The sequence below is a fragment of the Sorex araneus genome, chromosome X, assembly GCF_027595985.1.
Source record: "Sorex araneus isolate mSorAra2 chromosome X, mSorAra2.pri, whole genome shotgun sequence".
NCBI lineage: Eukaryota > Metazoa > Chordata > Mammalia > Eulipotyphla > Soricidae > Sorex > Sorex araneus.
In genome coordinates, this window is record NC_073313.1 from 320,167,963 (window position 1) to 320,240,051 (window position 72,089).

Below are 72,089 nucleotides of genomic sequence, written 5' to 3' on the forward strand. Positions count from 1 at the left end.
CTTATTATGGTTCTTCACTAAGGGATCAGTCTATACACACATATGTGTGTGTGTGTAGTGCTATCAACAAAATCTTGGTAAATGGAATACAAAACACAAGAAAATCATTCATTTCAACTAAGACTTATCCCAAGGACACTATCACAGTTTAGCAAACAAAATTAATGTTTAAACCACTAACGTTATAAAAATAGATTAAAATCACATGATTATGTCAATAGATGCTAAAATATTCTTGAAAAGACTCAAAACCCACATTTACTTAAAACTCAATAAAATAAGAATTGAAGGAATGTACCTTAACATATGACATAATGACACTCATTATGTAGGAAGGCAAAAATCTTGAATACTTTTGCGTTAGCATCTAGAATTATACAAGGAAGTCTATTTTCACTACAAGTGTTCAATGTAGTTTTGAAGTCTTAGACATAGAAAGTATGTATAAAGTATATAAAATGATATAAAATAAAACTGTAAAAGAAGTGAAAAAACTGCTATTTGTAGATGACATTACAGTTTACATAGCCCTAATTATCTTATAAAACTACTTTTAAAAAAGAAAAATCTGTTCAAGTAAAGTGACAGAATTCAAAATCAATACACATAAATTTGTAGTATTTCTATGTGGAATAAGTTGGGAGAAATAAAAATTAACAAACAATCCATTTGTCATTGCATCAAAAATAAAAAATTTCTCAGAGTAAATCTAACAAAGGAGGTGAAAGATTTTAAAAAACATATACAAAACATAAGACTTTACTAAAATAAACATAAGACTTCACTAAAATAAATAAAATATTGAAAAAAGTAAGAAAAAACATCACATGCTTGTGCATCCCTATAAATCACTGTTGACATTTTTAAGAGAAATATAAAATAATACTTAATTTTTTGTAGAATCAGAGGAGACTCATATAGTCAATGTAATTCTGAGATAAAGGAAAGAAAATTGACCTAACTTCAAACCACATTACCTAACTTCAAACCATGTTATAAAGCAGTAGTCTTTAAGACACTGTGATCTTAGAAGTAAAACTGCTACAGTGAGCAATGGAATAGGATAGAGTCCAAAACTAAACCCACACACATATGGACATCTAATTTCTGAAGAAAATCCCAAGTCAACATAATAGAAGAAAGTCTCTTCAATAATGGTATTGGTAAAACTGGATTGCCACATGTAAAAGGAATAAAAAGGGGGGTAAAGAAAATATCACTATTCAAACCATACATAAATATTCACTTAAAATGAAGTAAAAATTGGGTATTAGACCAAAAGCCATGAAAGCATAGAAGAAAATATAGGAACTCAATACCAGAAATGTATTGAAAGATTCTATTCCAATCACAAGGGAAACAAATGTTGGATAAACAAATAGAACTGCTTTAAATGAAAAAATTCTTGCACAGCAAAGGTTATTACCATGAAAACTAAAGAGTGACCTAGCAATTGGGAGGTTTTGTTCATCAGATAAAAGATAAATACCGAAAATAGAGAGTGAACTCACAGAATAATTTTTTTTAAAAGGCAACAAAATGCATGGATACCTCTCCTCAGACAGATGACTTAGATAAATATAAGAAAAATGTGCAACATCAGTCAGTCATAAGGAGATGTTAATCAAAATTATAATGAGTTATCCTTTCGAACTGGTGAGACTGGCCTAAATGCAAATGGTTAGAAAGAAGTGTTGGTTAAGAGGTGGAGAAAAAAGAATTCTGGTGTGGAACTGTAAGTGGCATAGCTTCTATAGAAAATGGTATGGTGATTCCTTAAGTTAAATAATAAAAATTCTATGTGATCCAGTTATACCAGCTAAAAATGTTATTATCTGAGGCAATGAAAGCAGTAATTTGAGAGGAGATTTGGTCCCCTATGTTCCTAATAGCATTACTCATAATAAACCCTTCATGCAATCAGTTTAAATATTCATAAACAGAAGACGAAATAAAAAAATTGTGAGTATATTTGTACTCAATAGAACATTACTCTGCCATTTAAAAAAATCTAGTCTTGCCTTTTAGAAAAAATTGATAAACTTGAAGTTATTATGCTAAATGAAATATGGAAGATATGGAAAGAAGCAAAAGACAATTATTGTATATTTTCACTCGTGTAGAATTAGAATACTAAAACAACAAGCTCCTGTTGTGAAATTATGATAGTTTTCTGAAGGAGAGGAGAGAGGAAAAAGTATAAGTAGAGGGGTGTCTGTTTGATGGAGTGGTACTGGAATTTTGGTGTAATGTACAAGTGGAAGTGAGAAGTTAACCCTTGAATGCATACAATATTTTATTCCAATGATTTTAAGAAAAAAGTGAAAAATTATGTGAGAAAAATGAAGTCAAATAAATGTTACATGAAAAAGAGGAAAACAAGTATCCTGTTCTGGATCTAAAGTGACCTCCAGATGCAGGTTTTACTTTGCAATCTATTTCTATATATATTTATGTATTGGTGCCTTTGTAGGGTTTCTCTCTAGGCAGAATTCCATCTAAATATGGTTAACGGTGTGGTACTATTCTGGACTCTTAGATTTAGAGGTTTCTTTGAGAAAAGAAGGCACCAATAAAAATTTCAAAGAGTCAACAAATGCTGGAATTTAGGCTGGGGCTAGACTGCATTAGGCCTTGCCTTGCACGTGGTCATCCTGGGTTCAATCCCTGGCACTGCATATGGCACCCCATATGGTCCTTTTAATCAAACAGGAGTGATCCCAGAGTGCAGAGCACCATTGGGTGTACTCCAGCCCCTCAAAAGGAAAGAAACAAATGCCTGAAGAAATCCCAAGGATCAACACCGTGGTATTCAGCGGTGGCAGAATATCTGGCTAATGCAGAAAAATTCTATTGGTATATACAATATTTGCTATATAATTTCTTTGTTAAAGTGAAAAGAATTTTGTCAAAATTCTTTTATAAAAATGTGCTGTATTAGTTGCTTACTTATGTTTGGAAATAATTTTAGGATCATTACACTTTACCTGCAAGTTTTACTCTTCCTCCATATAGAAACCAAGGAATAGATTTATTCAACACAAATTAGCCATGGAGAAGTTTTCAGTACTTCCTGTCTTACTTTTTTATACTTAAGAGCCAAACAATGTATAAAATATAATTTATTAAAACTAAACATGTAGTGTGCAGCAAAACATGTAGTGTGCAGCAAAATTTTATAACTATCTTCAAAACTAACAAAATCAACACAGCTTGGTAAATGGATTTAATTGGATTTAATTTAATAAGAAAAAAAAGCAGCATTCCTTATCTTTCCCATTATAACTAAAACTTATATTCCTCCACTTCTATGCCTGGGAGGGTACATGTTCTACAAAAATAAAATGGGCCCTTTGCTTTTCCTCCCTTTAGAGAATAGTGAAGTCATACCATAGTATGATTTGGGCCTTTGTGATGTCTTTTTTTCTTTTTTTTTCTAGTCATTCAAGTGCCACAACCTTACTGAGGGTTCATAGTCCAAGAGGTCTCAAAATTATGGAGCCAGTTCAGGTTTGGCAACCATGATTCCTCTCTTCAGAACCTGTGCACATAATTTGCATCATTCTTTGGTGGGTTTATGTGTTCAAATCTTTCTCATCCTATATATATGTTTGCAAACTGTCCAATTAGTTAGGAAACCCTCAAGAGTCTCCCAGTTCTGGCCTTTTGGTTTTAAATTATCTGAAACTAAAGAATATTCTTAATTCCAGTAGCTTTCTGTCATATGTCTTATTGCTATTGGTTTATATTTTCCAAATATGTCTGTACCCACAAAAAACTTTACCTTCTTAAATTATATATCTTCAAAGCAAAGCAATTTATTTTTTTTAATGTCAGAGATGCATACTAAAACACAGGTTTTGTCACTTGGAAAGGAAGTTTCATATCATATCTCACAAACCTTTTGAATTTTCGTAAAATTTTAAGAGGATTTTATGAGCTAATAGATTCTATTTTGTGTCATATTATTTCATTCAGCACTGAAATATATCTCTTGCTTTTACTGCCATGCATTGCTTTAGAGTCTACTTTTATACTTCCACACCCCCCCATTACTCTATAATAACTTATTTACTTAATTCTGATACAATCCATTAGATTTAGGCTATCATTGTTCTCATTACATGACTGGAAAACGGAGAGGTAAACATGAGGGCAAATAGTGTATATGTGAATGAAAAGAGAGGAGGAAGCTCTGTGGTCCTTCCTTGAATCACTTCAGAATGTGAAGCTAGAACACATGATAGACACAGCCTAAGTCAATCATTTACTATGACAGGCTGTAGAGAAATACATAGATGAAGTACATATAAAGATTATAAGTAATTAATAGAGGTTGAGATGTTACTGGTGCCCACTCGAGCAAATTGATGAGCTGTGAGATGACAGTGATAGTGACATATCTTAAACACCCCCAAATATATATATATATGAATTTATAAACATATATTCCTTAAAAAATTTTGTGCAGGTAAGTCCTTTCTCCTACATGTCTTTTACTTAAGGAAACATTGATAAATAAGAAACATATTATCAACTTATTGATAATAAGTCATTGCAGGGTTTTACTGCTTCATCATCAATTCTCTTGTGTATTAAACAAAATGTTGAACTCTTTATCTGATGCTTTTTTTTTTTGCTTTTTTGGGTCACACCCTGTGATGCACAAGGGTTATTCCTGGCTTTGCACTCAGGAATTACTCCTGACGGTGATCAGGGGACCATATGGGGTGCTGGGAATCAAACCCAAGTTGACTGTGTGCAAGGTAAATGTCCTATCTGGTTGCAATATTGCTCCAGCCCCCTGATGCTTTTTTCTTAATTGTTTTTCTTTGACATTTCAAAGACAAGCATTTGGAATTAACAAAAAAAAAATTTAGAGTGTTGATAGCTGTATTTCAAAAAAATCACTTGCATTATTAATTTAGTCAGTTAATTTCTTTATCTCCTTATCCTCAGAACCAGGAAAATTTAATTGTATAAAGTTCAGTAATTAGTATTTTATTTTGATTTACAAATCTGAATTTATTTCAATTTTTAAAACATCTTAGATAATTATATAATAGTATATATTTATATATTATATTTACATTATCACTGTATCACTGTAATCCCATTGCTTATCAATTTGCTTGAGCAGGCACCAGCACCAGTAATGTCTCCATTCTGAGACTTGTTGTTTCTGTTTTTTGCATATCAAATATGCCACAGGTAGCTTGCCAGGCTCTGTCGTGCGGGTTAGATACTCTCAGTAGCTTGCTGGGCTCTCCAAGAGGGGCAGACGAATTGAACCTGGGTTGACTGTGAGCAAGGCAAATGCCCTACCCGCTGTACTATAATTATAAGTATATAATACTAACAGTTATTATATAATAACTACATATTTTTATTATTTTTTACTGGCATTTGCTTCTATGACAAATAAACATTAGTTACTAATTGTGTTGAATAAGTCGAATTAGGCATAATTTATAACAGGAGTAGAAAACCCACTTCCAAATAATTAAAATGACTCAAAATGATAGAAACCTTCAAAAATAATTCAGAAATGAATTAATTTTTTTCAAATATTACATTAAACATTAATTAACTGTATTAACAGATAAGGGGAACTCTTCCAGGAAGATGCTAACTCTCATTTTAATTGTGTAAAATTGACACCTTTAACTTTATTATCCTATAATTTGTCACTTTTCTTTGTGCCTGCTAATATTGAAAAAAGAAGAAGCACAGAGAGGGAAAGGTCACAGACAGGTCAACTGAAAAGGAAGAATGAATTTGAGAATAACTGGATTCAGAGGCAAATTTTCAACATGTAGAGGAAAGTTAAAAATATAGTTAGAAATAGTGGGATAAGAAAGAAACATGTGGAAAATTACAAAATGCTGGTGAAGGCACATTAGCCATGCTGTAGCTTGCTGCTTCCCTGACCAAGGAGGAAGGCCTCCCCCCCCAGAACTGTGTCTAAGGAACTGGTTTTTGACATGGGTCTTGGCATCCCCTATTCTTGTACAGGTGTCTTCCAGTATGAAAAGGAGGAATTAATTGCCTATAGTCAAGGAAAATAAATTACCCTAAGCTATGCTGCCTTTACTGATACAGAGTCATTGGGGGTGCTGAGAAAAATCAAGTAGCAATTAACTCCACCAACATGTTTTTTTGTTTATTTGTTTTTTGGTGCAAAATCCCTGATTGGATGCATATTTGACAGTGCTGTTACCACGTCTTAAATGAAGCACTGATGCTTAATGTTGGCTAATGATGCAGGAAAACCCAATATTCAAATAGAATACAAGGGAGAAGCAAACAAATTCTGTCCAGAAGAGGTGTCATCGATGGTTCTCACAATGATGAAGGGAATTGAGAAAGTTTACTTTGGGAAAATTTTTACTAATGCTGTTGTTTCAGCACCAACCTACTGAAATAATTCCCATCATAGGCCTACAAAAATTGTAGGAACTATTACTGGTCTCATTGAATAATCAATGAATCAACAACCACTGCTAGTGAAGGCACATTAGCCATGTGCCTTACTTACAGTTGGACAAAAATTTTGAGCTGAAGGAAAAGCATTTATTTTTGAGTTAAGTGGAATCTTTGAGGACATATAGCTTCAGACATAGTTAGGTGGAGAAGACTGAGTCATCAATCATTTTATTGCAGAGTTCAAACACAAGGACAAGAAGGACATCAATAAGAACAAAAGGGTTATATTGTCTTCATTCTGTTGTGAATGTGTTGGACATACTCTATCTTCCAGTATTCTGGTCTGTATTGAGATTGATTCACTCTATGAAGAAATCAATTTCAATACCTTTATTACCACGCCCAATTTAAAGACTTGAATCCTGATTTACTATAAGGTACCCTAGACCAAGTAGATGAAGCCCTTTGGGATGCTAAGCTGGAAAAGTCATGGATTTATGATATTGTCCTGGCTCTACCTGTATCCCCAAGATTCAGAAATATCTACAGGACTTATTTAATGAAAAATAATTGAATAAAAGCACTAACATTGGTGAGGTTGTAGCTAAAGGTGCAGCTGTCCAGACAACTACCCATTTGAAGATGTCTGGAATTGTCAATACTTTCGGATGTTACTCTATTTCTTTTGACACTGAAATTGCTGGCAGAGTAATGACTATGCTAATCAGGCAGAAAACCAAGCTGAAAGACCTTCACTGATACATCTACTCTTACACCCAGCCCACTCTCATTCAGATTTATGGTGGTGAGTATGCTACAGACAAGTATAACAACCTGGTTGGTAAGTTTGAACTCATAAATGTACCTCCTTCACCACAATGTGCTTCTCACATTGTGGTCACACTTGATATGAATGCCAGTATCATCCTTAATGTCTTTGCTGTGGATAATAGTACCACAAAATGAAACAAGACTACTATCACTAATGACCAGGGTAATTTGAGCAAGGAAGTCATTGAGTATATGATGCAAGAAACTGAGAAGTACAAACCAAAGAAAGAAAAAAGTAGTAGGACAAGGTATCTTTCAAGAATCACCTTGAACACTACTTCAATAAATAAAAGAGGACACTAAGAAATGGAGACACATCCCCTGCTCATGGATAAGGAGGATTAACATTATTGAAATGTTATTCCCCCAAAGCACTATACAGAATTAATGTGGTCCTCATCAGGATACCCATGATACTTTTCAAATAAATAGACAAAACACTCCTGAAATTCAAATGGAACAATAAACCCCGATGAATAGCTAAAGCAATCCTTTGGGAAAAAGAAGATGGGTGGCATCACTTTCCCCAACTTCAAACTGTACTACAAAGCAGTAGTAATTAATACAGAATGGTATTGGCTAAAAAAGGACCAGACCAATGGAACAGAGTCAAATATTATGCCCTAGACTCTAAAACATATTATCACTTAATCTTTGTTTAAGGAGCAAGAAATATGAAGTGGAATAAGGAAAGCCCCTTCAACAAGTAGTATTAGGAAAACTGAACAGTACATGAAAAAAAAACAACTCTGACCTCTGTCTAGTACCAGGCACAAAAGTCAGATAAAAATGGATTAAAGACCTCAATATCAGACATGAATCCATATGGTACATGGAGGAAAATGAGGGCAGAACCCTCCATGACACTGAAGCTAAAAGCATCTTCCATTTTATTTTATTTATTTATTGTTTTGCTTTTTCGGTCATACCCGTGTTACACAGGGGTTACTCCTAGCTCATGCACTCAGGAATTACTCCTGGCAGTGCTCGGGGGACCATATGGGATGCTGGGAATCAAACTTGGGTTGGCAGCGTGCAAGGCAAATGCTCTACCCACTGTTCTATTGCTTCAGCCTCTCTAAAAGCATCTTTAAGGATGAAACACCACTAACCAAGCAAATGGAAACAAACATAAACAAATGGGACTAGATTAAACTAAGAAGCTTTTGCATCTCAAAAGAAACAGTGACCAAAATACAGAGAGACCCCATAGAATAGGAAAGAATACTTACCCAATACCCATCTAATAAGGGATTACTATCTAAGATATACAAGACACTAGTAGAATTGTATGAGAAAATCCTCCAACCCCATCAAAAAAATGGGGAGAAGAAATGAACAGAAGCTTCCTTAAAAAAGAAATACAAATGGCCAAAGACATGTGAAAAAATGCTCTACATAGCTAATCATCAGGGAGATGCAAGTCAAAACAATGAGATACCATCTTACACTACAGATACTGGTACACATTCAAAAGAACAAACACAACCAGTGTTGGTGTGGATGTGAGGAGAAAGGAATACTCTTTCACTGTTGGTGGGAATGCCAACTGGTCTATCCTTTCTGGAAAACTAGAAATTGAGCTTCTATATGACCCTGCAGTACCACTTCTGGAAATATATCCCGAGGGTGCAAAAAAGCACAGTAGAAATGACATCTGCACCTATATGTTCATTGCAGCACTATTCACAGTAGCCAGAATCTGGAAACAACCCAAGTGCCCAGGAACAGACAACTGTTAAAGAAACTTTGGTACATCTACACAACAGAATACCATGCAGCTGTCAGGAAAAATTGTCATGAAATTTTCTTATAAGTGGATGGACATAGAGAGTATCATGAGAGTATCATGCTAAGTGAAATGAGTCAGAAAGAGAGGGACAGCTATAGAATGACTTCACTCATTTGAGTAATATAAAATAACATAATATGAGACTGACACCAGCTGACAGTAGACACAAGGGCCAGGAATATTGCCCCATAGTTGTAAGCCTGTTTCATGACCTGGGGGAGAAGGCAGCTGGAATAGAGGAATAGATCACAGAGTTCCACCATTCGGTAGTGTCTCCACTGAGCCTTAAACTGAAGAGGACTGAACCAGACTAAGCATATAGGTAAGCTCAGGGGTTACTACTGGTTCCGCAATTGGGAATGACTTCTAGTGGTGCTCGGAAGACCATAGGGGATGCCGGAGATTGAACCCAAGTTGGCTACATGCAAAGCAACACCCTCCCCACTGCACTATTGGTCATGCTCTAAAAAGATGAAATTATGAAGGGATAGGTTGTTGGGTTAGAACTAAAATATTTGAAGTCTCTGACTTTCTAACACAAGTATTATTCCAAACAGGTAGAGCAGACTGTAATCTGCTTCATAAACAGGAAGACTATTTTAGGGGCTGGAGAGATAGTACAATAGGTAGCACACTTAGCTTGCATGGTGATGACCAGCATACCATCCACAGCACCCCACAAGTCCCACTGATAAGTGTCCATAGAAATCCTTAAATGCAGAGCCAGGAGTAAGTCATGAGCAAAGCTGAGTGTAATCCAAAAGCAAAAAATAAGAAAAAAATGACTATTTTATATAGAATCTCACATTTTCCACTCTGTTATTACTCTATTAGCCTGTCTCACTGCCAAACATTTCACACATTGGAAACTAGGACATTTTTTCTTCCATCTGTTGCACAAAAGACTTTTCCATCTGTTGTATACAAGTTTTGAGAACAATAGTTCTCATTAATTCCATATGATTTCATCTAGTACAGTCTTTTTACTTTAACAGCTAGCAGAAGGCAAGACTGTGAATAATACTTGAGACAGATAAGGTAAGAGCAACAGTAGAGAGGATAGGGTACTTGCTTTGAATGCTGCTTACCAGATTTGATCTCCAGCATAGCTGAGTATGATCCCCTCAAAACAAAGCACCCACCCCTCAAACTTGAAACAGATTATTTTTTGGTTTCTTTCCTGAAGCAAGGGAACTAGAATGTTAATACATAAACATTAGCTGAAGACATGTTCTAGCAGGCAATCACAAATTATAGAAGCTACCAAGTCAATAAAATTCCTGGGATTTGGAGAAATGAATATAGCTCTAATTAAAAAATACTGTTTCTGGTTCTTTTGTACCATAGAAAATATGCTACTATTTTCCACTTTGTAGTTGCTAAGGAAAACTAAGGAGAAATTAAAGCAAATGAAACAGAATATTTAACCATAATAGACATAAACAGTGAGGAACTATAGATAAGGTAGTCAATAACTTACTTCAAAGAATCCCAAAACTCATCCATTGGATAGCTGAAGGCTCCTGGATTCAGGAGAAAATAACATTTACAGAGAAACAGGAAGATGTGAGGACATTACATTTAAAGCTACTGCACCATGTTAGGAAGTAGCATGGAATAACCTAATCCCCTAACTACTTCACCTCACCCTGTTTTACCAAGCAGTATCTGAAGATTTACCTAATTTGGGATATCCAAGAGTCATAAATAGACAAATTATAATCAGGGCTAATTTTAAATTTAGAGATGTGACAGGAAAGAACTATAAACAGATAGCTTTTTTGAGATTATTTCTATCAGTCAGGACTCCAGTAAGGAGAAAATTAGATGTAACAAAAACCTTGAAAGAAAGGCATATTTATTTTTTAATAAAAAAGTATTAAGGGACACCATCCAAACACACCCATGGAAAAGGAAGATATGAGAACTGTCCAGCACTTGGTGTGACATGGGACCAGTGTTTGGACTCAGGAGAGCTAGTCTCCTCCACAAACACCAACCAATACAGGCACACATTTCTTTACTACTCCATAACTAACCTTAAGCATACAAAGACATCCTAACGCAGGCTTCTAACCACACACAAAAATCTAAGCATGGAATGATTCTAAACTGCAAAGGTCACAAAGACAAAGAAACACAGAAACTTTCCAGGCTTAGCCAAGAAGCTTGCCCAGTGGACCCAACCAGTAATAATAAGCCTCTCTGACAAGGAATTTAGTATGGAGGCATAAGGAACTCAGAGAATCAATTGAGTGCACAGCCAGTAAAATATAACAAGGTATAAGAGCAGAAATGAAGAAAATACAAACAAAAATACAAGGAGAAATGACAACCTGAAAGCATGGTAAGTGAAATAAAATCCATTGGAAGGCCTCAGCAGCAGAGGACAGAATCAGTGAACTCCAAGATGAGGTGCAGGAAATCTCCAGACAGCAACAGAAGATGGTGAAGGGTCTCAAAATAAATCAACAGATGCAAGAGAATATCAAGATGAAGTCAGGTAGAACAACATAAGAATCACTTAGGTACAAGATGGACAGGAAGAAAACTGATGAAGAATCAATTGTCAAGGACATCATTTCTGAGAAGTTCCCAGAGCTTAAAAGAGTATATGCCCAAATCCAGGAGGCCAGAAGGATACCAACAAACAGACACCCTGAAAACAATACCTCAAGACACATCCTAATCAGAGAGACAAAAACTCTCTCTCTGAAAATTAAAAGGATAGAAATTGTATCAACTATACTTTCAAACCATGATGCACTGAAAATAGAAATGAATCACACAACAGAGAGAGAGAGTGTCCCTTGCCCCTGTGCCTGGCTGTCTTTACCAGGGCCCCTCAGAGCAGGCTCCCCTAAGCAGAGCCCCGGAAGCTGAAGACCTCCTGAACCCAGCCACAGCCATGCTCAAGGCTCCTCTCCACACATTCAGACAAGCTTCATTCATGAAGGAATCGGCAGAGGAACCCAGGTGTGCAGGATCTGGGGCTGAGATCTCCAAGCCTGCTCAGATCGGGACTGGGCCTCCTCCACCCAAAGCCCCCATTTTCCAGTAGCTTGGCAGCCACGCCCACAAACTACCCCTGCACAGTGTAATCCCATCAACAGCCAAAATCCAGAGACTATAAAACAACGCTCCTGGAAGTGTGGGAGGCATTCATGACCTGTGACCTCTTATAGCCTACTTCTTTTCCTCTCAGAGAAACTGGCAAGGTACTGAGAGCATCCTGCCCATATGGCAGAGCCTGGCAAGCTCTCCATGGTGTATTCGATATGCCAAATACAGTAAGAATGATGGGTCTCATTCCCCTTACCCTGAGATAGCCTCTAATGTGGCACCGCTAGGAAGAACGAGTAATGAGAGGCTGCTAAAAATCTTAGGGCTTGGACGAATGGAGACACTCAAGCAAATTGATGATCAATGGGATAACAGTGATACAGTGATATATATATATATATATATATATACACACACACCGTACATATATATATACATATATATATATATATAATATAGGGCTGGAGTGACAGCACAGCGGGTAGGGCATTGCCTTGCATGTGGCTGACCCAGGTTTGGTTCTTCTGTCCCTCTTGGAGAGCCCGGCAAGCTACCGAGAGTATCCTGCCCGCATGGCAGAGTCTGGCAAGCTACCTGTGGTGTATTTGATATGCTAAAAACAGTAAGAACACGTTTCACAATGGAGACATTACTGGTGACTGCTTGAGCAAATCAATGAGCAACAGGATGATAGTGACAGTGACATATATATATATAATGCCAAAAGCAGCATGATCAAAGAAGGAAATTACTTATAAAGGTTATAAGCTTATAAGATTTACAGCATACTTATTAGACAAAACCCTCCAGACCTGAAGAAAATGTTGGGATATGGTTAAAAAAAAAAACTCAACAAAAGGAACACCTCACCAAGAATACATTACCTAGCCAGATTCTCATTTAGATTAGAAGACACAATAAAGAGTTTAACAGGTAAAGAACAACTCAGGAACTTCATAGACTCAAAACCATTGTTACAAGAAGAAATAAATGGGCTGCTTTAAGATAAGACAAGCCCATAAGTACACCAGATTCCTGCATAATGATGATATACATCCTCATCACAATAATCTCTCTCAATGTCAATGGACTAAATGCACCAATCAAGAGGCACAGAGTGGCAGGTTGTATTAGAAAGTTTAACACAACACTCTGTTGCCTGCAAGAAAACATTTGAACAATTGAAGAAAACAGACTCAAAGTCAAAAGCTGGAATTCAATTGTCTAAGGAAATAATACCCTCAAAAAAATTGACCCCGCAAAACCTCTTTCGGCATGGACAACTCCTCGCAGAATGTCTCCAGCCTGAGAACTAAGCCTCGGCCCCATGCCCGCCCAGGAGGGGAAAGGTATTTCTCTCTCTCTCTCTCTCTCTCTCTCTCTCTCTCTCTCTCTCTCTCTCTCTCTCTCTCGCCTCTTTCTCTCCGGGGACGAAGGGCGCGGTGTCCGCCATATTAAGATGATCACAGATTGGGTTTTCAAGCCTGAAATGATCCAATATCTGGAAGAAATCTCCCTGGACTTTGTGTTAAAGTACAGAAATTCAAAATCCCACGGCCGCAGTAGCGGCCTTACTTACTGTGAAGACCTTACTTGTCTTCACAGTAGGTCTGAATCTAGTGGGGTACTCCTAACAACAATAGTGAGGTTGGTGTTGAAATATTGAATGTAACCAAAGTAAACAGAATGTAAAATGAAACTTATCAGTTACAAGGTAGGGGGTGGGGGGGCGGGATGGGAGGTGTACTGTGTGGGGTTTTTTTGGTGGTGGTATATGGGCACTGGTGAAGGGATGGTTGTTTCAGCATTGTATAAAAAAAAAAATTAAGAGTGGCCATACTAGTATCCAATAACATATACTTCAGGCTAAAGAAGTTTATAAGAAACAGTGAATGATCAAGGGATCTGTACATCAAGAACTCACACTCCTAAATGTATGTGCAGCTAATGAGGGACCAGCAAAATACTTAGAACAACTACTAATAGACTTGAAGAAAGACATTGATAACAACACAATAGCAGTTGGTGATTTCAACACTGCCTTGTCACCTCTAAATATAACAGAGTAAAGCTCTGTATCACTGTATCACTCTCATCCCGTTGTTCATCGATTTGCTTGAGCGGGCAAGCATTATGAGACTTGCTGTTACTGTTTTTGGCATATCGAATACGCCATGGGTAGCTTGCCAGGCTCTGCCATGCGGGCTCAAGCTCAGCAAGGAAATATTTTATTTGAGAAACGAAATATAAGAGAGGGGGTTAGTTGAAATATATAGGGCTTTTCATCCCCAAAAGACTGACTACACATACACATTCTTCTCCAGTGCATATGGGACACCCTCCAAGAAAGACCACATGCTGGGACATAAAACATACCTCCAGAAAATTAAAAGGATAGAAATTGTATCAACTATACTTTCAAACCATGATGCACTGAAAATAGAAATGAATCACACAACAGAAACAGCTACTCAAATCAAATACTTGTCAATTAAACAGCTCGAGACTGACTAGTGGCTTAGAGAAGATATCAAAGAAGAAATCAAATAATTCCTGTAAACAAATTAGAATGAAGACAAGAGCTACTAGAACTTATGGGACACAGCAAAAGCAGTGTTAAGAGGAAAGTTTATAGCTCTGTGCATTCATCAGGAAGGAAGAAAGGGCACACATAAATAACTTAACCTTACAGCTTAATGTCTTGGAAAATGATCAACAAAAGAATTCCAAAACAGGCTGAAGAAAGGAAATAATAAAACTTAATGAAAATCAATCAGCTGAAATTAAAAAAAATACAAAAGATGAATGAAACTAAGAATTGGTTCTTTGAGAATCAATAAACCACCAGTAAACTCACAAAGAAAGCGAAAGAGAGAGAAAGAGAGAGTGAGAGAGAGCATGAGAACCGTAATAAACCAAATCAGAAATGAAAAGGAGAACATAACAACAGAAACTACAGAAATCCATAGAATCATCAGAGATTACTTTGAGACTTTTTACACCACAAAACAACAAAACCTTGAAGAAATGGATAAATTTCTGGCTTACTGTAACCTCTCAAGGCTGAACCAAGAAAATTTGGAATACTTGAACAGACTTATCACATTCAAGGAAGTGGAAATGGAGATCAAAATTCTTCCCCCCCGCCAAAAGAAAAAAACAAACCTAGGCCCAGATAGATTCACTAGTGAATTCTTTCAAACATTTAAAGAGGACCTGCTGCAATTCATTTTAGGTCTTTCCAGGAGATTGAAGAAACAGAAACACTCCCAGTTTATGAAGCAAATATCACCCTGATATTCAAAGCAGACAGAGACACCACAGGAAAAGAAAATTGCTGACTGATATCCCCGATGAACAAAGTTGCAAAGATACTCAACAAAATACTGGAAAATAGAATCCAATAACTCATCAAAAAGATCATATACCATGGCCAAGTAGGGTTCATCCCAGGGATGCAAGAACAGTTTAACATTTGCTAGTGAATCAACATAATACACTATATCAATGAAGGAAAAGATAAAACCATATGATCATATTAATATGAGCATAGAAAGTATTTTACAAGATCAAATATCCATATTTGATAACTTTCAAGAACATGGGAGTTGAAGGATCTTTCCTCAATATAGTCAAAGCCATTGACCACAAGCACACACAAGCATTTTTCTCAATGGAGAAAAACTAAAGACTTTTCCCCAAGATCAGGCATAAAACAAGGGTGCCAATTCTTAGAACTCTATTCAATATAGTACTGGAAACACTTGCCATAGCAGTTAAATAAGAAAAAGACACCAAAGACTTACAGGTAGGAAAGGAAGAAGTCAATCTCTCACTATTTGCAGATGAGAGATACTATACTTGAGAACCCTAAAACCTCTACAAAAATCTTCTAAAAACAATAGATTTATATATTTAAGTGGCAGGTTACAAAATCAATACCCAAAAGTCCATGGCTTTTCTACATGCAAATACTGAATGAGAAGAAAATGATATTAAAAAACCAATCTCATTGATAATCGTACCTAAGAAAATGAAGTGCCTCAAAAATCAGCTTAGCTAAGTAGGTAAAGGAACTATACAAAGAAAACTACAAAATTCTACTTCAAGAAATAAAAGAGGACATAAGAAAATGGAAACATAATTCCTTCTCACAGACTGGGAGAATTAACATTATCAAAATGGCAATACTCTCCAAAGCATTATACAGATTCAATGGGGTTCCTAGAGTATATCAATGACATTTTCAAAGAAATTGATCAAATACTTCTGAATTACCTATGGAACAATAAATTCCCATGAATAGTATCAACCCTTGGGGAAAAGAAGATGAGAGGTATCACCTTCCCCAAATTCACACTGTGCTACAGAGCAGTAGTAATTAAAACAGCATGGTATTGGAGTAAGGACAGGCCTGCAGGTCAATGGAATGAATTGAATATCCTGACATAGACCCTTAAGTATATGATAATCTAATCTTTGATAAAGGAGCAGGAAATGTGAAGTGGAGCAAGGCAAGCATCTTCAACAAATGGTGCTGAGGAAATTAGGCCTCTATATGCAAAAAAAAAAATGAACTCAGACCTATTTCTAATACCAGTCACTAAAATCAGATGAAAATGGATTAAAGACCTGATCCACAAGGTATATGGAAAAAATGTGAGTTGAACCCTCATTTGATGACATTGATGCCAAAGGCATCTTCAAGGATGAACAACCAATGTCCAAGCAAGTGGAAGCAAACATAAACAAATAAACCACAGTAAACTAAGAAGTCACTGTACCCCAAAAAATATGGTGATCAATTAACAAAGATAACCCATAGATTGGGAATAATTAACCAATACCCATCTGATAAATTTAATATCCAAGATGTATAAGGCACTGATGGAATTTTTAAAATATTTTTTTTAAAAATTATTATTTTTTTTATTAGTGAATCACTGTGAGGGTACAGTTACAGATTTACACATTTTCTTGCTTGAGTTTCAGTCACACAATGATTGAGTACCTATCCCTCCACCAGTGCCCATTCTCCATCACTGGTGATCTCAGTATCCCTCCTACTCCCCCACTTCATCTTCCCCCACATCCACAGCCTTTGTGTGAGGGCATTCCCTTTTGTTCTCTCTCTCCTTTTTGGTGTTGTGGTTTGCAATAGAGGTATTGTGTGGCCATCGTGTTCAATTTATAGTCTACTTTCAGCATGCATCTCCCATCCTGAGCGGGGCGTCCAACCACACTTTTCTTGGTGTTCCCTTCTCTATCTGAGCTGCCATTTTCTCCAGCATGTGAGGCCAGGTTCCAAGCCGTGGAGCAAACCTTCTGGTACTTATCTCGACTATTCTTGGGTGTTAGTCTTCCATTGTGTTATTTTATATTCCACAGATGAGTGCAATCTTTCTATGTCTGTCTCTCTCTTTATGACTCATTTCTCTTAGCATGATGCTTTCCATGTTGATCCACTTATATGCAAAGTTCATGACTTCATCTTTTCTAACAGCTGCATAGTATTCTATTGTGTAGATGTACCAAAGTTTCTTTAACCAGTCATCTGTTCTCGGGTACTCGGGTTAATTTCAGATTCTGGCTATTGTAAACAGTGCTGCAATGAACATACAGGTGCAGATGTCATTTTGGCTATACTTTTTTGCCTCTCCGGGATATATTCCTAGAAGTGGTATTTGTAAAAAGTCACAAAGGCAGCATGCACAGGACGGGGAGACACAATGATGTGTCATGTTGTTCTGTTGTCCGGTGGCACTGGGGCAATTCCCCCTCACAAGAGCCGCTCACGCTCACATTCAGTGTTCTCAAGCTGCTGTGTATGGACTGGATGGGATGGCTCCTCCTTGTGCTCTGCTTCTGTGTGTGCCACTGTGCTCTCTTCTGTCTGTCTCTTTGTCTCTTTCTCTGTAGTCTCTCCTCTGGTCTCTTCTGACCTCTCTCTGTCTCTGCTTCTGTGTCTTCTCTATTCTTCTCCTGTGTCCTCTCGTATGTCTCCTTCTCTGTCTCTTCTCTCTTCTTCTGTCTCCTCTGTTTTCTTCTTCTGTCTCCCTTATTTTCTTCTTCTGTCTTAGTTTATATAGCAAATTACATAGGGCGCAACACAAAGGTGGGTTTTGAACATTAACAAATCAACAAAGAAGGGTAAGACCATTTATTGAGGAGATTAACAAAATCTCATCTAAAGAGATTACTAGGAGATCCATTCAAGGGCGGGGTCTAAACAAGGGTATGTTAGGGTGTGTTCTTTTCTTCCTTCCTCAGCTAGTCACCCTCACTGTCACTGTCATCCCGTTGTTCATCGATTTGTTCCAGCGGGCACCAGTAACGTCTCTCAATGTGAGACTTATTGTTACTGTTTTTGGCATACCAATACATCACGGGTAGCTTGCCAGGCTCTGCCATGCGGGGTGGAGGAATTGAACACGGGTCGGCTGCGTAAAAGGTGAATGCCCTACATCTGTGCAATCCACTTAAATAGTTATAGTAAGTTTACTTCTAACATTTCTAGCAATGTCATTCTGTATGAGCACAGTAAGAGATATTTCAGACTTAAAGTTTGATTCTTCCTGAGGATATTCACTATATATTCCAGACCACAGTCCTCAGCTAGGTTAGTCTTCCTAAGCCCAGCAGGGTCCTAGTCTCGTCGTTACTTTTGGATCATGACAGCATTTGTCTATGACCATGCTGTCAACTTACAGTTGAGTATTGTGGCACTTTGGCCTGGCCCATTTCAATGCCAGGGTAGCTCACAGCTTGCCCTGGGTCCATTCCGTCCCTTGTCAGGACCCTGCTTTTGGGGTGCTAGGAGCTAAGGGCAAGTGAGTGGAGAAAGCAGATGCCCGGGAGTAAATATTATTGTAGTCAATCAGCTCCCAAGTTACAAAGCATATTATTAACTGTCTTCCTGTGTCCATAGAGAAAGGACATTGCTTTAAGGTAAACTAAGTTCCCTGCGTCAAGGCTAAAAGGACAAACCTCATGTTATCCTACAGGTATTGCCGGGTCAAATGGGAGCTCAATTTGTAATTTTTTGAGAAGCATCCATATTGTTTTCCAAAAGTGCTGAACCAGTCCGCATTCCCACCAGCAGTGTAGGAGGGTCCCTTTTCCCCACATCCACGCCAACACTGGTTGCTTTTGTTCTTTTGGATGTGTGCCAGTCTCTGTGGTGTGAAGTATCTCATAGTTGTTTTGATCTCCATCTCCCTGATGATAAGTGATAGCACTGGTCGACCTTTAAAAGAAAAAAAAAACCCTATCAATTTATGGGGAGAAGAAAGAAACAGAAACTTCCTTAAAGAAAGAAAACAAATGGACAAAAGACACGTGAAAAATACTCTACATCACTAATCATCAGGGAGGTGTAAATCATAACAAAAATGAAATATCATCTCACACCACAGAGACAGGAACACATCAAAAAGAACAAGAACAACCAGTGCTGGCATGGATGCATGGAAATTGGGATTTCCTTCATTGTTGGTGGGAATGCTGATTGGTCTATTGCTCTTTTGGAAACAATGTGTGCATTCCTCAAAAAACCTAGAAATTAAGTTTCCATATGACTCATCAATACAATTTCTGGGAGTATATCCCGGTGTCCCATAAACACAGAGCAGAAATACCATCTGCACTTCTATGTTCTTCACAGTTCTAGTCACAATAGCCAGAATCTGGAAAAAACTGAGTACCCTGGAACGGACAACTGGTTAAAGAAACCATGATACACTTACACAGTGGAATACTATGCAGCTATTAGGAAAAGGAAAGTCATAAAAATCATGTATGCATGGACGGACATGGAGAATATCATGCTGAGTGGAATGAGTCAGAAGGCGAAGGACAGATATAGAATGATTGCACTTATTTGTGGGATATTTAAAAAGAACATGAGACTAATACCCAAGCACATAGAAACAAGGGCCAGGAGGATTGATCCATAATTGGAAGCCTGCCTCAAGTGCTGGGAATGAAGGCAGTGGGATAAAGGGACGACTATGACAAAGAGAGTTGTAAATGATCACTCTGGGTGCTAAAAGTGGGTAAAGGAACAAACATGATATTTTCTCAATATCTGTATTGCAAACTCCAAAAGAATGGGAAAGAGAGAGAAGAGAGAAACAGAGAGAGAGAGAGAGAGAGAGAGAGAGAGAGAGAGAGAGAGAGAGAGAGAGAGAGGAAAATGCCTGCAATGACAGATGACAGGCTGGGTGGGGAGTGGGATTGGGGGAGTGGAATGGGATATGGTGCTGGAAAATGTGCACTGGTGGAGGGATGCATGTTGGAACGTTGTATGATTGAAACTCAACCATGAACAGCTTTGTATCTGTGATTCCATTGAAAATAAAAGTTGCATGTAAGGTTCAGGCTTAGGACTTAAAAAAAACTTACTGAAAATGAAAGGTTATTAAGATGCCCCAGAACTATCCATTTTTATTACTAACCTAACACATAATAAGTAAAAAAAAAAAAACAGAAGACTGTTCATTGGAACTGAACTCTCCTTGAGTGTTGAATTAAAGAAATTTCCTTAAGAGCTGAATTAAGAAAATTTTACCAAAATTATACTGTGTAGTCCCTTGATACATATTTCCAGTAAATGCTTCTATAATTGTAATGAATCAGTCAACAACAAGGAAAACACAGACTTAAAAAAGCTCTCCTCCTGGGGCAAAGGATAGCGGGGATAAAATATCACGTATAGAATAATCATCATATCATATAAAATATTTCCTTAGTAGTAAAAACATGATAAATCTTCATAAATGAATGAAGAAGGAGAGCTGAATCAAAATCAGGAACAGAGCTGAATCAAAATCAGGAACAGATTAGAGGAGAAACAGGATCTGGAGAACTGCTAAGAAACCAGGTACAATAGCAAAAATAAAACTGTTGAGAGGAATTGCCATCTGACTATTGACCTGATCATGATCTTCAACCATCACTGACACGGATACCATTTGCATTATCTTTTTATTGATATTCCTTTTCAAATATTTCTCAAAATTCTTAAAGAATATTTACATCATACTATTCTCTGTGCCTACATATTTCCCCACATTCTTACTCTTCTTTTAAACTCAAATATCTTAGGAACTTGAACTCCATAACTCCATCGTGGTAAATGTCTTTATATAACAATTTACTATTTTTTTCCACATGCTTCACATTGAAATTTTGCAATTCTTCAATTAATACCCCCTCTTCTAACCCACAATAAGTTCTGTGAGGCCAGATATCATTCCACTATTCCTACTTTTTAAAAAAAAATCTGCTTACTATATACTTGGAATCAAGAGTGGTTTTTTTTTGTATATACTCGAAATTCAATTGTGTGTGTGTGTTTGTGTGTGTGTATGTGTGTGTACCACACCTGGCTGTGGTTATTGCTTACTTCTGAGTCTGTTCCAAGGAATCACTTCAGTTGGGGGACTAGGAATTGAATCCAGGTCAGCTTTGTGCAAAGAAAAACCCTAACCACTGTACTATCTCTCCAGCCCCTCAAAGGCTATTTTTTTGAGGAAACATTTTTTTTTTGCACGGGGGGGGGGGGGAATAAATGCTCCTAACAAGGCAATTGTCTGGATCCATAAATGAATGGTGTTGAAAACTTACCTTATGTTGTACATAAAAAAAGGATATTTTTACTATGTTAAAAATAAATTGAATCAAATTTAATGCTGTTAAAAACAGTAAGACAGATTTTATTTCAGTCACTGAACTAGGAGACACTTCAGTACAGAACTGACTTGAAGTTAAACAGTTAAATTAACAGATAATTCATTTGTAAAAATAGCCAGCAACTTAAACTTAGAGAAAAATTGGTATGAAACACTATTCAAGATTATTGGAGTCAAGATCAGAGTTAATTCAATAGAAGGAAGAAACAGAACTCAACTCTACTAAAAATAGGTAAATTTTTAAATTAAAAAATGATTTTATTACATTTTAATTGTTTCAGTATCATTATTTTCAATATTGTTAATGAGAGAGTTTTAGCCATACAATGTTCCAACACCACACATACTCATCTGAGTGTCAATGTCCCTCTGTCAATGTCTCAAGGCCCCTTTCTTCCCTCTCACCCCAGTGCCTTGGCAAAGGAAAGTGCTAGAGGATGGCAGAGGGAGAAATGAATAATAGGATTTGTCATCACTTTTTGCTAATTCTCACCAATATTTTTTCTCATGCAGACAGGGAAGCAAGGGTATTATTTTTCTTCATTACATATAGCACAGTGGGTAGGGCGTTTGTTGACCTAGGTTTGATTCCTCCATCCCTCTTGGAGCCTGGCAAACTACCGAAAGAATCTCGCCTGCAACGGCCGGCGAGAGTATCTTATCTGATACGGCAGAGCCTGGCAAGCTACCTGTGGCGTATTCAATATGCCAAAAACAGTAACAAGAAGTCTCACAATGGAGACATTACTGGTGCCCGCACGAGCAAATCAGTGAACAACAGGACGACTGTGTGACTGTGATAAGACTGTGCTACATTTTTAAAGGATGATTTTTAAAACTTGTTACAAAGATAATCCAGGGATGAATTAAATATCTATTTCAAAGGGCAGAGAAATAATTTACACCCTCAAGATATTTCAATGTAAATATTCCAATAAAAGTGATTAGGGTCTTTTAAAAAAATTTTTGTTAGTGAATCACCGTGAGGTATAGTTACAAACTTATGAACTTTTATGTTTGCACTTCATTTACATTCCTCCACCAGTGCCCATTCTCCTCCACCAATGTTCCCAGTATCCCTCCCACCACCCCCACCTCAACACCCACCACCCCACCTTGCCTCTGCAACAAGGAATTCCCTTTTGTTCTCTCTCCTGTTGGATGTTGTAGTTTGCAATAGAGGTATTGAGTGGCCATCATGTTCGGTCTATAGTCTTAAAAAAAGTGATTAGGGTCTTATAGTTTGGAGAAATAATATTAAAAATTAGAAGAAATGTTTTTCTTCAGTTTTATGTTTTGTTTATTTTGGTTTATGGGTAACACCCAGTAATATACAGGGGTTACTCATGGCTCTGAACTCAAGAATTACTCCTGATGATGCTCAGGAGAGTATATAGAATGCTGGGAATTGATCATAGTCTGATGTGTCCAAAGCAAGAGCTTTGCTTGTTGTACTATCTCTCCGACCTACTTTTTCTGTTTTAAACAACTTAACCTATAAACAGAAAGAATCCCCGAACCAGTTTTTATTCAGCACAGAAGTACCTGGTGTGAGTAAGCAGGAGCAACAGATTATATGATGATAGCAAAAAGCCCCTTAAACAAAGAGAAAATAATCTGCCTTTGTGGTTTCCAATTATACGTTCTCAGCTATGGCTCTGAAAATAGAATCATACTTGGTAATTATGGAAAAGATATCTTGGAAGCAGGAGGTATTTACACTAAATGCCAAGTCAGCAGCGGCAATGGCACGGGAAAATTATTCTATCCCCTTGTGCTGACTTCCACCCCTATGTCTAACATGCTGACTGCACACATCTTGCTCCCACAGCCTGGGACTCCAAGGGACTTCAGGGGGTCAGCAGAAAGACTATAATTCATTGCAGACCAAGGGAGAAAAAAAGGAAAAAAAAGATCAAGTCAAGGGATAAAAAGAGGGAGAGCTCTTTAAATAATCAAGTATAACTGACAATGTAGGTCATCAGCTGCTCAGATACTTGTGCAAATAATTGTTGTAGAAAAGACAAGAATGGGCTAAATAAGTACCTTATTTGAAATTGACATGGAAAAACAAGTCTGTTATGAATGATGTGCACTGAGTCCATGGATTATTTTGTACTCTAACTCATGTAGAATGTTCTTTCAGATACATGGACTCAAACTGGTGAGGTGTCTCTCAGGTATAGCATCACTACCCCAGAGACAGGCATCTGCTTTCCACCTGAGCTCTAGTATTTTTACAGTTGCAGCTGTTTGTATGTTTCCTGATTTCTAGATGGAGAGAGCAAGTCTGTTCATTAGTCTTGGTGCTCTGAGCTTCTGCTTATTTAGACTAATTAGCTCTCTGCCCCTGGTGAGCAAAGAATGTAATACACAGACTCATTCCTCAATTTTTTGCTTCTTCATTCTTTTCTGCTCTCTCTTTTTTTGCCATAGGTGGAGCAGAAATAAACAAATATTTTTTTTCTCTCCCCTTTATTTTTCACAGAGCTTTGGAGATTGACACCTTGACAATTCAGCAATTTTCATGTCCTAGAAAATTTAACAGGGAGGAGACACCTCTATTCATGAAGGTGACTTCTGTTTCACTGAATTTGTATATGCGATTCAGGGTTTGCTTCATTTCTTATATGACCACCAGCCCCAGAGAAGAGCACTTGCCTAGTGGGTATTCATGTGTCCCTTGACTTCTTTTTGGTTTTGCTTCTTCCTTTCCTTTCTATTGGTATACCTTGTTTTTCCTTTATATCCATACTTGCCATCCTTCCCGAGCTGGATGAAGTCTTCTAGCTCATTTGACATCTAAGCCATTTAGCAAGTTAATGATTGATCAAGTGGGATACTATGAGTTACTCAGATCTCACCCCTACAGAATTTGTGAGTCATCATGTAGCACATGATAAATCTTGCAATTCCAAGATGGACACTTCATCTTTATGCTTTAGGACTCCCAGAGCTTTTAAAGAGATTGCATCAACATCTCCAAAAATTCCTCTTTCATTTCATTGACAGATTTAAAAGATCATTCTCCCTAGCTGCAGAATTATGGATGTCATTTTTAATGATCTGTGTTATTTGTCATCCCAGAAGATCATCTTTGGTGAGAATTACAAAGATACTTTTTATGAGAAAGGGTTAGGAAGTCAACATAGATCAGCAGTGATTTTATGCTGAACCAAGTGACAGTATTGAAGTAATCATGTGAAGGGACACCATACTGTAAATGATACTCATTTTACAGTGCCTCTGTCTTATGGCTCATTTATTCATATTACTTCTAACTTAATATGATTTTAAACACTCAGTTGTGTGATAGATGATGGCTTTTAACTTCTACTATGCCAGTTACTAGCTGTGTGACTTACTCCATATCCATAATCTCTCTGAATCTCAGTTTTGAAACTGTAAAATGAACTCTAACTTTAATACCAAGATTCTGTGATGCTGTGGCTTGTTCCTATGATAAACATCTCTATCATATAGTAACTGCATCTTTTATTACTACAGTGAAATTGGTTTAAGTATCACAGTCACAAAAATAGTAATGTCAAGTCATATTGCCATTCTCTCCAAAAAATATTACCCTGTGATCAGTTTAAGCAACTATTTCCTGCCTAGAAATAGGGAAAGCACTAATTATCCTTCTTATGTTAATTTTATATCCCAGACCCTCACTGACACACCGATATCAAAATCTAACCCCAAAATTGAAACATTTTTGAGAAAACTCACAAAAAATGTCTCTATGGTCCAAATAGATATAACTACCATAAAATATCTTTAGATTGAATTTTTCAGGTTGACTATGAGTATGGATACGAGGAAATAAGTGGTAGTGGGTTAAATTTATTACACATGCCCTGTGTTGTCCTTGGAAAATCAAATTTTAGTTGCTTACTAAATCTTATAGTAATAGATTACTATCTTATAGTAATAGATCTAAGAGAGTGCTATTGTTCCTTTAATTCACATCAATTTACTCTCTAGTATTAACTGCTATACTAACTTGCTCTATAGTATTTGCAAGCAAAATACTGATGGTACATGGTATGAACAATTTCAATCTCCAAAAATTGGCACTTCAATCAAGTGGTAATGTGCCTGAGTTTCCAGAAGATAGACTACTCCTGTTTAATTTTTGACTGCCCAAGGAAAGAATATAAATCTAAGGAGGGATTACCTTTGGTCACAAGGTCCTCTTAGCACACTTACTTTCTGCACTGCAGTGACTATAATACTCTTTGTTGCTGAAGACGTGGGCACAGTGTCATAGCACATTCCTATGCACCCACTATGATATGTCAACTCTACCCTTTGAAAATGAGAGCATTATAGTAGGTATGTTATGATATCTACTACTGCATATATAGTAGCTTAAAATGATATCCTTTTAGTTCACAAATTCCCTACTTTAGAAGTAAGCATAGTGTGGTTCAATTCTCTGTGGAGGGTTTTGAAAGACCAAATTTAAAATATTAGACAAGCTGGCTCTAGAAGTTAGTCTATTTTCTTGTTTCATTTTTTAATATAAACTACATGTTACTGAGATCACCCAATCTTGTCTTTCATCTTCTGACTATTCTCATTTAACATGTCAGATTCCAGTTCCATATATGATGCAGCAAAAAGCAAGCATTCATTTAAAATTGTTTTAATTTAGGCACCGGGATTTACAGTATTTAAAATAGTTAAGTTTCAGGTATAAAATGTATCTATTACACACTTAACCACCAGTGAGTATACATCCAATAATGTCGCCAGTTGCCCCCTTCCCACCTACTTAGAACATTTTGAAAAAGAATTCATTTAGTTTGGGTTCCATGTTTAAAATAGGGTCAATACTTTTAGTTCTAATGTACTCAGTTACCTCAACTTATCTCCAAACAAAGTGTATAATTCAGTCATGTCCTTTTCTTATATACAACACCTATCATAATTCTCTCCACCTCTTTTTGTTACTTGGGATTCTCAATTATCTAATCCAAGGTCAAGGGTTTGTCATTATTTGATGCTGTCTTGTTTTTCTGTATACTACATATTAGTGAGGTCATCCAGAATTTATTCACTCTCTGACTTTGCTGAACATGATACTTTACAGGCCTATCCAAGTTGTACAAAACTGCATTAGTCTATCTTTTGTATGGCTGTTTAATATTCTGAGTTTTTTTTCTTAAACCTGTGTGGCAATCCATTGTACAGTGTATATACGTACTACTACTTCTTTATCAACTTATTTTTTGTTGGGCATTTGGGTCATTTTTCAGATTTGGGCTATTATAGTGTTGAAATAAACAGAACTGTAAATGCACCTTTTGAACATAAAAAAAGTTTTCACATTTTCTGAATATATACCTAGGATAAGAACTGTCAAATCATATAGTAGTTTATTTTCAATTTTTTAGGAAGTTTCACATTGAGAGAATGCCATTTTTAAAGGGCTCCTCACATGATTAAATTAGTATCAATCATGATCAATCCAGAAAAGTCCTTCTATTAAAAGTCAAGTAATTAGTAGCATTAAGTATGTCTTCAAAATTTACCTGCAAAAGATAATATAACATATTCTTTGTTGTGATATCACATACACAACCTCAAGAATTGAGCATTTATGAATTCTACCTACATTGTGTATCTAGATCTAAACATCCTTCAAAATCATCTTTCTCTGATCTATAATAAATATAGATTAATCTGTAAATGATTCTTCAATATCTATTGTATATCCAGAATTCTACTTATTTAAGAATATAAAATGCTTAGGATAGTATTTGCATAATTTCCATTGCTCATAGAAGTAACAAAATCCTTACAAACAATGCTTTTTTTTAAAAGGAGATGAGAATATGAGATACTTTCAGACCTATATACATGCCTGTCAAGGTGATGGATAGGCTCTGTTCCAGGAAGCAGATGCCCCTGAAGAGGACAGGAAACCTTACCAACTGTGCAACTCTACAAGATGGATCTAGAGGCATCAATAAGCCCACTGAACAAGAGGTTCCGTTAAGCAGACAAAAATACAGGAGGAAAGATGTGAAATTACACTTTCAACATTGCAACTTTCAGGGAATCAAAAGAAGCTAGCCAATTTGATAAATAATAAAAAAGCGACAATTCAGAAATATGGAAAATAAGGCAGTACCGGCATGTTTCTATATCACTGACAGCATACAGACACAAAAGAAAAAGACGAAAAGTGCAGATCAAACACATAGAAAACAAAAGAAAATCCACTGTCACAGTCTTTTTTTATGGGTTTTAAAGCTATGTAGTGAACAAAATGTATGTATAAAATCACAGATAAAATATATGAAATCTATATTTCGTTGACAAAAAGCTTTTTAAGACTAAAAGCAGAGGAAAACCAAAGAATAAAACATACTTAGCTGCATACATTTTGATACTTCTATTCATTCCAAACAACCATAATAAAAATTAAAATTCAATGAGAATTTGAGGACATATATGTCTTATTATAAGCTTTGTTGTGAACAATAGTTAATCTGTTTAACAGAATAGTCATATAGCCTAATAATCAAATTATTTTAACAATAGACACACATACAAGCAATATACAAAAAGAAAAGCAAACAACTGAGGATCATATGAAAAATCTGTCTTAATAATAATCAAAGTTGGCAGTCTCGGGCTGGAGCTGGCACTGGCTCGAGCTCCGCAGAGATTTGACCCAGGTGGCCGTGCCTTTGCACAGCCGCTTTGCTGCTGAACGCCCAGGATCCAGAACCAGCTATATGACTTCTGGTCCCAGCAAGTGCTTGTAGCCATGTCTCCAGACTGTTAACTAAGCTTTTGCCCCATGCCGGCTAAGGGAGAAATATCCTTCCTTGGTTTTTCTTCCCTCTGGAAAGAAGTGACGTGGTTTCCGCCATATTATGGAAATTTTAAGAGGTATGAAATTGGTGGCGCTGGGGAAAAAAAATGTGTTTTGAACTTTAAACAGCGGGACCCTTGGGCGGTCTCGGGCCGAGGCCAGCACTGGCTCAAGCTCCGCCAAGATTTGACCCGGGTGGCCATGCCTTTGCACAGCCGCTTTGCTGCTGAACGCCCAGGATCCAGAACCAGCTATATGACTTCTGGTCCCAGCGAGTGCTTGCAGCCATGTCTCCAGACTGTGAACTAAGCTTTTGCTCCATGCTGCCCCAGGAAGGGAAATGATGCAATTTCCAACTTAAATATTTCTGGACTTAATTACTAAAATACAGAAATCCTAAACCTAGACTTTATATCTCTTCATTCTCATCAGTGGAAAACTAATTATCAAATGTTTCCTTGTCAATAGGGCCATATTTTGGGGGGATAAACTCCAACAAGAATTGTGAGTTCTGTGCTGAAACTCTAACAACAATAGTGAGTTTTGGGTTGAAATATGGAATGCAATCAAGGTAAAGAGAAAATGAACTGAAATTTATCAGTTACGCAGGTGGGGGTGGGGGGATGGGAGGTATACTTTTTTTTTTTTTTTTGGTGGTGGAATATGGGCACCGGTGAAAGGACGGGTGTTTGAGCATTGTATGATTGAGACAAAGCCTGAGAACTTTGTAACTTTCCACATGGTGATTCAATAAAATAAATTAATAATAAAAAACATGAAAAAAATAATAAAGTTAAAACAAAAGAGAAAAGTAACAGTATAAAATTTACTATCAAATTAAAAATAATATACAAGTATATAATTCACATTTAGTTGTTATTCGATGAAAATATTCTTTTGTAATATCAAAAAATGCATATTGATAAATATAAGCTTTTTATAAAAAGTTGAATTAAAATTTAAAGTGAATACATTTTCTTCCAAAATTTGCTTCCTTAAATTTATTATATGAAAATAATCAATAAAAAGGAACATAATAGAGGATATGCAAACATTTATCTCCAAAAGATTTTATTGAGAAATTAATCTTTTAGTGAAAATTTTGAAGAAATATAAATGTCAAACTAGGGAATTGGTTAACAAATTATTGTACATTCATATAATGTACACCATAGAAATAATGCCTTAGAAAAATATCAAATGGTGCGGAAATGTTATGGTTCATTACCTACTTCAGAAGGAAAATAAACAACATAAACATACAGGGAAAGTATGTGTGCACATAATATTACTTTGGAAAGAAGAATGCATTACATACAGTAATGATATCTCCTGCAGCAAATAGATTAACAGGAAGATAACTTGGCTCCTTGGTCAACTATTACTGCCCAACCCTCCATGAGACTACTGCTCACATTGTCTCTGCTTGCTCATATTGAAATGCCTTCCAAACGATAAGTCCTGCTGCCTTCACTTTGAGCCTTAAAAGATTGAATTTTGTATAAATGTAGAATTAATGCTGTATGGTTAGGGCTCAAACATAGACTTTCAGTTGTTTTATGTTGAGAGAGGCAGCAACTAACAGTCCCTTCCACTTTCCAGAAGTTGAGAATTCTTCCCAGCACCTTTCTTCCACATACCTGCTGACTCAATCAGCTTCAGAAGAGTAGCCTGAATTAGAGCTCCATTTCTCATGTGAGTCAGTCTTGACCCTTTCATATCAAATGTAAAATCCAGACTCTTTCAAATCCAGAAGTCTACCAATACATAAGTTTAAAAACAGGAAGAAAGAGACCACTATTCATATATTAAACTATTGCTAGTAAAAAAAAAAAAGGAAAGAATGTAAGATACCTAGTTACTTCACAAATATGAGCTGACTCCATTGTGGACATTTTTTATCTTAGTAGCCATTTCACATCTTATTCCACTTACTTCCATTGACATTTATTATTTATTTAAAGGTGTTACTAAAAGTATAGAAGATTGTGGGAAAGCTTTTGAAATGTATTTAATTCATTGGTTTGATTTCTCTCCATAGTTGATCATATAGAGAATGCTGCTGTCATTAAATTTAAACTTCAAAATCTCTCTAATGTTTTATAATGTTTTATAATGTTTACAAAATTTATAATGTTTTATAAGGGCTGGAGCAATAACACAGTGGGTAGAGCATTTGCTTTGCATGCAGCCAACTTGGGTTTGATTCCTCCGTCCCTCTCGGAGAGCCTAGAAAGCTACCGGGAGTATCCCGCCCTCACTGCAGAGTCTGACAGGCTACCCGTGGTGTATGTGATATGCCAAAAACAGTAACAACGAGTCTCACAATGGAGCCATTACTGGTGCCCCCTCGAGCAAATCAATGAACAATGGGACGACAGTGATACAGTGTTACAATGTTTATAAGCTTTATAATTGAGGAGCAAATTTAATATTTGTGCTCAAGATGTATCATGTGTTTCTAAAGTATAATCAAATCAGTTGCTGAGTTAAGACAGTTGAAAACACATATATAAGAGCAGTTAGAATTAAGAACAAAATAATAAAATCAACACGCTAAATGGTACGCTGAGTCCACCAGGAGTAGTCTCTGAGTGCAGAATCAATTAGTAAGCTCTGAGCACCAAGATGTGTGGCTGAAAAACTAAAAAGAAAAAAAAATACAGGAAAATTAAAAGCATTCTATAAACTATTCTATAGAATATTAATCTAGTTCAGGAATCAGAAACTACAACCCACAGACTACACTATGTCTTCTTCTTAATGGAATAAGAGTTGTTTTCATTTAAAATGGTTTAAAATATCATAGTTTTATAACATTAAATTTATAAGAATGAAAACTCTTTTCCAAAAGAGCTGAACCAGTCGGCATTCCCACCAGCAGTGAAGGAGAGTCCTTTTCTCCCCACATCCGGACCAACACCAGTTGCTTTTGTTCTTTGGGATGTGGGCCAGCTTCTGTGGTGTGAAATGATATCTCATTGTTGTTTTAATCTGCATCTCTCTGATGATTAGTGACATAAAGCATTTTCTCATGTGTCTTTTAGCCATTCAGATTTCTTTTTTGAGAAAATTTCTGTTCATTTCCACTTCCCATTTTCTGATGGGGTTGGATGTTTTCTTTCTGTAGAGTTCAACCAGTGCCTTGTATATCCTTGATATCACCCAAATATGGACAATTCTCAAAAAATTAGATATCGAGCTCCCATTTGACCCAGTGATACCACTCCTGGGAATATATCCTGGAGAGGCAAAAAGGTATAGTAGAAATGACATCTGCATTTCTATGTTAATTGCAGCACTGTTAGCCACAATCTGGAAAAAAACCGGAGTGCCCAAAAACAGATGACTGGTTAAAGAAACTTTGGTATACCTACACAATGGAATACTATGCAGCTGTTAGAAATAATAAAGTCATGAAATTTGCATACAAGTGGATCAACATGGAAAGTATCATGCTAAGTGAAATGAGTCAGAAAGAGAGAGACAGACATAGAAAGATTGCACTATCTGTGGGATATAAAGTAACAAAGTGGGAGACTAACACCCAAGATGCTTTAAGACCAGGAGGCCTGCCCCACAGCTTGGAAACTGGCCTCACATGCTGGGGGAAAGGGTAGCTCAGATAGAGAAGGGGACACCAAGTAGAGGATGTTGGGAGAGCCCACTAGGGTTGAAAGATGCATGCCAAAGGTAGACCATAGACCAAACATGAAAGCCACTCAATACCTCTATTGAAATATACAACATCCAAGAGGAGCGAGAACAAAAGGGAATTCCCTGCCTCAGAGGCAGGGTGGGTGGGGTGGGATGAGGTGGGGGTGGTGGGAGGTATACTGGGAACATTGGTGGAGGAGAATGGGCACTGGTGGAGGGATGGGTAAATGATCACTGTATGATTGAAATGCAAACATGAAAGTTCATAAGTTTGTTACTATACCTCATGGTGATTCACTAATAAAAAATTTTAAAAAAGAATGAATATTCCGATGTCAATATAGTTTCACTGGAATACAAAAAAAACATTTGTCTGTACATTATTTATGGAAACTCATACTACAGCAGCACAGATGAATAATTATTGCAGAGACATATGGCTCATAAACATAAAATATTTACTGTCTTCTTATGAAAATAATATTGTCAATCTCTGATTTACTTGATTGACTTGATATTGGTAATCTGTTATAAAGAAAGAGTAAATAAAAACATCTGGATAAAATAGACTTCAAAATATTTTTACTTTAAAATGAGGTTAAAAAACTGTTTTCAAAATATATTTAGTAGAATATTTGCACAAACAACTATTAAAGAGTTCCCTTCCCTATATTTTTTTTTACAGGACAACTCCTAACAATACATGGCCCCAGTGATGTAGTGCAGTGCACGCCTAACATTTGAGTGTGGTGCTGGTGCCATCAGGGCAACAGCCAATGATGATGTAGCAGAGAGTAGAATACTGTGCCAGGGATTGAACCTGAAGTCTTGAAATGTCACATATTCACATACATACCTATGAGACATATTCCTAGCCCAAGTCGGAATTTTAGAAAAAATTCTGCCCATAGGATGGACAAAAGAAATATATAATATTGTGAATGCAGCAACTTTGGAGTTTGATAAAAAAACTAGACATAAAATTTAGCTTTGTATTTAATTATTGTCCACCTTTTAACACTCACATCGCTTCTCTGAGTTATGTTTCTCATAAAATAGTTGTAATAGTCATAAAATAGAAATGACAGTATTTGATCTTATGAAATTCAAAGAAATTATTTAGATAATATTAGTAAAGTGCTATGATTCTTTAACTAAAATCTATCAGCTTTTTAATAAACAATAGTTGCTGTACTGTGGGTCTGTTCAGTTTTCCCCAGTAAGAAACTGATAGAAAGTTCAAAAAGAAATACAGATTACAAAAATAATCTAAGCTGGTTCCTTTAGAAACTTTAAGATCTTTTATTACCAAAATATATCATCCATCCACATATAACAACAGATATACTTCAAAATTGTCTCCTCAAAGAATATTCAAGGATTTAAGGATCTGAAAACCAGAGTAAAGAAAGTTATACATATTTTTAATAATTAACCCCCTTCCTAGGTTTCAGACTGTGAAATCAGTGAAATACAAAGATTATAAGCTGTGGAACTAAAAAGAGCAAATGGAGTTTCCATCTCTGCAATTTAATAACTGTACATCACAAGGGAGGTCACTTAAGCTCCTCTACTCTGTAAATGCACCTACAAATTGGAAGTCATGTTAGTACCTATTGCAGTAAAACTTTTCAGGATTGACCAAGATAACATGATGCATTTGTAATGGTTTCTGGCATATAGGAGTTTTATACTTTTCTATTTTTGTTTTTGGGCCCCACCCAGTGGTGCTCACAAGTTTATTACTGTCTCTATGCTTGGAGATCACTCCTCTTGGCTCAGGGGTCCATTTAGGCTGCTGGGAATTGATCCCAGGTCAGCTGTGTGCAAGGCAAATGCCCTACCTTCTGTACTATTGCTCTGACCCAATATTTTCTTGTATCTATTCAACATGTCTATTTTTTGTTTTTGTGGACTTTGTTTTTTGGGCCATACCTAGAAGATTATAGCTAAGCCTAGCTCTAAACTCAGGGATCACTTGTGGCACATGGAGTGCTAGGGATCAAACCCTGCTCAGTTTCATGCAAGATAAGACCCCTGTCCTCTGGGCTATTTGTTCTGGTATCAAGAGAGGTAGTATCTGTTCTCTTGCACTTTATAATACTAAGAAAACAAGGTAACGTTAAATTGATTTAATAATACACATTATTATTATATATAAATAAAATATTTTAATTATGGGGAATTTAATAAAAAAAACAAATAGTGATAAATTCAGAATGAAGAGGTTTGCTTTGACATTACATTTCTTCATTTTCTTCCCATTTCTTAGGTTTTTCTCTTTACTACAAAGCATGGATGCACAAACTTCATATCTAAGAGTACTTTTAAGACTTTTTTAAGCTTTGGCCATATTCATACTCTGAAAAAAGTTGAAGCAGACTCAAAACATTGTATTTATATGTCAAATAAAAAGACTCAACACCTTTAGTCCAAGTAGGATACAAAGCAAGTTTTATATTTTACTGGAAGGTTCACAAAACTTGTCAATTTCTAAAGCATGTTTTCACTTATTGTTTATTGTTTAATCATTTGGCAATATATTTTCAGTCTCAGAAAATAATTATATCATGTGTAACTATACATCTATTATCACCTATATACATTTTTATTAATACTTGCTTTATCTTTACAAATAAATGAGAATGTGTGGGTATATGTATAACATTTGGAAGCTATAATAATGAATAATTATTTTATATAATATCAATAAGATAACTAATCCTAATTGTAACTGAAACATAAAATAGTTGCATGATTATCTTGTACTATGATTATACACTAATACCTTTCTGCCTGGATGCCTTTTGCAGTAAAACATTGCCATTTCTTTTACCATTATATGGAGTTTCTTTCTTGCTTGCTTGAATCTTGCTTAGCACCATGATATATGTTGATCAATAGAATGTAACAGAAGTGAAACTGTCAGGCTAAGCTGTAAAAATGACTTGTAATTTTTTATAATGTGCTGATCCCTATTTAAGTGTTCTCTCAAAACTTCCATATTATGATAAAACTTAAGTTAGCCACTCATTGTAGAAATAAATTTTCCTGGATGATTCACCAATTGAATCTGGACCCAATCCTAACTGGCAGATAAATATAACTTAGAAAAAAGTCATATGAAACTAAAAAATAATGACTCAACCACCTCAAAATTCATCAAATAATAATAAATAATGTTTTGGGACTGGAGCGATAGCATAGCGGGTAGGGCGCTTGCTTTGCATGTGGCCGACCTGGGTTCAATTCCCAGCATCCCATATGGTCCCCTGAGCACTGCCAGTAGTAATTCCTTAGTGCAGAGCCAGGAGTAACCCTTATGCATTGTCAAGTGCGACCCAAAACAGCAAATAAATAAATAATGTTTTAAGCTATTAAGGCTTAAAGTGTTTTTTTACACGCGATAATTAAATTGTATTCTATATATTTACTTTTCATAATTTTTCAAAATTTATAAAACTATTATCAATATAAATCCAGCCAAATTCCATGATTTACATTTGAATGCTTGACTCTTTAATTTCTTCTAGTCTTACCTGCCATCTTATCTTTAGTTTTTAATGATTATTTCATTTTTATTTCCTGGAAAGATTACACCCAGTAGTGCACAAGTCTTACTCCTGGTTTTACATTAAGAAATCACTTCTGGCAGGACTCAGGGAAGCCAGAGATGAATGTTCAGTCCCCTTAATGACTATTTAAAAAACTGGAAGATGACATACAAATGTCACATAGTCTATAATGCAACTATAGTTTGTTGATAACTCATGTATCTTGCTTCTCTAATGCAAAGATTTCCTGTTAACTCTAAATTAGGGATAAAGTATTGATGATATTCCAGGTTTCGTGTGTTTTGAAATTGGACGGGCTGGAATGATAGCACAGTGGGTAGGGCATTTGCCTTGCACGAAACCGACCCTGGTTCAATTCCTCATCCCTCTCCAAAATTCTGGCAAGCTACCGAGGGTATTCTGCCCACAAGGCGGAGCCTGGCAAGCTACCAATATGTGGCATATTCAATATTCCAAAAACAGTAACAAGTCTCACAATGGAGATGTTACTGGTGCCCACTTGAGAAGATTTTCATAATTAAATCAAGTGAAATACAATAAAAAAATCAGTGAGCAACCCCACCTGGACCCATTACTCCCTCATCCTGATTCAAGTAAGACAAGGACTACAGACTCCATGTTGGGAGAAAAGCATTGCACATCCAAAATTCTTAAAAAAAAAAAAAAAATAGATGTCTCCAGTACTCTGCAATAATCAGGATGGGGAAATACAAATTATAACTGCTTCTATCACTACTAATTCTACTGTGATTTAAATAACAAAAAATTCAGACTTTAATATCCTATAGCATCATCAAAAAAAATAAATCTATTGAAAGTATTAACTCTGTTACTCTATTTTGTATTTATAAAATGAAGAAGATAAAGTTAAAGGTTTAAAACTCAACCCTTCTACTCTTAGAATGTGTAGCAGCAGTTGCATAAGCAAATATTTATTTATTCTCATAGGAGACTTCCTACTCGAAACAAAGCAGATGTTTGTGCTAAAGATGTTAGAGTTATCTAGTGTTCACATATGTGGCAATAGCCTACACAAAACCATTGCAAAAGAAGAATAATTAAACTTGAAGGTAGGTGAATTGAAAACACAATCTAAGAAAAAGAAAGAAAAGTGTACCATTTTGCCAGAGGCCTTCCTTACATGAAATTTCTTCCATTTATGAAAGAGTTTCTTCCTTTCCATCCAAGGGTTACTTTCTTTGCTCACTTTCCATATTACCCCAATTTATTTTCAGGCCACACCAGACAGGACTCAGGGGCTGCTCCTAATTCAGTATTCATTCCAGGTGTCAAAACTGCCTGGGCCTTCCACATCCAAAGCCTCCCACATACAAAGCATGCCCTCAATCCGTTGAGCTTCTCTCCTGTTTCTGTCCAATTTCTTAAAATATATGTATTCTTGAAATATATATTAGGGAGATATCTCAAAGAGCTGGAGCCCATACCGTGCTTGCTGTTTTAGCCCTAGCATCACCATGTCAGAGCAGCATAGCATTGTTGGACCAGAGAACTTGTCAGGCGTGATTACGGGAGAAGCTCCAGGCCCTCAAGCACAGTGGGAGAGTCCATTCCCCCAAATTAAAACATATTTGTTCAAAAATCTGGTTTTCAAGTCACTGCTCATCAATTTGTTTGAGCGGCCACCAGTAATGTCTCTCATTGAGAGACTTATTGTTACTGTTTTTGGCATATCCAATATGCACGGGTAGCTTGCCAGGCTCTGCCTCACGGGCTCGATACTCTGGGTAGCTTGCCGGGCTCTCCTAGAGGGGCGGAGGAATCGAACTCCGGTCGGCCGTGTGAAAGGCGAACGCCCAACCGCTGCGCTATCGCTCCAGTCCTGGTTTTCAAGTAAAGAATGAAAATAAAGGAGTTGTATAGCACTGTAGTGCTACAGTTCTTCCTTTCCATTCACAAAGGATCTAAACATTTTGACCTGCTCCCCCAACTCTATATCTTTATTTAGTTAAATGAAGTTATGGTTGGGATGGGAGAGGATATGTGAGCACTGGAACATGTATTTGTTTTTATAATTAAATTTAGAAGGCAAAACATCTTTGGTTACAGATAATTCATGCTCAACCAATTATGGATGGGAAAACAGTTTAGTGGGAAAAGGAACAGTTTGTCCAATAAATAATCCTGGGATAAAAAGATACCCACATGCATCTACTTCACACTATGTGCTAAAGTTAGCACAAAAATTTGTAATCCTATGTGCATTAAGGGAACAAAATAAAATATAGCCTCAAATCTTGACAACCTTAGATTTAAAATAGTTTTTTATGTAAGCTACCTTAATAAAAACAGCTATAGTACACATTGTAAAAATAAAATTTATTTGAGTGTAAAGAGACTATATCAAGGACTTGAGAGATAGTATTTGGCTTAAGATGCTTGTTTTTCATATAGCTTACCCTCCTTGGAGCTCTGGCTCTGCTTAAGATACCAGAAGCACCACCAGGAGTGATCCCCAAGCAGAGTCAGGAGTAAGAACAGAGCACTGCAGGCTATAGTGCGCAGGTGTGGCCCCTACACCTCACAAAGCAAATAAAAATAAGTCAAACAAAAATACCATAAAGAAAGTGAAAAGATAAGCTATATGTATCACTGTCATCCCGTTGCTCATCGATTTGCTCAAGCGGGCACCAGTAACATCTCCATTGTGAGACTTGTTGTTACTGTTTTGGGCATATTGAATATGCCACGGGTAGCTTGCCAGGCTCTGCCATGCGGGCGAGATACTCTTGGTAGCTTGCCAGGCTCTCTGAGAGGGGTAGAAGAATGGAACCCGGGTCAGCCACGTGCAAGGCAAACGCCCTACCCACTGTACTATCATCGCTCCAAGCTATATAGTAAGTAAAAATATTTGCACAGCACATAACTGATATAGAGCGGATACTCAGAATATATGATATAAACAACTGCAATTCAACAGTATGAACAGAAATAAAATAATAAAAACAGGCAAAGGACATTGTTGGAGTCTCAGCAGCCAGCCTGAGACCCTGGCCAAATCCCCTGCCCTTAAAAGCAGGAGCAGGCTCTCTTCACACGGGCCTAAGGCCATGTGCCAGCACTCCACCCAGAAATGCGCCCTGGTTGAGGAGATAATGGGATGAAACCTGAAAGTTACCACTTGAGCCAACATACCCGGCCTTGAGAAGCGGGAAACATAAATCACTAGCTAACATCTGTAAAGGGCCCAGCAAAGTGTATGATAAACAGGTGTCCACAATATCCAAGCTGCCCTGAAATTCTGTATAAATATCAGTGTGTGAAAGCTAATAAAATGAGAGCTGCTTGACCTCCAGCTCTTCCCCCTCTGCGTGGTTCTTTCTCGGTGGCAGCGGTGGGGTGTCCATGGTGCTCAGAGGGGCTGGGCAGAGACTTCTCCCTTTCCCACTCCCTCTCCCTCTCCCATAGGGACTAAGTCCAGTGGCTTGGGGGATCATACTCCAGTTTGTCAGGGTCAACTGGCCAGGACCCTGACAGGACTTAAAAAGATCACAAATCACGAATCACGAAATCCTGTTGATCATCGATTTCTCAAGCAGGCTCAGTAACCTCTCCATTCGTCCTAGCCCTGAGATTTTAGAAGCCTCTCTCCACTTGATGCTGCATTGGAGGCTTTTACAGGGTCAGGGGAATGAGATCTGGCTTGTTACTGGCTTTAGCATATGAATACATGATGGGAAGATTGCAAGGCTGTCCCATGTGGGCAGGAAACTCTCAGTAAGCTTGCTAGTTTCTCCCAGACGGAGAAGTAGATTATAAGATATTGCTTATAGGTTATAAGATTATAAGTAGGCTATAAGCTATAACGCTTCTGGGAGCTTGCTTTTAAGTCTCTGGATGTTGGCCGTTGATGGGATTACACACACCTGGGTTTCTCTTCTGGTACCTTCATACATGAGGCCTGTCTGAACTTGTGGAGAGGGACCTTGATCATGGCTGTGGCTAGGTTCCGGTGGTCTTCGGCCACAGGGAACTCTGCTCGAGGTGGGGAGGGAAACTGGAGCCCATCCCCTTTCAGGGGAAGACAGCCAGGCGTGCGGGAAAGAGACTCTCTGAACTCTTAAATTTTAAAAAATCTTAAAAAGATATTTCTGCAAAAAATTATGTACAAATGAACAAACACATGAAAAGACATTCAAGTTATCAGTCATTAGAGAAATGCAAATCTAAACAGTGATTTTTGATCTCTATTTTCCCACTTAGTTCTCTTACTGGAGTGAATATAATTAAAAAAGATAGGTGACAACTATTGTTACCAAGAATTGGAATCCTCATACATTGCTAGTTGAGATAGAAAATGATATATAACTTCTTTGGAAAGTAGTTTTGAATTGTTTAAAAAGTTAAATATAGTCACTCTATGATCTAGTGATTCTGTTCTACATTAGAGCCTAAAGACAATAGAGAACATATGTTCACATACAAAACAAAAATTGTGAATTGATGGTTATAGTAGGACTGTTATTAAAAAGTGAAAATAATCTGTCAACAGATGAATAGATAGGCAAAATGTGGCATAACCATTAAAAAAACTTCTGATTATCTTTAAAAAGAATGAACTATTAACATATTCTCTAAAATCAATGAACTATGAAACTTGGTAAGTGAGAAAAACAGCCATATTGCTTTATATATATAATATCTAAAATAGAGAAATTCATAAAAAATAGATTAGTAATTTCCAGGGATGGAAAAAGAGGGAAATGGGGTTCTTTAGTCTCAGTTAAATACAAGATTTACTTTTATGGCAATTAAACTAAATTAAATTTACTTTATGGCAGTGAATTAGATAACAGTGGTAGTCTAATTTGCAAAACTTTGTCAACATACTAATTGTGACTTGATTTGTGCATTTATAAAAAACAACTTATTACATATGATTGCACCTCAATTTCAAAAGTGAAATAAAACCTGCTAATATAAATATTAGTGAATTTTTGTAAGTTTATTTAAAACTAAGTCATGGCCTAATTTAGTTCTCATAGTTAAGAAATGCATATAGGTGGTTAGCTTCAATGTGTGCAAAATAATATATGTGCATATGTAAATGTCCTTATGTTCAAATTTAAATTGCCATATATGTTTTTCAGGAGGGGTGACATACCATCATTTTTTTCCCCATAACAGCCCTTTAGTTACTCTGTGCCAAGCATTGAAAATAAATTTAAAAAATGTTCACTATCCTCAGTTATTTTATTGAATTCCTGGGTAAATTACTTTTTAAAGTATATTATCTCTGCAGTAATGAAATAAAAGTTTACTCTGCACCTCTAAATTAGTTTACTTCAACCACAAGATGATTCAATACAAATGCCCTCCTACTATAGGGCATCTTGATCTACTCTCCTTTTGACACTTTGCGCCCCTAATTACAAACTCTTGTGTTTTTCTAGCACTGAGCAGATCTTTGACCTTCTGGAAAGAGTGTCGGTCTCAGGTGTCACTGAGACTTTAGCCCAGAATCTCTACTGCAGCTACTAACCATTTGAACTATCTAATTGTGGAGATTATTCTGGGTGCTGTTAATACATATTTGCATCTTATGGCCTCTGTTCACTGATAATAGTAGCAACCCCCTCTTCAATCAAAATATGTCCAAACATTGCTTATGTTTTCTGGGGAATAAATCATCCCTGGTTAAGAAATACTCCTTAGCTATACATTTACTCTAAGGATCTTTCTGGCCAGAGCTGATAGAAAAATTACTCTTCTAAAGTGTTCCTCTTAAAAATTATCAGGAATATCCCTTCACCTACTTTTAACATTCAGTTCTTGTCCAACTTGAATATTTCCATATTTCCAGCTGTTTTCATACTGTTCCCTTCTCTATCTTACTTACTCTTTGCCCCACATACACTTGTGGTTGATTCCAACCACTGAACACTCCTAGCCCCTGTTTTCCCTTGACATGGATATTGAAAACCACAATGCTTAGAAGGAGAGAGAGAGAGAGAGAGAGAGAGAGAGAGAGAGAGAGAGAGAGAGAGAGAGAGAGAGAGAGAGAGAGAGAGAGAGAAGAAAAGTGCCTGCCACAGAGGCAGGCTGGGGAGGTGAGGGGGTGGGGGTGCGTTGGAAGGGAAGTAGGACACTGGTGCTGGGAAATATACACTGGTGGAGGAATGGATGCTCAAACACTGTATGACTAAAACCTAATGATGAACAGCTTTGTAAGGGTCTATCTCACAGTGATTCAAGAAGCACAATATTTAAAAAATAATTTAAATTATTAAATTAAAACATCTTAATAATATCAAATTATTTTTTAATATTCAGATTAATGCTGTCCTGTAACTGATTCTCTATCAAATGAGAAAGAGCAGAATTTGGACTGGATTAGCCAGAACAGCTAATGACTAGAAGGTCACCCTGACCTGCAATATTAAAAAAAACAAACAAACAACTTAATTGTCCCTCTTTAATTACCAATTGATACCCACTGAAGTACAAGGCTACTTATATAGGGGAGTGGGACTATGGGGAAGGGAAATGTAAATTCTTTACCCATTTTTTAATTATCTTAAAAGACATTTAATTAGTTCTATGCAGCCATAAAGAACTATAATATGTTTTTTTCTAAAGATCTCTATGGATGGACTATTTCAATTCTTGGATCTAAGAAACATAATCATGTGGTTCCTGAGAAGAGGAAGTTTGACAGGTCAAGGTAACCTTTTAGTGATTTGCTGTTATGACTAATCCAGTCTAAATTCTGCTCTTTCTCCTTTGGTACAGAATCACTTACAGGACAGCATTAATCTGAGAGAAATGCCTCAGCTGAAGCAAATGAAAAATAATCAAAATGGGGGCGGTCTGATCAAGACCAGAGTTTGGCTGATCTGTCTGGGTCTACATCTCAAAGCAACCAAGTGTCTTTCAATTCACTAGGGGAAATGCAAATGTGAGGAAAAGACCATAGAAAAATACCTATGAAGAGAATAGCTCTTTAATTCTGAAATGTGCTATTCAAGAACTATGCTATATGGAGAAATATCCTATTTAAGATATCTCTGAAGAGAAATATCTATTGTTATTGCTCTGCAGATGGTTGTTCCTTGTCAGAATTATAGAACATTGGAATTTTATGTGACAGGAATTCTACTTTCCTCAGTTGGCCTAAAGTTGGCTTTAGCAGAACTCGCTGGCAGTTGAGGTGCGCACTTCAAGAACTAGGTCTCTTTTTTTCTCTTTCTCTTACTTATTTTCATGTTTGCTTCACTTTAGTTAGAGTTTACTCTCTTCTTGTGGTGATAATAACTCACAATTATTTTCATAGTGGAAATCCATAGGCGTGTGGAATGTTGGAACATGAGGCACTGTGGCGAGAGGGGTGAAAGAAGTAATTCACGACACCTAACAGATCCTTTGATTAATGCCAGCCATCCAGTGGAAGAGGAATGCCCTTACATAGTGTAATTCCACTTCCTGCTTCTGTACCCACACTTGCTGTGGGCTATGGATATTTAAACTAGTTGCCTTTTGTTCTCAGGGTTCATCACTGGATATGAGTCCTCCGAACTCCTGTCTGACATGTTCACTGAAACTGCTACCTCAGAAAGCCTTGATGCCTCTATCTCTTGCCAGAGTGTCCTATAGTAATGCCATCATTTTTATCAATCCCTCCTATCTGTGACTCAGGATCAATCACTGTGTCAGGAGACAGAGGCAAAGACAAGTCCTCTAGTGGCCTCTGCTTTTGGATATCAGAAGGGATTCTAGAAAGGTACGATAAAGGTCCACAAAACAACTGTAGTAGCTTTATGGTTTCTTCTCCACCTTGCTCCCTCTGGTCATATATTTATATATTTTCTATCTCTGTCCATCAACTGAACAACATTCACTTTAGATCCCCTTGTGTCCATAAGCACCGTATCCATCCTTTCCGTTCTCCACCATCTTATATTTCAACTGAAGTCTACAAAGTCCATGGATGAAAGGGAAGGATCAGAGCACACTATGCAGGTGGTTCTGTTACCTCAACAAGTATATTCTTACTCATCTCCTTCTAGAATAAACCTATCATTTTATTTATTTTAAGTCATGACAGTGTTTCAGGAATAGATCTTCTCTGCACTGAGTACTGGCAGAGTTAATAGCCACAGTTCTTGGGAAGTTTCTAAGACATTTCTCATTAAGATCATTCATTCAAAAAACCTGAAAATTCAGGACGATAGCAGTAGAACTATAACCTTGAAACAAAGCTTTCTATAAGGCAGTTTCTTCCATAGTGGCCCCATAAGTCTCTTACTGGAAGGTGAGTTGTTCAGAAGCAACATCATTTGAATTACCTTTTCTTAGAATTAAGCCAGGGAGCCAATCAAGGAAAAGTCATACAGCATCACCAAGAGGTCCAGACCCATTTCCCCTCATTCTAAGGAAAATATCACCTTCCTTATATTATTCTCATTGATTTCATAGGCAACTTTGAACTGATATATGTTTTTAATAGAAAGTGGGTTAGAATAACTTTGAAAAATCTGTGAAAAACAAAAATAAAATTGTAGAACAATTAGGTATTTTGGGTTTTGTTTTCTCAGTTTTTTTTACTGGTTCTAGACTTAAGTTAGAACTACTCAGGGTGCTTATTCAAAATACATATTTGTGAAACAAGAGTCTGTTTTTTTAAAATAAATTTTGAGATTAATACCATTAAATAATTCTTCTACAGGTAAACATTTAAGAACCTTAGGCAACAGCCGTTCCCTTACAGGTGGGTTCTGAGAATAATTTGAATAAAATCACTAACTTCAATTCCAATGAGCCCTTCTTTTGCTCTCTTAGTTCTGAATCTTAGATCATGCTGATAGGATCATTACAATTCACGAAGAAATATATATCTTTCTAAATATATCATTTGCAATATTGGAAAGTCCAGACATAGAGTTCTATGTACATAATGTTCTCACCCTACATAAGTAGTTATGGAAAGAACTATCCTCAGAGTTTGTTGGGGGTTCCTGGGCTACTCTCATGGATATTCAGTTCAGGGGTGCCAGTTTCAGTGCTCCTCTGAGGGCCTCACACAGTGTTCCATACTGGAGATATGTCCCTATCTTTTCTTCATCTTTTAATCTTGGGAGTCAGAAGTGTATGGAAGCTTGTACACTTTGAGAATCTAATAGCTCTTTACTTACTAATGCCTTACCTTTTACCCAAAGGACCATCTAATGAGACAAATGCTAGACACTATGGCTCAGTTTGACCTTGCTCTGCATTTTCCCTTCAATTGTTGACTTCCCATAAAGTGACACTTTAAAGTATAAAGTGACACAACTTTGTTGTGTCCATATTTTTTATGGTGTTTAGGGAGGATTCCAGTTTTAGATTTATGCTAGCAGTGGAAATAAGAATTAAGTCATCTGAAGAATGTGACTTAGTTATTTCTTTTAATGCTTAAACAAACAGAATAACCCCCAAACTAATAAATTACACCAAGTGCTTTCTCCATATAAAAATTTTCTATTTCTTTTTTGTTCTAATTGAGTTTTGAAGGCATAAATGTGCCATCTGTGGTTCTAGAGCCTCTGAGCATTGCTTCATCAGAAATGCGAACATTTACAACATTTGACACCATTTATCTGTGATATAGGTGACATAGGTAGAATGTGAAAATAAGAAAAGATAAGAATGGAGCTAGCTCTCTCTACTCACTGACAGAAATGTTCCATGTAGCAATTTGAATTAAACTGAACTTTGCTGTGTTATTCACAAACCACTGTGCATCTCCGAATCCTTTTTCAATTAATTTCTTCAAATGGGACCAAACTCATAGACAGTGTATAAATTGATTGAAGTAGAAGAAAACAGCAATCTATTTATAGTCTAAACTTATTAATAGATGAAACCTGAAGTTCAATATGATTCATATTCCTGGTCCAAATAAGCCTGACATGCAAAATCTTATTACAATATGTAGAATATATACTATAAAATAATATACACAGTGTTAAGCTATAAAAATATATTTTGAGTTAGTGATTAAACTAGAATCTGATCATCAATTATAGTTTTCAGTTTTGAAGGGAGAAAAAAATAAAAATTGGAAATGAAAGCAAAAAGTGTGTGGAATTGTCAGATATCTGTGTAAAAGACTGTTACAAAACTCTGCATCTGGCTTAAGAGTCATATGACTTGAGTGGTTAAGTCAAGAGTTTCAGGTGTGATATGCCTATAATGACCCAGGGAAAACAAAGTTACAGACTCAGAAAGAATTGTTGGCAATAAAGGAACACAGACAGGAAAGTCTCATGATTCATTTCAACTTCAAACTATATATATTTTCTCTCATCACAAGGCTTGAGATTCTTCTCTAAGCCAACTATCTGTAATGAGGATTTTACTGAACTGAGGGTATAAAAATTGTCAGAGACAGCTGACTGATATCCTCACCAGAACAAGGATATTTAGTACTTGGTCTGAATAACTGTCCACTAAATACATAACAATGAAACCAGGGCCATTCCATTTGAAAGCTTATTCTCCTTCTAATCATCTTGAATGCAGAAATACTTGGGGTTCCTAGAACTGGTAACATCTAAAAAATTGTATCTTTAAAAGACAAAAAGCTATTTACCACAAAAATCTCATTCACTTTTATTCTAGAAATATTTTAATCCTTATTAATACTTAATGTTGAATATTTTTTGTGTTTCTCTGAGCATAAGAATTTATTAAGTACTACTTAAATCTTAATACAAGACAATGTGTTTTATTGCAAAAAGAAAAAAGAAAGGAAACTCTATGCTTTTCCTAAATATGTTTGCAATCTATTATTTATAGTATTTACAAATAAAACATAATAAAATAAATTGGGTCTTATCTAGGGAAATCTGCATTTGCAAAGACAGTCTGAATATGTGGTTCTAGTTTTCCTTTCTTAGAGTGTCTCTTGACTGCCTCACATGGGAGTATTCAGAGGACTGGGTAGTTTTGTATGTACTAGAGAAATATTTGAATCGTGAGTATTGTCCCAGTCTTCAGCTGCTATGCCTTTCCACCTTTTGAGTATTACTGAGGATATGTAAGAGGCAAGGGGAAAAATGAGACTGGGAAGAGATTTAAGTACTTATTATTTTTATTCTAAAGCATAAATGTAGGATAACATAGCCTCGGGTAGTTTAGGTTTATTGGGTTACTCCCATCACAGTGCTCCCATTCCTCTATGTTTATTTGTAGCTTCTTTCTTAGTGTTCTATTGACTTGTAGATATTGTTTTTCTCTTCTCCTTGAGTCCTTTGCATAGTTTATTCAGAGTCATATCCTTTTTGTATGAACACAGGAAGACTTAGCAAATGCTATGCTTTTGTAACCTGGGAGTCATTTGACTCTACATGATATTTTCCTCCTGGCCATCTGTTCTCTCAACCTAAGCCTCAGCTGCCCTTACTTCCTAGCACCCCCAAAAGCAGGGTCCTGATGAGGGACGAGACGGACCCAGGGCAAGCTGTGAGTTGTGTGCTACCCTGGCATAGAGATGGGCCTGGCCAAAGTGCCTAATGCTTAACTATTAGTTAAGAGCTTGATCATGGACAAATGTTGTCATGATCCAAACAGTGATAACTAGATTCGGACCCTGCTAGGGTTAGGAGTGATTAATCTGGCCTGAGAGCTGTAGTCTGAGTCTGTGGCAAGATGTTGCCAGGAGAGCTGCCTTGCAAGCCTCAATGTATCTCTTGCTATGTCCATACAAAAATAACTAGTATTAAGATGTTAATGTGTGTTTGGACTAAGGAAAGGAGAAAAACCTAAGAAGTATTTTATCTGCTGGCAGTCAGGAAGGGCTTTGGAATGCCCTGTCCTCAGGAAGGGCTTTCTTATGTTGATTTTGCTACCTGGCTGTGTGTAGCTTAGAGGGCAAGGTGAAGAGAGACAAGTAAGGGGAGAAATTTGTGAAGGGGGAGAATCCAGAGTGGGAGTAGATCCAGAGAGAGGACGGAGCTAGGAGTGTTCGGGAGGTGAGAAAGATCGAAGATTGAATAAATGGTAACTAATCAGCAAACAGCTTGGTCCTCCTTCTTCCTTCACCTGTCCTTGGCCAACAGCCGTCCTGATCCAGCCCATACACAGCAGTTCCAGAACATTGAACGTGGGCGGTGAGACAGAGCTGCCCGGAGAGCCCTTGAGTGCACACGCCAGTCGGCGTGCCTTAGTTTTTAACACATAAAGTTTTCCAATCTTTATAAGCATTTAATTCTACATAAATGTTTACATTTTGTGTAACCATCTGTTTGTTGTAGGTGATTTATATGAAGTGGGAAGAGGAGAGATAGCAACCTGGACAGAGAATTCACTTCTTTCTCTCTATTAGGGTCAGTTGGTAGATTAGGGAGAGGGCTGGAATGATAGCACAGTGTGTAGAGCTTTTGTCTTGCATGCGGCCGACCCAGGTTCGATTCTTCTGTCACTCTTGGGGAGCCCGGAAAGCTACCGAGAGTATCCAGCCTGCACAGCAGAGCCTGGCAAGCTACCTGTGGCACATGTGTTATGCCAAAAACAGTAACAACAAGAATCACAAAAGAGACATTACTGATGCCCGCTTGAGCAAATCCATGAGCAATGGGATGACAGTGACAGTGACAGCTTGAGGGCATTTACGACAGAGGAAAATCTAATAACATGCACCAAAGAGACCTCAGCTATCACCACAGTAGCCTTCAAACTGCACCCGAGGCATACCTGTTCTATCCCACACAGAAAATTATACCTGCTACTCCATTTGTTGGGGAGCCGTGGAACTCAGGCTGAAGCATGGAACTGCTCTTTGCAGGAAAGAAAAATCAATGCTAACTGTAGGATATCATTGGTTTGTCCTTTCTCCCTTGTCACCAACAGTTTAGGTTTATCTGGTAATAATCTCTTAATATTTTAAAACAACATTGGTATGTCCTGTTCCCCTTGCCATAGGAAGCTTAGGTTTATCACAGTGCTCCCGAGGCACTTCCATGCCACTGTGTTTATCTGTAAACTCCTCTTCATGCTTTCTTCCCCAACCAGTCTATCACCTTTTCCACCTAATCATACTCTGTTAACTTGTAAGGTCAGATTCCTCAGAAATTTATGATTTTATATGTATGAGTGAAATATTGTCTTTCTCCTCTCTATGTCTTTTGAATAGTTACTTTAAAACAATGTCCTTTTTGTATGGACAAAGGAAGGCAATATTATGCTTTTGTAATTTGGGATTTAATTGGCTATTTATATTGGTTATTCACTCCCGGGCATCTGCTTTCTTGACTTAAGTCTCAGTTGCCCTTAGTTCCTAGCACCCCAAAAGGAGGGTCCCAACGAGGGACTGAAAGGACGCAGGGCAAACTGTGAGCAACCCTGGCATCGGAAATAGGCCAGGCCAAAGCTCCATGATTCTTAACATATAAGTTAAGAGCTTGATCATGGACAAATTCTGTCATGATCCAAAAGCAATGATGAGACTAGGATCCTGCTAGGGATAGGAAAGACTAATCTGGCCTGTGCACTGTAGTCTGAGATCGAGATGGCCCCAGGAGAGCAATTCTATAAGCTAAATGTATCTCTTACTGTGTCCATACAAAATGATTAATATTATGAATGCTTATATGTTCGTTGGACAAGGAGAGGAGAAACACACCCATGAGATTCCACCCTTGGGTGGGTCATTGTGCTGAAAGAGAATCTGTCCTAGAAGCAGCATCCCCTGAGGGAAAGAACTTTACCCCTATTGATTGTGACCACACCTATCTGTAAGCCCCAACCCCTCATGCTTGGGGATGTACCGAGTCTGAGGCTGTAAGAGTGGATTGGGAGTTCCAGAGCCAGATCTGGAGAAGCCAGAATCAAGATTCAGATCCAGAGCGAGAAGGAGAATGAAGTTGCATGGGGGAGGGAGAAGCAGGAGGAGAATCAGAGGAGAATGGAGATGAGAATGGAATAAAATGCAACTGAGACCAACCAGCCTGGCCCTCATTCCTTCCTTCACCTCCTCATCACCATCAACCTCCCCGGGGGTGGGGAAAGCAGTGTGAGACTACTGAGTGTGGGCAGCGGGAGAAAGATGGAGTGCTGCTGCCCTGTGCCCCCCTTTTTTTTGTGCTTAAACAGTTAACTTCAAAACAGATTTTCTAGAAGCATTGCCTTCTTTCAAAGAAGAGAATTTAGGAAAATGAATATATTAGTGGAGGGAAGATACCTTTATTTGGAAAATGAGGGGAGAGTAAGAGAGTTTCACTGAGAGTTTCAAATAGCTCAAGGAAAATTAGTCTTCTCCAGACTGAAGAGAGCGAAGTAGAGAGGAGTGAATCACCAGGATTGAGGATCCATGATATTAGCCATTAAGGATCAGCTCAGAGATGCAGGCCACTTCCCCTGAGTAAGGAAATGTAGGCCTTTTCCTCTAGCATGTTAGTTTTCCAAATTGCTCTTCACACCCCCAACTCCAATCCAAACTAGGGTTTGGTTACTGGGGTTGTTGCCACTGGGAAGAGCTTAAAACTATTAATGAGCCTTGATATTCTTAGCATGTGTTTTATTCCAATGGTAGATTCTCTCCTCTCCCAACCAGTTTTTCTAGGCAAACTCTGGGTCTGGAATTGAAGAATATGCATCTTAAAGGTTTTTCTGACTACTCAGAAAGGTCTTAGTTCTAAAAGGAACTTTGTCCCCATGGAGCTGGTTTGGGTTAAAGGAAGTATCTTTCCCTGTGCATGTAACCAGCATTTTCCTTCAACCGACTCTTGCAAAAAGTTGAAGCTGATATGCTTCTTATAATCATTTGGTAAATTAGGCTTGATGCACTATATAATCTGCCTAAGGCTATTAATGTATAAAATGTTGTGGTTGACCAAAATGATTGACTAAGGAGGGCCTGTGTTTACATCCTCTAACTACAGAAAAATTTATACTCAAATATGCACTGTACTGTTGCACTGTAGTCCCATTGATCATCGATTTGCTCAAGCAGGCACCAGTAACGTCTCCATTGTGAGACTTGTTGTTGCTGTTTTTGGCATATTGAATACACCATGGGTAACTTGCCAGGCTCTGTGTGTGGGAGAGATACTCTTGGTAACTTGCCAGGCTCCCCGAGAGGGACAGAGGAATTGAACCCCAGTCAGGTGCATGCAAGGCAAATGCCCTACCCCCTGTGTTGTATAGTATTATATACATATTTCTTTTTTTGAAGGGTGTGCATACATGGATCAGTCTTGTAGGAACTCTGAGGACCTATGTGGTGCCTATATAGCTATACAGAACACAGGTTTGTCAAGGCAAGTACTTTAGTGTGCTTTCAGGCCTTACACTTAAATTTAAATGGATCCACACAGAAACTTACCTGAAACTGACCTAGACAAAGTTTCTCTAACAAAGGACAAATTTCAGCAAGGAAGCCAATTGGAGATTGGGAAGGCTTAGTCTAAAAGCAATTACTTTAGGGAAACACACTGTATTCAGGAAGTGATTTAAGAGGTAGGTAACTTCACAATGGGAAGCAGGGATATTGTGCTGAATACTCAACACCCTTAAAACTCCAGGATTCTGTACTTAAAATTCAAAAGAGGATGCAAGAAACTTTAGCATATAAACTAGAGTTGAAACCCCTGTCACCATCATTTTAGTCACCTCTCTTAGTCTTTCTACCTTCAGGATCAGTTGATAACATTTTGGATCTTATTTTTCATAGTAACAAACCCTAAGAACAAATTTCTGAAAGAGCTCCATTCACCCCTGCCAAACAGTAGTGCTAGCTGGGGACTGAGAGATAATTAGCAAAATTATTTATTATAGGGGCCTGAGAGATAATGCCTTGTAGTAGGGCACTTGACTTGCACTCCACTGACCCGCTGAGTACTATCTCTGGGAGAGAGTTCAAGTGGTAGAGCACACACCTAATGTGTGAGGCCCTCAGTTTGAACCCTAGCACGGTATTGTGACCCCAACACTGACAGATATTGCTCTGGTGGTCCCTGAGCACTGATGGAGGAGTAAGGTAGAATGTGTAGCCTTTAAGCATTGCATTGCCAAACTGAGCACCAAACTCTCCAGCCTGTACTGCCTGACTGAATCTTGGTAAGGTCCCTGGGTCATCATACTATTGGGGGTGTCTCCAACAAAAAAAAGCAAAATCCTTCATTTGTAAAGAATGTGATAAGTTGCAGCATGACTGACTAATACACCAAGTGTTAGATGCAATGTGGTGGTGTCTCCTAATCACCTCTGCCAGCTGTCTCAATTGCTCTCTTTATTCTAAACCTTTGTCATTTGAAGATGAGGGCATCGGTAAAGAAAAGATTCAATCCTTTTGAGTAATGAAATGCAATGCAGATTGCTTTTTATACAACAGAAAAGCACATAAATATTTAAGGTTTGGGAAAACCTACCTAATTCAGCCCTAAAGCACCTTAGGTTTTGGTACATTAGGTGATAGACTTGTTAAATGGAAATGGGATCTATCATCAAGAAATTATTTGTGTGAGCTGCTGAGGTTGCAAGGAAAAATTGTAAATGAGGAGAGAGAAACAAAAATCATAAAATCAATAGCTGTTCCAACACACACAGACCTCCCACACCCCACAGGAATTATATTTCTTTAGTATTTAAAAGACTTTGAAGGAGGGGTTGAAAATGAAGACCTGTATTGGTATTAAAAAAGAAAAAAGGCAGTTCATTCCAGGTGAGAAGATTAGAATGTGAAGAATCTCCAGTGTGATCCAAGAACAAAAGCATTACTTTAAAAATGAAATGACTTTTATGTCTCCTAATAACTTTCTTTCATTTTTATCTTTTGTACTGGGTCCCTTGAATTTAACGACAGTTACACAAAACACTTTTCTCAATGGTTGCTTTACTGGAAGAATAAATGTATCATGTAAGAACCTCTTATTTCTATAAAGATTCAAATAGCTGTCAAATGAAAAAGTTAGCTGCTTCTCCAATCAGTATAGTCCCTTCATATGTGAAAGAAATAGTAATTAAAAAGAATCCCCAATAGGTGCTATTGATCTTTCACTCAGGATTAAAATCTTTCTCCAGAAATCATAACTAACACAATAAGTTATCACTTGCATAGAAAGTGTCAGTTTGCTGTGAATAATTTCAAATGTTGACTGCAAAAGATTAAACAGTAGTATTCTTTAAGCAGTAGAGATTTTTATTATCTTTCTATGAATTGCTTAATTTTAAAAAGAGAATGAAGTACAGCTTAATAATATGTGCTATTATTTAAGGGTTTATATACATTTATGTAAATTGAAATATTGAGTTTTATTTTCATAGTTTTGTGGTATGGGGTGTTTTTTATCTGATTTTATGGACTTGTATCTTAAGATAGATATTGGACATATTGTCATAGGAATAATTTTCTGCGGAATAGTTTACAATGTAAATCAGCAGTTATAGTAATAAAGCAAGCACACCATGAAAACACAATGGGTGAACTTTTGTTGTCCCTTGTTATTGTTTAATGGTTATATGAGAAAATAACAAAAATAATAATAAAAAAACTGTTTTTTTGTCATTAGTATCAATTTAGTTTACTTGTTTTTAAGACATCAAAGGGGTTTTATTTAATTCTATTTCTATAGTCTTTTTAGAAACACTTTGTTATTATCAATTTGTTACATTAAATAGCTTCAATTATTATTTGGTAGTTGAGATTTTAAAATTCTTTTCGAAAGCATAATGACCAATTTTTCACTCAAAGAAATCTACCTTATTCTAGGTATTGTTTGGGCTCTGTGATATACATAAATAAACTGGCAAAAATAGTTGCTTATATTTTTATATACAAACTGATAAATAAAAATAAATAGCTTGGTATTGTATAAAATGTGGTAAATGCTAACTATAAAGAAAAATGTAGCATAGAAAGAAGGGAGAAGAGAAAGTCTTGGTTGCAAATTTTGTCTAAGGTAGTAATGCAGTCCTCACTGAAATGGCATTTGAGGAAAGTCTTAAAGGAATTGGGGTGGATATCTAGAAAAGAGACAGAGAGGCGGTAAGAGAGAAAACAACCTGGATAGAATTACATCTCATGAGTTCAATAAATAGAAAAGTGGGCAAGCATCACATAACAGTGTAGTGAGATAAGGCAAGTACTAGGAGAAAAAAGATCAGAAGGTAATAGAATGAGGGAAGCTTCCATAAGTTTTTTTGAATTCACTATGGTTTGGATGGGAAGTCTGTGGGATATTTAAAGTTAGGTGTGAAAACATTCAAGTTAAGTTGTGTTGTGTTCAGAATAGCTGCTCTGTGGTAACTATACTTACTCTTGAGCACTGAAGCCAAACTAGAAGAAAATGACAAAAGGAATTGTTGTGGTTATGCACATGAGAACGTGGTGGCATAGACCAGAGAAGTTGCTATGGAGATGCTGAGAAGTCTTAGAAGAGACATTTAAACACTTGTTGCTTGAACGTTCGTTCAGTCGGAGGCACTGAGACAAGGAATGCGAGAGAAATTATTTTCATGGAGGATCAATCACTGGACTCTCTCTCATCCTGTGACAAAAGGCAGAGTGTCCTGAGATCTCTTTCATTGATCATTGTACCTCTAAAGGGTACAATACAGTGACATCATCAAAAGAAGTTACAGAAAGAACATTGGGGCAGCAAAACATGTATTGTTTCCTTGTGTATGCAGGCGAGAAGATTTTAGCCTCTGGAAAAAGATACAAAACCAAACCAGAAATCTTTCTTGGGCTACAAGTATTTGGATTTGCATCCCAAAGGACTGAGTATTCTGTTAAGTAATACTTTGAAAGTCTGAGTTACCTTCCTTTCCTCAAAGAGTTGGCTCAAAACCCAGCCATTGGCTGGAAAGATAGTTCAGAGGACTAGTGCCTGCTTTGCATGCAGGAAGCCTGGGCACTTTGAGGCATAACCCCTTAAACACCAGGAGCAAACCCTGAGCACTGAACTAGAAGTAGCCCTCAATCACCATGGGATGGCCCAAATGACCCCCCTCAATTCCTTGACCCCAACCCAAAGAACCAGTCATTTTCCTCCTGCCTGCTCTATCTGAGTGTTGGAGAAATTGACTATAGTTGGGAAAAAAAAATTTCAGTCTTTATTAGAGTCTACAATGCTTTCTCTGAAATTAGATTTCTTTTTTTTTTTAATTTTACTCAGATCTTACTCGACATCAGCAAATTCATTGTGGAGAGAAACCTTACAAATATAAAGAATGTGGAAAAGCCTTCACCCGGTGCTCAGGCTTAAATCTGCATCAGGCAATTCATTCTGGGAAGAAAGCTTAGAGATATGAATGGAAATGGTGTTGGTAAATCAACTCTAAATGTCTTTCCAGGTGGTACATATTGGAATGAAACTTCAGATACATGAAGAATGCAGCAGCTCCTTTTTCCTGTGCTCAACGCTTCAAAATTTGAGAAAAGTAATACTATAGACACAGAAGAGCCTGTGGCATATGCGGTATGCCAAATACACTAACAATAACAGATCTCATTCCCTGACCCTGAAAAGAGCCTCCAATTGTTGGGAAAAACGAGTAAAGAGAGATTGCTAAAATCTCAGTGCTGGGATGAATGGGGACATTACTGGTGCCTGCTTCAGTAAATCAATGAACAACGGGATGACAGTGACAGTGATACAGTGATCCCAAAGACTAGTCTAGGCTAGAGCCTGAAATCTACATCCAATAGATAAGCACCTGAAATTTGCATCCTAAAGATCAGGCTGGGCTCACACCTGAGATCTGCATGTCAAAGACCAGCCAGGCTTCTTTAAGAAAAGGAAAACTACTCCTTTCAATATACTGAACTTTATGAAATTATTTACTGAAGGAAGCTTAAAGGAAAAAAATGTTCAGCTTTGTCCAAACCAGACAGGACACACAAGAAATCTCGCTCATTTTCATAGGTCTCTATGTTCCTGCCCATTGTACAGTACAGTCTACATGGGCTCATGCTGATGGCTCAGTCCAGCCCCAACAGACACTACCTTAGGATTTGCTGATGGATTTGGAAGTAAGATATAAAGAATCTTTATATAGTCTAAGGGATTAAGCAGTCAGAAAGATGGATATGTCATCACTTGGAAAACATCTAGCCAGGGGGTAAAATTAAATGGAGCAAGCATGCTTTTTGAATACTGGAGGCTGGACAATATTTGTCTGCTTTCTGTTCTGATACACAAAAAAAGTGAAACCGAAAATTTAACTTTATATTTTTCTCACTTTTCCTAAATTGGAAACAAGATATTAAATGCAAGGACAGTTTGAAATGACTGTGCAGGGGCCTGGAGAAATAGTACTGCAGGAATTTACTTTGCATGTGACCAACCTTGGTTTTATCACTGGCATACCATATGGTCCACAGTGTCCACCAAGAGTGATTCCTGAGTGCTAAGTCGGGAGTAAACTCTGAGAACTGTTGGGTTTAGCTCATAAACAGACAAACAAAAATGTAAAAATTCAAAATAACCACAATGCATCTATATTTATAAAAGTTAGACATAACTATTCTCAAAAAAATGCTCAGAAAATAATGGAAAGACCTAAAATTTATACCTCCAGTGTATCCTTACAACAGAGGAACTAAATATGTCACTGCATTATTGTTTTCACAGAAAACAATTGAGTAAGGAAGCTCAGATTTTCGTTACTTTCCTGGCGCACTAAACACACACTCATTCTAATGACATTGTTTGAAGGCCTAGGGTACCTGAGGGCATGTGCATGCAAGTATTTGCTTGTGTGTGTATATGTGTGTGTGTGTGTGTGTGTTCATGTATGTGTGTGTTAATTTTTGAACTAATACAAATTCGCCCATTTAATGCTTAGTTAAGTACTCATTGTCAGGCAGGCTCTAAAAGTTTCACATATATTAATTAAATTGTACAACTAACAACTGAGGTAGGGGTAGGGGGCATAATTATTGTTTTCATCTTATGGACGAAGAAGCAGGGATTAGATACAGCTCATTTGTCTTGTAAGGCAATACCACATACTGATGAATCCAAATCCCATGTTCTGAGTCAGTGATTGACAAATCAACATTTGTGGGTGAAATTATACCAGCTAACTGCATGCCTGTCTCCCTGCCTTCTCTTTCCTTCTGCCCATCCTTCCTTCTCTCCCTCTCCTTCCTTTCATCTATGTTTCCTTTCTCTTTCTTTCTCCTGTGAGTTTAGAATAGTTTACATTTTTACCTTGGGGTGGGGGACACTGGATGGCAACCTTCAAGCTCTGCTCAGGAGGCCCAAAGTCCCTATGGGAGTAGGAGTGGGGAGAGAGAACTGAAGATCTGGTAATCTTGATCTCTTTCTTCTTTTATTGATATGGTGTATTATGTTGATTGGCTTGTGGATGTTAAACCAAACCAGCGGCTGCTATTTATACTCACCCAGAATCACTGGAGTCCTAAAGGGACAGGGAGGTAACCCCAAAGAAGTAATAAAATTAAAGGAATAAACACTGAAAAGTTCCCAGAGCTGGAAAAGCCACACGCTTCACCATTCTAACCTATGGTTGTTTAACATAGATCCATTGGTTTGGATTCCACACAGTTGCCTCCTAGAAATTTGCCTAGGGTCTGTGCAGCTGGGTCTGCGATGCTTCTGACCCAAGCAGCTCCTAGGGCTGGAAAAATGTTCTGGCAATCTTGAATTACAAGCTGTTGATCAATGCAAAACCAAGGTCCATGTATATACATTTTAAGCTAAGATTACGTCCTGCTCCTTTTTTAGGTTCTACCAACAACCATATTAATTATTAGACTGACTTCTAAAGTTTGCAAGGCTGGATGATGTGAGCTGCCCAGGCACTACAATACGAAGTTTACCCTGGTCCTGCTGGTGGTGCCAGGGTTCTCTAGAGATAAAACCAGTGATGCTCAGGAGTACATATATTTTCAGGAATGTAACCCAGGTGAAATACATGCTAGGCAATGGACCGAACTTCTGTATCATCTCCCTGCCTTGAGTTTACATTTTTAATTAATTACATTTTAAATCCTTAGATGCATAGTTGAAAAAAATCCTCAGTTTTTCTTCTTGGCTCCCCAAAGCCTGAAACACTATTTGACCCTTCACAAAAGTTCTGCCAACTCCACTGAATCTTAAAATCAATCTTAATTTACATAATCTGCATTTTATTATAAGTAACAATGAATTGGACATAACTCACTGTTCACAGTTTGAGATACGAAGTTGAGAAATGTTATATCAGTTTATACCATCAGGTTTGAAAATAAAATCTGGGAATCTGTGGCTTTTTTTGCATATTATGCTCATTTCTTCCATATAATAAAACAGATGTTTTCAACTTTTCAAATGAATCAATAAAATCTCTCTCTCATTCTTTATCCCTTTTAAAGCAAATTCAGCTTTAGTCTTACCAAGGTGGAGGTTATAGTATGATTGGAGGACAGGAGGAGGTGGTTGGAAGGAGACCTGAGATGATGGTGGAGGGAAGCATCACTCAGATGGTGGGGGCAGTGTTAGGACATTGTGTTTATTAAGCCCTATCATTAGCCATATTTTAAATTATGGTGTTTCAAATATTCATAAATATATATTTTTGTGTACATATATATACATGTGTGTGTGTGTGTGTGTGAGAGAGAGAGAGAGAGAGAGAGAGAGAGAGAGAGAGAGAGAGAGTGAGTATCCCTCCCTCCCTCGAGCAGAACAAAGACCTCTGGACCCAGCCACAGCCATGCTCAAGGCCACTTTCCACAAGCTTGGATGAGCCTCAAGCATGAAGGAACCAGCAGAGGAACCCAGGTGTGTGGGATCCGGGGCTGAGATCTCTAAGACTGCTGGAATTGGGACTTTGCCTCCTCCACCCAGATTCCCATTTTCTAGTAGCTAGGCAGTCACACCCACAAACTACCCCTGGCAACGCTGTGTAATCCCATCAATGGCCAAAATCCCGAGACTATAAAACAAAGCTCCTGGAAGCGACCTCTCATCATCTAATTCTCCCTCTTGGAGAACCTGGAAAGCTACCAAGAGTATCTTGCCCACACAGCAGAACCTGGGAAGTTCCCCGTGGCGTATTCGATATGCCAAAAACAGTAACAATGATGGGTCTCATTCTCCTGATCCTGAAAAAGCCTCTAATGCAGCACCGTTGGGAAGGACAATAAGGAGAGGCTGCTAAAATTTCAGAGCTAGAATGAATGGAAATGTTACTGGCACCCGCTGCTTAGAAAGAGTGACATCTTGAACTCTTGTGAAACCTAACTGAGCTTGGTCACCATGTGGATATGGTCGATCGCTCTGAATCCTTTTCAGAACCAGCTTTCTCACATGGTTGTCCTAGTTGTTCTTCATCTAGTGTTCTGCCAATCCTATTCAGGATGACTTGAGTGAATAGCTTGTAGATGACGGACAACAGGCAGATCCGGTGATAGTTGCCGATGTCGTGGATGACACCCTTCTTGTACAACAGAATGGTCCTGCTGGTTTTCCACTGGGACGGAACCTTGAATTCAGACAGGTAGCCTGTGAAGAGCCAAGCCAGTACATTGAGGACTACTGGTGGCACAGCTTTGTGAGCTCGGATATTAGCTTGTGATTGCCTGAGTCTTGTGCCAAACCATGTTGGCGAATGAGCTCGAGAGTTTCCAAAGACAGGTGTCTTTTTGTGGCTTTTTCTCTCTCAGCATTCCTTGCACAATCATGGAGGTGCTAGACCAGTCTATCATATTCCTCACCTATGTTGTCTTTGATGGCATCTTCCCATATTGCCGCAATAGTGCCAAAGAGCTCCCGGTTGGTGGTCATTCTGGGAGTTCTCTTCTTAAACTTTGCAGCCCTTTCTCCCTGCTCCGTGAAGTAGAATTTCAATGAAGGACACGGTGGTCTGATCCTGTTTGGAATTTTGGGACAATGGTGACATTGGTAAAGCAAAATTGTCTATTGAATATGATGTGGTCAATTTTGTTGTGAACTGTTCACCTGTAAACTCCCATGTCCAATGTTTAGATTTGGCCTTCTGGAACTTCAAGTTACCATAGATGGTCTTGGTCAACATGATGAACTCAGACAGTCTCTTACCTTGTTTGTTTCACTTTAGGCCATGGGTTCTGATGTGGAGTTCTTCAGGCGACCTTCTCAGTCATAACTTGGCATTAAAATCACCAACAACGTCCTTATAGACCTTGTAGAATGTATGGTCTTCTTTATAGAACTTCTCCAACTCTATGTAGAACTTTTCAATTTCCTCTTCATCTCAGTTGGATGTTGATGTGTAGATTGCAAAGATAAAAACTGCCGGCAATGAGGCACATCTATTCAAACTTAAGTGTCCGGTTTGAGTTGTTAGGCGTTTGAACAAATAAATACTCATGGTCACGTTTGTGTTGACAAGGACACTGACACCACTGACGCCTCTACTGTAGTATGTTCTGAGGAAGAGTTCTTCTCCAGTGTCAAAAAGGGCATGATGTGATCGATACCTTCTTGTCTCGGTCAATCTAATGACGTCATACTTGATCTTCTGTGCTTGCACTATTAGGTCCTCAATGGATGCTTCTGAACTCAACATGATGAATGACCTGATACCTGAGCTGTGCAGGAGGAAGAGAGTGGCATGGAATCCCTTCAAGATCATCAAAGAAGTGGTTAAGAGGACAAGGGACTTCTGGCTCTGGGCACATCTTTTCGACTTCATTGTTCTTCCTGCACTAATATATGCCGCAGAGACCTGGGCTCTATGAAAACAGGATGAGAACGCTACTCAGGTATCCCAAAGAGGAATTGAAAGAGCTATGCTTGGAATATCATGCTTCACTCAAGTGAGAGAAGGAATCTTGAGTTCTGACCTCCCTCAATAATCAAGAATCAGGGATGCTGTATCATTTGCCAAGGCATTGAGAATCAGATGGGTCGGACACGTAATGTGATTTGGAGATGACCACTGGACTACAGCTGTTACCAACTGGATTTCACAGGATGTCAAAAGAATGCCTGGCTTCCCACTTATGAGATGGTCAGACTTCTTCGTCAAGACCCTGACTGGTCCAGCCTTTCTGGAAAACAATATGGAGAGTCCTTCAAAAACTAGAAATTGAGCTTCCATATGACCCCGCAATACCACTTCTGGGAATATATCCTGAGGATGCAAAAGAGCGCAGTAGAAATAATATCTGTACCTATATAATCATTGCAGCACTTCACAATAGCCAAAATATGGAAACAACCCGAGTGCCCTAAAACAAATGACTGGTTAAAGAAACTTTGGTACATCTACACAATGGAATACTATGCAGCTGTTAGGAGAGATAAGTCACAAAATTTGCTTATAAATGTATAAACATAGAGAGTATCATGCTAAGTGAAATGAGTCAGAAAGAGAGGGACAGACATAGAGGGACTGCACTCATTTGTGAGGTGTAGGGTAGCATCACACAAGGCTGACACCCAAGGAAGGTAGATTCAAGGGCCAAGGGGACTGCCCCATAGCTAAAAGACTGCTTCATGAGCAAAGGGGAGAAGGCAGATGGAATAGAGAAGGGATCACTAAGAAAATGATGGCTAGAGGAACCAATTGGGATGGGAGATGCATGCCGAAAGTAGAAAATGGACCAAACACGATGACCTCTCAGTGTCTGTGTTGCAAGGTATAATGCCCAAAAGTAGAGAGACAGTATAGGGAATATTGTCTGCCTTAGAGGCAGGGGGAGGGTAGGAAAGGGACGATATACCGGGGATGTTGGTGGTGGGGAATGTGCACTGGTGGAGGGATGGATGTTTGATCATTGTGAAATTGTAACCCAAATATGAAAGCATGTAACTATCTCACAGTGATTAAAAAAAAAAAGACCTTGAATGAAAGGTTTGAGGCCTTTTGTGTTCCTAGAATGAGCAGACGCCATTGGGCTACAATGGCATGTGACAGGAACGTTACTGGCGCCTGCCTGAGCAAATTGATGAGCAAGGAGATGACAAGTGATACAAGTGTTAGCAGGGTTCCGGAAAAAAAGAACATCAATTTCCTGTGCACATCAGTCTCTATTTGTGGATGGGCAGCCTGTCAGCTCTTTGCAAAACGAATTAGAAAACTGCCTTATTCATGTATGAACCTAATTGGGAGTAGTTGTCACTCTCTCTTGGAGTCATAGCCTCAAGCTGTCAGTGTTTTGTCCTCTTGCTATTAGTGGATTGGTCCCAGCCAGAAGAGAAGCTGCTGAACTGGGCCTATTTGCTCATGGTTGTAGATTTCTTGGTTTTCCCAGTGTTGTTCCTCTCTTGACTGATTTTTAGAAAATGTCAAATCTTCCAACACTTATAATATAAATTCTGTCATCATAATTCACACAATGAAAGACAATAAAAAGCAATCTGTGTATTGATAATATATCCATTATGACTTCCTGGAACATAAAAAAAATGTGAAATTGTGTTGTGCAGAATTGCTATCCAAGTCTCTGTCATGTAGCTTATATATTTTACAAGTCACAGATGTAAGATTTCAAAAGAAGACATTCACAATTTATCCCAACCAGTCATTTAACATTAGATCCTAGTTAAATTGACTTTTAAGTTTTTACTTTCAGCTCTACTACTTAACACCTTAGTTTATTTTTGTACCCTTCACATTTTATAGAAATAAGATCTTAATTTCTAGCTTTTAGTGGAACTGTTTGGTACATCAATTCCTGTTAACACAGCTGCTAAATATTAAAATGATTCTTTATATTAAACATAAAAGAGTTTCAAAGTAAATTAAATCCCTCAATAAAGTGTGTGCAACTTTTCACATAACATACCAAATATTAAAAGAGTTACCGATATAGGCAAATCTTGGGGAAATAAACTGAATTTTACGTGAAACAACTGCATTATGGTGTCTCAAAATAGATTTAGTACAAATTCAAAGATAGAGAATAAATAGATTTTTAAAATATAGCAATTATAAGATAGTTAATTGTCTTTGAGAAAAATATAATATTGGTTCAGAACAGAAAGCAACCAAATTCCTTATTTTCTCCAACCAGAAAAGAAAAATGAGATCACAGTAATATCTACAAAACAATCATAACATTTTGTTACATGGATTTGGTTATGATTGATGGAATAATAGGATTTTCACATAAATTTTAAAATATTGAATACTACATTCTTCCATATATCCATAATGCCTATTACACATGTAAAAGTTAAATTTTAACCTTATGCCTGTTCTCCCTTTCTCTATTATCATTTCTATGGAGCATAGAAAAGATATGTAAGCAGAGAGGAAGAATAGAATACTTGTGTCATTCTATTCTTGAGTCATTCCATATTTTTATGTTAGTGTGGCAATAATTCTGATTGTGTGTCATATAGATTGTAGTATATAAAAATTTATCTTATGTATTTGCAATTCACTATTTATGTCTCATTTAATCAGAGTGATATTTATAACTTACTAACTTTAAATCATTTTTCCTATCCCATAACATTATGAAATGTAAGATAAATATTCAGGCATTTAGAAAAGTTTTGTCATGTGTGTACAGAGCAATGTTAGGTAATTCAGAGGAGCTGGGCAAGTGGAATAATGGGCACAGAGGGAACTTTCATGGATGCATCTTGCTACTAGGTGTTTGAGAGATAAACTGTACTAAGGTAAAAATAATTGAACCCTCTAAACTTTTCAAAGAAGAAAAATTATGGAATTTTATTCATCCTGTTTTTAGATTAAAATGAAATAGTTAAAATTGAGAAAAAATAAGGACTTGAGATAAAATAGCAACAGCCAATAGAGTCTAAATGAGAGGTCAATGAGGAGATAAATTTGATGATGAAAAGGAAAATAGGAAGATTGCAACAAAATGGTATTTCCACTGAGGGGAATAATCTGGAGAAAAGGTTGGCAAATTATAACTTGTAAATAAAATCAGCAAGTAGCTGATATTTCCTTGGTCTCTAGCTAATATTTACTTTTTGCTTTAAAGTCTTTTAAAAAATCCCAAAGATATATAAATTAGAGGTGAGTCTTATTTATTACCTGGTCCATTACAAAAAAAAACTTTTTTTTTAATCTGTAGTCAAGAATAGACTTATAAAATTTTTCTGTGTCCATGGAAATATTCCATACCTATACTGATTAATCCGGTGGTCAGGAGTCACATTTGGCCAAGTGTTTGAAGAACTGAACTTACATATTTATTTGATTTTAATTGATTGCAATTAATTTCTCAGGTGACTGGTAGGAACTATATTGCATGGCATAGTTACATCCAACTGTAAACATGAGTGGCATTTTCTATAATAGCAATGATTGAAGACTAATTCATACTCCATCCCTCAATTTGGCTGTCCTGCATAACATTAGCTTTATTGTATGCTGGGATGCAATATGCATATCCATAATCATATACAATATGCTGGGATACATATGCAACATACAATACAAATGCATTTGCTGGGCAGCAAACCAAACTGAATGTAAGGGGTTACATGTGGAGACTTGAAATGGGATGTGGCAGGAAGATGAGTCTTTGGAATACTTCCATCCCAGCAACTTAATCTAAATTCTAGTAGAGAACTGGAATCTTTCTACTTCCAATTAATATGCTGAAGATCTAGAATATGCTAAGTAATACTCCAAGTAATGTACTAAGAATCCAACCTGTAAAAATGGAAAGCAGGTCAGTGTTCAGACTGCCCCAGCAGAGATTATTGAATGTCAGACCAAGAATGAACCAAAATCAGGAATATGCACCAGGAAAAATATAGAAACATGATCTATGTCTGCTGAAATTAGGCTGACAGAAGAATGATGTAGAAATGGGCTTTTCAAGGCAGCTAAGAAATAGGGAAGTGTTCCTTCTCTCTTGAGCCTGAGTTTTCTGTAAAGAGATAATGCTATGAGATAGAGATTTTAGTGTCTAAGAGATTCTAGTATATAGAATATTCACATAAATTTGAGAGGTGTGTGGGGTTAGCAAGTTTCAACTTGCTCCATCCAAATATCTGAAGTAAAGCTAGTAGACATATGTGCTTGGCATCATCCCTTAAATATTTTTAGCCTTAGTAAATCATGAAGTAAATGTATTTGCTTTCAGCATGAAGCAAATACATTTACTTCATGATAATAATTTCTGCCCTACTTTGAATAACAGATGTTAAAACTACATGCAGCCTTATCTTCTTTCTAATGATTTTCTTTTAAAAATGACAAAGCAGGGTAAATGGTGATAAGAAATCTGAAAGCTCAGATTTTTACCTATAATGACAGAATGCTAAAAGAATCTTAGAATCTTGCTGCTATTGTTTGCTGGAAAATTCCCATGGCTTGCAGGGTCTTGCTATGTGATGTAGAAATAATCACAGATTCTGGAGGGCATGAAAAGCCAATTTATTTCCCCAAACCAAGAGAAAAACATACATGAATGGGAGAAATGCAGACTGATTTGCTGCAAAGGCAGCAAGGCAACTTTATCACAATTGTGATCCTTGCAATGCGCTTTTAAAGTTTCCTGTTTCTGGAGTGGGGACAGGTTGTTATGTTGGGTCTCAATTTGTCACCATGTCCATAGAAAGTAAATGAAGGAATGAAATGTTAGACTTCAAAAAGCCTTTGTTCAGCTTCTACTTTGAGACTGGATCTGTGATGTCAAAAGCCCTGCCCAAACAAAAAAGGATCCGGCACTATTTCTTTATGAATGACATGAGGTAATAAATACATTGCTCATTGTTCTTTTTCTATACATCAAGGTTTTATATGTAAAAACTTTAAGAAATCATGCACATTAATTTCAGCGTGCATTTTAATTTTAATATTAAAATGTATACAGAGATTGTTTCTAAGCTGAAATCAAAGCATGGAAATCACCTCCCTAATTATGATGAGTCACAATCTTCCTTTTGGAAAAAATATGTATGTACAAGCACCTCAGGAGTCCAGTCTTAATCTTTTTAGATATTCTCAGGAATGCGGCACTGATAAATTCAAAGCAGAGTTATCAAAACAAGTTAGCAATTCTAGATATTTTATAATCTATCCCTAGGCTAAACCATTTAAAGCTATTTTGGAAGAGTAAATAAACTGAGATGCACACAAACCAACCTTTTACATATCATTACTGACAACTCAAGTTAGATGTATGACTTGCATGTTGCTGTCTGCCTTGCAGACAGATTCTTTATTGCAAGGCAAGTCACATCCCTACCAACATTATAGCTGTTCTGTCACTGTCGGATGTCAGGATGACACCTCCCATATGCTTGTATTCCCCCCCCCCCCTTTAACAAACAGTTGGAATGCAGGTGGTGGGTGGGGAATTGAGGTGAAACATTACTGTCCAGGCACTTAATGCCAAAAAAACCCACATTTAAATTCAGGTAAATTGAGCATAAAGAGAGAGAGATTAAAAAACCATTGTCTAAGACACAAAATCCAAAAATCCTTAGAAGGTCCTTTTCAGAGGAAAGAGCTTTGAAGTACTTTTATACCATCACTGATTACTACACCATATTTTTCTCATAACTTACTCATTTTTGACTCAAAATTAGAGTTTTCAAAATATTATTTTGATATCATATATAGGCGGTATACAGCTGGTTCCTTGTCCTTTGAATGCATTTAACAGCTTCATGACACAAATGATTTGGTAGAAATTGGGTTTCTTTTTTATGTTACCGAATGTTGTGTTACATATGTAAATAAAATTTTAGTTAATTAAATTGGAATGGAGATATTTTAAGATATGTAAAGCTTTTAATACAACTTATTATTTTGGAAACAAAATGATCTTTTCTCCTGTGTGTTAATTATTTGCTCAAAATTAAATCTGCCTACATAAGTATATGAATATGCTCATAGGAACTTAACACAGTTAAAAGTCTTTACTTAGTGGAATATTAAAATTTTTAATTACATTTGTTCTTTTTCATACAATAAAACATTTTACAGAAGTTAGAATCCAGTTCTATTTGTCTTTTAAAGGTACCTATCAAAGTTAAATGTTATTTTTTTATACTTTAACAATAGCATATGAGGTTTTAATTTACAAATTAATTGTGTTTGTGCACTATAATATATATATAAATAGAAAACCCAGCTAATATTGGTTAAGAATTTACTCTTCTGAACTCTAGTACCTTACTAGAAAGATACTAATATCCTAGACTTTAGGCAGTGCAGAACGGATCTGAGATACATTCCTTACTTCTAAAGGTGGTAGGGTAAATGCATTTGAGAAGAAATTTCAGCAAAATATCCTTGATAAATATATTAAAATTTGTTTATCAAGAAGATTTTGGGGGGGGCTGGAGTGATAGCACAGCGGGTAGGGCATTTGCCTTGCACGAGGCCAACGTGGGTTAGATTCCCAGCATCCCACATGGTCCCCCAGCACCGCCAGGAGTAATTCCTGAGTGCAGAGACAGGAGTGACCCCTATGCATCGCTGGGTGTGATCCAAAAAGCAAAAAAAAAAAAAAAAAAGATTTTGTCCTCTGAAGAAAACTGTATTCAAAGCATACTTTGAATGGATAAGGAACACTGTGTGTTTGAATATACTTGGATGTGTGCTGAATGTCCATAGATGTGAACATAAATCACTAGACTTCAGACTCATAGAGAAACAATTTGGAGCTATGTCATTTTGTATTTGTGGATATCAATAGCCATTGTATGCTAATTACTATATTCAGTTACATCTTTTGAGTTGATGAATCACTTATATGCCTGATTAAACAAATGTATTTTCAGTCTATAGTATTTGGAGGCTCTAACTCTTGAATTGATAAACTAGGATTAGTATTGTTGTTTATTGAAAGCATGCAAGTTAGACATTTGTAGGAAAGGGATAGAATATTACTACCAATTTCAATACACTGTAATGGAATGTAGTTTGGTCTTTTATGATTTGTTTCTTTCTCCATTTTCCCTACTCTATCTACATCTAGACTTAAAAACTTGAGTCAAATTTAAGATGATCTTAATTTTCTTATATCTAATAAATTTTCATGTCAATAAAATCAATCTAGTAAACAATCATTTCTTATCATGTCTCTGAAAATACTAAAGGGTAAGTTTTCTCGTGATCAAATTTTTAGGAGGGTACACTGACAGTACTCAGTGGTAACTCCCAGCTCAGTGCCTCGGTAGGTCACTCACAGTAGTTCTGGGGATAAACCAGGATTTCCACTATGCAAAACTAGCACTTTAGCTCCTTGAACAATCTACCCTGACATCATGATTGGTTCTTCCAAGTATTTATAAACATTCACCTGATATTATTTTTCGAATCTAATCAACTAAAGTTATTTTATAGCAAAAAAACCCACATTTATCAGAATTCCATGGAGAATTCCTGAGTTCAATGGAATAATACTAGCACTGTCGTCCCATTGTTCATGGATTTGCTGAGCTGGCACCAATAAGGTCTCCATTGTGAGACTTCTTGTTACTGTTTTTGGCATATCAAATACACCATGGGTAGTTTTCCAGGCTCTGCTGTGCGTATGGGATACTCTTTGTAGCTCGCCGGTCTCTCTGAGAGAGATGGAGGAATCGAACCTGGGTTGGTCGAGTGCAAGGCATATGCCCTACCTGCTGTGCTATTGGAGTACTAACTTTTAATTGCATTGTGTACATTTTTAAGGGACAGGGTCCTTGAAAACTGAAAAACATTGTTAGGTGATTATTGGAAATTGGCCCTGAGTCAAAGAGAAACTGGACTTTTAGAAACAGAAAGAGTGTAGGGAGCCATTTTACCTTACTGATCTTATCCTGTCACTATTTGCTTAATCACTAGCTAACCCCATGCCACACCTAGCAAAGGTTGCCACTCCTAATCCTACTGATATTATCCTATCAGCATTTGTTTATTACTAGTTAAATCCCATGCCACACCCTGCATTTCTGTTGGGGGTCCCGGCACCACCTCCTCCCAACAGGGAGGTATAAATACTGTAACTGCCATAGAATAAAGGCCTTTTCTCCCTCCTCTGGGCTCTGCGTCTGTTCTTTTGGCTGCGCCCTACGAAGGGTTCTCCCTGCTGAACAGAACGAGACCTCCACATCAACTTCCACAAAAGAGAATTTTCTGAGTTTTCAAAACTGTGGCATCATAGACATTATTTTATTATTTTGTGGATAAAGGAACAAAAAAGTGTTATTTAATATAAGTCCTTGAAAGTGGAAAAAAGCTCTTATATAATGATGACTAATGCAATGTAAGAGGAGTTATTTTAACATGATGATAATGTGTTTTTCCTTTGCAGTTTTGTAACAGTTTCATAGCTATTAGATACTTATGTCAGCAAAGTTGCATTTGATTTAACTTTCAAAACAACTTGAAACAGCTCATTACTTCTGTTCTCTTTTCAAAAAGAGTCCTCAATTTCTATGTCTTAAATAAAGGAGTGTTCATCCACAGTTAATTATTTACAATTGTAGCACAATTCTCAGTCACAAAAGAGAACTCCTGAAGCCTATTCCTATTCTCTCCCTCTCACATTAATATCTAAATCTGTTCATCTCTAAATGTTTTGCATCCCTCTGTTTTTGCTGCACACGTGCTTTCAAGGCCTCAAACATCTCTTGGCTGGATAGAGTTTTAGTATCAAAACGGCACAGTACTAGGACAAGAACAAGTCCTCAGATCAACGGAGTACAATTGAGAGCTTAAGATATGACTTAAATGTATATGTATATGAAGTGAAACATGGAGAGTATCTTCAACAAATGGTTCTGGGAAAACTGATTACACACTGAAAAAATATTAGATTCCTGTATCACAAAGGTTCGTTCAAAAATGGATTAAGGACCTCAACCAACCTCAAAACTGTCTCCAAAATTATGTTGAGGGAGGGGTATGAGAGATAATGCAGTGGGCAGGGTGCTTTCTTTGCACAATGCCAACTTGGTTTGATTCTCTGAATCCCCTGCGGTCCTCTAATCACCACCAGGAATGATCCTTGAGTTCAAAGACAGGAGTAAGTTCGAAGCATTTCCAAGTGTGCCTCCCTCACCCCCAAATATGTGAGGGAAATAGACAGGACCTCACAATATGTTTTGCTTTGGTGGGAGAATAGAGGGATTTGGGACCACACCTGGCAGTGCTCAGTACCTACTCCTATCGCTGCACTCAGGGACCCTCCTGGCAGTGTACAGTAGACCATACATGTTGCCCAAGAACTAACCAGGGTCAGTCACATGCAAGATAAGTACCTTACACCCTGTACTATCTTTCTTACCCATAATCCTCCAATATCTTGACCTCAAGGAAGTCTTTCATGATACAGCCTCACAGACAATGAAAACAAAAGCAGAATTTAAAAATAGGACTACATTACACAAAATAGCTCCCACTGAAAGAAGTGATACCTAAAATATAAAGACATCCTACTGATTGTGGGAAAATATTTATATATCATAGTCAAAGATACATAAAGCACTCACAACATTAAACAAAAAATCCAACACATAACCTCATAAAATATGGGGTGAGGAGATGAATAGACACTTCTGCAATGAAGACATAAAGAAGACCAACAGGCACACAAAAAAATTGCTCATTATCACTGAATGCCAGGGAAATACAAATCAAAATGACAATGAGCTATCACCTCACACGGTGAGAAGCATTTATATGAAAAAGATTGGAAACAGGAGGTGCTGGTGGAGTTGTGGTGAAGAAAGAATTATCTCATTTATAGTGGGACAGGGCATCTATTGCATTGTTCAGTCTTTCTGGCAAAAGATTTGGGCACTCTCAAATATTTTTTGTTTGTTTTTAGACCACACTTGGTGATGCTTGACAATTATTCTTGGTTCTCCACTAAGGGATCTCTTCTGGTGATGCTCGAGGAACCATATGGAATGCTAAGGATTGAATTCCAGTCAGCTATGTGCCAGGCAAATGCCCTACTCAGTATACTACCACTCCAGCCTCTTCTCAAAACATTTTGAATAGAACTTTCATTTACCCTGTGATTCCAGTCCTAGGACTTGAACCTCAAAATCACAAAAGCATTAGTTAGAAAAGATAATTATACCAATTTTCATCACAGCACTGCTTACATTAATCAAGATCTGGAAACAGATTAAGTGCCCAATAAAAGATTAGCACATTAAGAAATAGTGGTCCCTAACATTCTACTTGCTGCTCCACCATCCCAGGTGAGATTTTCCTCTGGTTAGTGTCACTGGGCCTATTCCAAACAGGAGGCAGAACTCCAATTGGAGCCAGAAACCCTCCTTCGTGGGAAGGTCCACAGCCTCCACCCAATTGCTTCATATTAAGGGCCCACACTACCGCTTCTTCCCTACTTGCTTATTGCTCCACCATCCCAGGTGAGATGTGCCTCTGGCTTATATCGCTGGGCTTATTCTGAAAGGGAGAAAGGTCCACTGAGAGGAAGCAATTTCACACCCAACCTCTGTCATATTAAGGGCCCATATCACAAGTCCTGAAGCATACTGCTATTTATGTGACTACATGATATCTACTCAGCAAATTACATGATTCTCACAGGTGTTCTTCCTGTCATTCTGTGAGGACAGAGAAGACAGAGAGCAACCTCTAGTTAATGCCTCATCACCTTCCTGGGGTAGGGGTGGATGGCTAACTACAAAAACTCACCCCCAGCATAACACTAGAAAATCAGTGGGGAAAACATGTAGAAACCTAGCTCAATGAGCAAACATAACACAACATCACTGAAGAGATAAACACCTGTAATTTCTCAGACAGTGCCTTTAATGACACTCTGATGAGGATGTTTAATGACTTAAAAGAACCAATAGCACAGGTAGTCAGAGAAAAGCACAGGAAAATATGGAATTTGAAATGAAATAAACTATTATTTATAGTCTGAAGTTACAGAAATGAAGAAATGTCGGCGACATAAAAAAGTCAATAGAAGCTCTGAGCAGCATAATGATAGCTAAGCAAAAGATTGGGGAGCCCTAAGATGAGAAGGAAACTGCTAGAAAACAGCAGAAAGTATAAAATAGTCTGAAAAATAAATGAACATCATGCTAGAGAATGATGGGATGCATTCAAGAGAAACAAGTTAAGATTCATTGGAATTCTAGAAGAACAGGAAGGCAGATGTGAATAATAGTTAAAGAAATCATTAATTAAACTTTCCAGAGTGGAGTATTTCAGGCATCAATATCCCATATGCTGAAGGGTCCAGTGAAAATAGGCCTAATTAGGAAACCCCAAGACATACCATACTCAAAATGATGATGAAATCTAAAGGCAGAGACAGAATAATGAACAGGTGAACTGAAGGGATAGGCACAGGTTGGGAAGGGATTGTGGGA

At 37.3% G+C, this 72,089-nt stretch overlaps 1 pseudogene; it reads left to right on the forward strand.

Moving 5' to 3' along the window:
• Positions 1 to 2,249: 2,249 nt before the first annotated feature.
• LOC129399912 (heat shock cognate 71 kDa protein-like) lies at positions 2,250 to 41,367 on the forward strand (annotated as a pseudogene).
• The last annotated feature ends 30,722 nt before the right edge of the window (positions 41,368 to 72,089 follow it).